The 60,948-nt window shown below is 41.2% G+C and overlaps 1 protein-coding gene across 1 annotated transcript; it reads left to right on the top strand.

The window, feature by feature from the left end:
• Nucleotides 1-1,945: 1,945 nt before the first annotated feature.
• Nucleotides 1,946-51,986, top strand: PANK1 (pantothenate kinase 1; the record flags this gene model as incomplete). The annotated part of the gene is made up of 7 exons (XM_081104308.1): nt 1,946-2,657; nt 28,574-28,926; nt 35,945-36,198; nt 40,750-40,926; nt 41,424-41,547; nt 46,630-46,755; nt 50,483-51,986. The coding sequence occupies 7 exons, from the start codon at nt 1,946-1,948 to the stop codon at nt 50,540-50,542; spliced, it is 1,806 nt and encodes a 601-aa protein (XP_080960434.1). The 3' UTR covers nt 50,543-51,986.
• Between the last annotated feature and the right edge of the window lie 8,962 nt (nt 51,987-60,948).

Raw genomic sequence — 60,948 nt, 5'->3', positions numbered from 1 at the left:
CCAGGTGACCGTCTATACCTGGCCCGCCATCCTTGCTCTGCTCCTGTCTGTCTAGCTGCCTACCTCAGGACCCGAGCGCTCAGGTGGGTTCTAAGTGTCTGCTTCTAGGTAAGGTTCTGCTGAAGGCATTTCCAATCTGGCTGCTGCTGAGTGCAGGGAAGCCTCTGACTCCTCCATGGACTAAGTACAAATAATGGAGAACATCACACACAATACACCACACAATACATATGGCTGCGAGCATGGTTTGCTCCGGTTGTTTGAAATGAAGGGTGAACTAATAATAACAATGAAATTAGAATAATGACCTTGAAACCAGACAACTAATGGGTCTGGGCTGCCTGTCACTACTTAAGCCAATTAAGCAGACAGGGTTGGATCATATGTAAGGTTTTTGCTTTTGTTTTGTTTTTTAATATATTTTTATTGATTCCGGAGAAGAAGGGAGAGGGAAATAGAAACATCAATGATGAGAGAGAATCATTGACCGGATGCCTCCTGCATGCCCCCTTCTGGGAACTGAGCCCACAACTCGGGCATGTGCCCTTGACCAGAATCGAACCCAGGACTCTTGAGTTCACAGGCCAACGCTCTATCCACTGAGCCAAACCGGCTAGGGCCATATGTGAGGTTTTATTACAATAATGGCAGCCAATTTGGGAGAGCAACAGGTCATCCACAAAAACCTACTCTGCATCCCCTACCCCCAATAAACCAACTGCTTATATTGGGTAGAAAGACAAGGATTACATGGGGAAGTAGGCAAAAGGAATAAGAATGAGTATGCAAAAGTAATAAAAACGGGTAAAATGGTTACAAATTATAGGTAATGTGGGCTGGAGGGTTGCAAAGAGTGGGTGCCTCTGGGACTCCATTGTTTTGGTAACAAGGTTGTTAATCTCTCCCTAATGATAGGCATTTCTTGGATGAGAATGGAAGGCATTCCAAGGTTAGGTCCCAGGGTGTACAACTCCCAGCCAGATGAAAATATGCTTTCTTTAATCAGAACAAAACAATCACGGTTAACAGAGCATGTTTAATATTTCTTATAACTATAGCTACTCTCTGCTATTCCATTTCTGCCCCTAACAATCTCTTTTGAGCACTTACTGTGTGACAGACTGTACCAGGTACGTTCAGGTAGATTCAAATGCTGAGGCCTCCGGGATTACACAACTTTGGGAAGATCCTCACCATCCAAATTTGTCCTGCCTACTGAGCATGCCCAGTCCTGTTTCCTATGGCCAGGTGTGTTAACTTTAGCAATTGATTGTCTTGGGCTTGCTTCGTTGGCTAAGTTGAAATTTGAGCCCAGTTTTGACTCCAAAGTTTCTGGTGTCGACCACCACTTGATGCTGACGCTATCCCACCTCATTAAAACACAGGCAACTCCTTCACGCCACAAACAGCACGACATTGTCTCTTGAAGTCCTTTCTGGGTGAGGAAAGTGCTTTTTATAGCCGGGGCTGCTTCTGTTTACTCGGGCTCTTCCAGCACTGGTTAATCCTGCCTACAGCTGTGCCCTTCACTGTCCTTACACTGTATTCCTAGGTTTCCTCCCCGCAAAAGACAACTCCACGAGACCACGTGGTGCCCGTGTCTGCGCCCGCACTCCCCACCCGCTCCAAATCAGCCTACCTTTCTAAAAATAATCCCTTCTCCCCCCTCCCCTCAGGCCTGTGAGCAGTTGGATCACTTAAACACAAACACACTCACAAACGTTTCAGGGAGGAGGGAACAACGTGAATGACCTTGCGAAGGTATCTAGCCCACAGGCGAGAGGAGTAGCAAACCTGAAACCTCTACAGATACCAGTATTTAACGTCTTCCCCGTGCAGTCCTCCGGAAGCTGCGCGCCTCGCTCAGTCTCTCCTCGGCTCTCTTCGCTGCACAAAGCCCAACCCGCCTATCCCTTCTTTGAAGACCCGGAGAACTTCAGTCCCCATGTTGAGAGTCGTCGGTGGCGGCGGCGGCGGCGGCGGGCAGGACTGGGCATGCTCAGTAGCGGGGACAGGTCTGGGAAGTGAGGAAGCCGCGTTTGAAGTCGCAGGGCCCCGGGATCCGGAGGAGGCGGGCTGCGGGGGCCCCAGCTGGGGTGGCGCTGGGATCCCCGATTCCGCTCCCGGGGAGAGCATGCTTCAGGCCGGCGCCGCAGAGCCCGCGCGCGGGGGGCAGGACGCGGAGGAGCTGGGGGAGAGGGTGGGAGGAGGGGAGGAGCACCCAGCTCGCCATCCCCCGGCGCCGGCTCTGCGGCTGCTGAATCGGAAGCCGCAGGGAGGATCCGGGGAAATAAAGACGCCCGAGAATGACCTCCAGCGAGGCCGCCTGAGGCGGGGCCCGCGCGCCGCCCCGCCAGCCTCTGCCATGGACGCTCACAGCGGGCAATCTGAGCGCTCGGCCCTGCACGCCCCGGGAGCCCCCGCGGGCGCCGGCAATGCTGCGGCGAACGGGCTGCTGCACAACGGCTTCCACCCGCCGGCCGTCCAGCCGTCGCGTCTCTGCAGCCGGGGGCCTGCGGGCGGCGGCGATGCGGCGCCCTCGCGCCTCCCGCTCCTGCCCGAGCTCCAGCCGCAGCCGCCGCCCCCTCAGCACGACTCCCCGGCCAAGAAATGCCGCCTCCGGAGGAGGACGGACTCCGGGAAGAAGAACCGGCCTCGTAAGTCCGCTGGGCCGGGGGCGCCGGCGGGAGGCAGAAGGCAGCGCGCGGGGCCAGGCACCCGGGAACGCCAGGGCGCGCGCCCCGTGCGCTCCAGCGCCCGGCGTCGGGGGTGGGGGTCGGGGGCACTGATCGGAGGGACGCCCCGAACTGATTTTTTTCCCCTAGGAGCGCTGAGTACTAAAGCTCGCTGTCTGAACCCGAGCCTTGCCTGCTTCCACCTGTAGAATGGGCCGATTGGACACGGAGCCTCGGGTGCTCCTTGGTCGCGGCTCTGTGGAAGGCAAAGGCACTGCTTGGCTTTCTGATTTGTCGGTGGAAAATTGCATGCGTGCGGACCTTTGATGGGGTCTGGGAGCAAGGGTAGAACTAGAAGGGCTGTCGGAGCTCCCCTTTGCCTTATCGGAGCTCGTCTGGCTGGGTTTGGCGCTCCAGCAGCCAGCTTGCCCTTTGAATCGTAAAGTAGCAGCCAGCACCTTGGGTCCATTGGTGAGCTCGAGAGCTGGAGGCGTGGAGTTTGACAACCCTCCAAATCACAGCCTATTAAACGCTGTTTTTTTCGCAGCCAATGAAAGGACCTGTTGGGCCAGACACACCCACTGATACCATGTGGGCCGGAACTATGTGGGCCAATGAGGATTGGAGGTGGATTTTTTTTTTTTTCGGTAGTGGAAACTGGAGTTGAGGGTTTCTAATGCTAATATACAGCGCAGAAAGCTGTAACGCACTATTTCACAATCTAAAGCTTGTAGATGTAATGTTAGTTTGCAGAGTACCTTCCCAGCAGGGCGTTCTGGGATGTAAATTTGTGGGTCGAGTTTAGAACTGGTTTTTCCTATCTGAGCCGAACCTCATTCAACTAGTTACATCTTTCTGGGTGTCTTTAATGAAGCTTAAAAATGGCAAAAAACAAAGTAAGTAAGATGCATGCTAAAAAGTGATTGCATTAAAACATGCACCTTTTGCATATAGGTATTCTGTTATAGGGACATTGCTAGATAAGTTTTGGATTTTTCTGTAAAAGCTTAATATTTGGCTAACATCTTCAGTTTGTTTCTCTCTGTTGATCCATTTAGACTCTTAGCTTTCTTGCATTCAATTAAAGTCTCCGAGATTTTGCAAAGTATTTTAACCTGACTGTGGGACGTGGTGGCTCTGATATTGTGTTTTGTAGGTCAGAAATATTTAGGTTGAAAGTTAGATCTTGTCTGGAACTTTGAAGCCACACAGCATATTTGGCCGTGGTTGTAAGACATTGAGCACCTGAATTTATATTTTCTTTATTTTATTTTTTTATTTTTTTGAGACTTTTTAGAAAATGATTATTTATGGACTAAATATTGATTACTTTTGTCTTATTAACCTGTTTTATGTTTTTGGAAACTACATTTTAGTTATTTCTCTCATCCACATTAGCAAATAGTATGAGAGTTTGCAATGTGAATAGCTAAAATATAATGAAGAACTGTACTGAGTTTTTGTTTAGTATTGCTAGCTTGAATGGTCTATGTTTGAGGATATAACACTTCTTAAAATAATTTTGAGGAATTGAAAATACACTCTTAATGGCTTGGAGACAAAGTAAAAATAACTTTGCCTTAACTTGTACTTGCAAACCCACAGGAATTATTTTAGAATACAAGAAAATACAACATTATGTCTGTGCTTTGTGTCGAAAAGTAAAGTGGTTTGTATTTTTTACAAAAATAAGCATTTTAGTTTATTTTAAGCTTAGCAACCGTATTTACTTACAAACTGTTAAAGGATTCATCAAAATTAACTTTATTCTCCTACCATGCTTTCTTTTCTCAGATTTGAACAAGCATTTCAGAGACAAATTTTACATGTTCAGAGTCACATAAGCTGTGTTCACCACCAAAATTTCTTAGTTAAAACTAGGCTTAATTTAATATCTTCACACATTGCCTGTAAACATTCAGGGATCTTCTTATAAAAATACTGCTCAAACAGTTGATATTTAGGTACTCTATGATAACTCTACTGAGAGTTAAGCATGTCTCTATTTTTTGTGTCTGATAGATTTTCTGTGAGCAATTATTACAAAGAGTATTTAAGAGTGTGTTAGTGGTGGAAGCACCAAAGCTGGACAAGTAATTTCTACTTACCAGCTTACAACATCAGACACCTACTTCTGTCTGAACAACTGTATGTTAGGACAGTCAGATGATCACTTCTCAGGCAGGCACCTGGAATGCATGTGTGGGAAGCTGTGTTTCTATTTGGTAATATTTTGAGTTGAATATGATAGCACATTCAAATGCCTAATGTTTAAAAATAATAAATGGAACAAAATAAACAGGTTAGTAGTTTTCAATGATTTACAAAATTTAAATCTGAGCCCTCAGTGCAGGGACTGTTCACAATCTTTTTTCTTTTTTTTTTTTAATATATTTTATTGATATTTTACAGAGAGGAAGGTAGAGAGATAGAGTTAGAAACATCGATGAAAGAGAAACATCGATCAGCTGCCTCCTGCACATCTCCCACTGGGGATGTGCCCGCAACCCAGGTACATGCCCTTGACCGGAATCGAACCTGGGACCTTTCAGTCCGCAGGTCGACGCTCTATCCACTGAGCCAAACCGGTTTTGGCATGTTCACAATCTTATAATCTAAAAATCAGACCAGTGGCAGATTGATTTCAATAAACCAGGAAGGGAGAATATTATTCGCTGTCTTCACCTAAAGGACCATCACCTCACCCTACATTGTTCTTGCAAAGCTTTTCCAAAACTGCTTCCTCAATCTTCCTTGGCTACTTTACCTGCCTCTGCTACTTAGCAGCTGTGTGGCCTCAGGTAACTAGCACTCATCCTGAAATGCTGGGCGTGGCTAGGTGATCTCCAAGCGTTGTTTCTTGTACCTTCAAAAATACCATGATACTTTTTGCCCCAGCTGGTTTGGCTCAGTGGATAGAGCCTTGGCCTGTGGACTAAAGGGTCCCAGGTTTGATTCCAGTCAAGGGTACATGCCTGGGTTGCGGGCTCCATCCCCAGTAGGGGTGTTGCAGGAGGCATCCGATCAATGATCCTCTCTCATCATTGATGTTTTTTATCTCTCTCTCCCTCTCCCTCCCTCTCCATCTCCTTTCCTGTGTGATGTCACACAGGAAAAGGTGTAAGTGGCATCGCCACCTCATTGAGGTAGTTTCCATCTCTGCCATAGACTTTGGCAAAGTCCTTCACTAGAGTTTCCATATGGTGTCAATAGGGAGATTCCTTGGGTCTGCTGGGTGCTCTGATTATTTGAAAGTTATATATAAATAGCACCTTATGGAGGCAGCTCACCTCCCAAATATTTTGAAATGAATGATACATAGTCCTAATAAGATGCAACAAGTGCCTGATGTCCCATTGTAAATGGTGTAGTCATTTGAACCCCAGAGGGCTTGAGTTTGAATTGCTTCCGGGAGCTAGTAATTTAACTTCTGTGCTTCAGTTTTAGTATTGGTAGGATAGAGATCATCATACTACTTCATTGGGTTGATGTGAGGATTGAATATGAAGAACTTAGATTCCTGCTTGATACATAGCAGTCATTCAGTAAATGCCAGCTGTCTTCACCATACAGAACACTGTCTACCATTAATCCATAGGACAAGAAAACTGAGCTGACAGACAACCTCAGACTGACTTTCTTAGTTTTAACAAAAAGGCCTTGCCCTGGCCGGTTTGCTCACTGGTTGGAGCGTTGGCCCTCAAACCGAAGGACTATGGGTTTGGTTCCTGGACAAAGGCATGTACCTGGGTTGCAGGCTCCATGCCCCTGCTCTGGTTGGGACGTATGTGGGAGGTAAACAATCGATGTGTCTTTCTCACATCAATGTTTCTCTTTTTCCTCTTCCCGCCTTCCCTTCCACTCTCTAAAAATCAATGAAAAAAATAATCCTCTGCTGGAAGATTAAAACAAAACAAAAAAAAGGCCTAGGATAAAAAAGACCACAAAGTTGTTTGATTAGGTGTAACACTTGTAGTCCATAATTGCCTTATTTTGCCTTCCCCCTCCAATTAGATAATACAAAAATATACCCCCAAAGCAGGAAAAAGTACCCACGGTCCCATCATTCAAAGAAAACATCAGCTTAAAATGTGCCATATCTGAAAGGTAGTACTAAAATGACATTTGGAATTCTCTTTTTAGCATTAAAACGTCATTTTTAACGATGTTATTGTTTTCTCAATAGTCCATTATATGAGTATATCATAATTTGCTTAGTTTGTCGCGTAACTTTAGGCTGCAGCTCGGGTCTGGCATGACTAGTGCTGCAGCACCACTTTTGTACATAACTTTTCTACCCAATAAGTTATTTTCGATAAAATTGGTTGATATGTGTGTACTTTTTGGAGGAGGAACAGAAATGGCACAAAGTAGTATATAGATGTTGCCTTGAAATCCTGGATATTTTAGACCCCAAGGACAGTGCTAGATAAGCCCCACTGGAGGACAGAGGAAAGCATTGTAAAAGAGAGAACGGTTTGAGTCACTGAACACTATGCTACAGAAAGACAAGTATTTGAGCATCAACAGGAGGCAGGAGGATGTGAGCTGCCTTCCTCCTTCCCAGGGCATTGGAACAGGCTGGAGTAAGTGCTGGATCAGTGTGGTGGCTTCCCGGAGGGGAAGTTCTGACTTCTCAGATCATCTAGGTAAACACTAGCAGAAAATAGGTGAGAGTTCATTGTGTACAAACAAATAAACCCAGATCCGTAACAGTTTTAGTGAGCCACCATTGTGAGAATACAAGGCTTCAATTTTCTAAATTTCGGGACATTTAGCTTTGGCCCTTGGGCTTTCCACTACCTCAGAATCTGGCTAATTAGAAAAAGCAGGATAAAAGATATATTGGTAGAATTTTTTTGGTTGAATCTGCATCTAGTGTGGATACATGCGTATTAAAAAAAAAATCAGTAATTCTAGATGGATGGGAAGCTTTGTAATTTAAAACAAAAGGGCAAAATGGCAAGCAGGAGCCTACTCCAGCGTTGCTACCTTCTGGGATATGGTCAGATTCCCAAGTTTGTCAGTGAAGTTTGTCCAGTGCACATTTGAACTGAAGATTAAGAATGTAAGGCTCAAGCAGCCACCATCAAAGTGGTTGGGTCAGGTATCAGGATCTGGTGGACGTATGAATACGACTTTTCCCCAAAAGATCAGTAAGCGGATTTCAACATTAATACAAAGCATATTTTGTTTGGCATAGTAATCAAAGATGGAAAGAGTGATGTTAATTTTTAACATGTGGGACATTAAATTAAGCAAGTCAATAAAACAAAATCCATCATGGTTTTAGAGACAAAATTAGTAGGGAAACAAAGGAGTACTGGTTTTAATTGACAGGTTTTTGGTTTTCTTTTGTGTGTGTGTGATAGCATGCCTTTTAATTGAGTCTGTGTGTTTTAATACTGACCAATTACCATGAAAATAAAAATAAATCAAGGTTTGACTTCTGTTATATTTAATTACACGTGCTTTAGCTTTCATTTGTAAGCTGGTATTCACCCTGGGATGACAGCATTCTGAATCAGATATGGAAACTGTTCAATGTACCCAGTGTGGTTCGCAGAATTTCTAAGTAGACCTTTTCTCTAGATCATGCAGGTGTCAAGCTCGGTATCTCATTACTCAATTGATGACATCTTTGGATGCTTAGAGTTGGCTAATCATGTGCATGCACGTGTGTGTGTCTGTGTTTTTCCTTGGAAAGAAGTAGATGATTCAAAGGGTCAGGGAAATTTTATTTTTAGAGGCCGTTACATCAAAATGATCTGGACCTCTACAGATGTGTTTATAGTTTGGAAAGAGGATGGAAGAACTTATGACAATAGTGGGTACCTACAGTAGTCACGTTGATTGAGTAATTCGAGTAGCTTTTATTGAGCAACAACTATGTGCCTATTGTTTTGTATGTGTTTTTACAAAAATACGCACTGACCACTCCCACTCTTCATATGACAGATGGGGAAGGGGAGGCTCAGAGAAGTGAAGAAACCTGCCCTAACCCTGTAGTTAGTGAATCAAAATTCAAACCCAAGTCTAACTCCATTGCCAGCTAGCTGACATTCTTTTCTGCCACAATAAGCCTATTGTGTATTTATGTCAGGGTGGGGGGTGGGGGTGAAAGAAGTATGTTCTGTAAAACTTTCAGAAAAGTTAAGTGTGTGCAATTTTTACACCTTTGGCAAAAAGCTCATCTATGTGCTTGTAGAAGTAACAGCATCAGACACTCCCAACAAACGCCCTGTGAGATAGGTATTGCTGTAGATTGAATGTGTGTGTCCCCAAATCCATAGAGTGACGTCCTGACCACAGGTGGTGGTATTAAGAGGTAGGGCCTTTAGGAGGTGATTATTAGGTCATGATGTTTGAACCTTATGATTGGGATTAGTGTCCTTGTAAAAGAGACCTCGGAGAGCTAGCCAACCCTTTCTGCCATGTGAGGTTGCAGCAAAAAGACAGCAATAAAGGAAGTGGGCCCTAACCAGACACCGAATCTGCCAGCACCTGATCTTGGACTCCAGAACCGTGAGAAATAATTTGATGTAGATGCGCTCCCAGCGTGTGGCATTTCTGTTAGCGCTGCCCGATGGAGTAAGACAGGTGCTATGGCGATCCTCCTTCACAGGTGAAGGAACTGAGGGAGGGCCCACATACTCTGGGTAAAACCATCTAAGTCCAGATTTTGACCCTGTTGGGCCACTGGACCACTCCGGATACTCGTGGGTTTCAAAGAAGTGTGGACAGTTTCTGGGGTGGAGCCTTCTAGACCTTGGGAGCCATCAGATCCTCATTTTACTAATAAGTGTGAAATTCTTAACTTCTTAGAAGCTTGCTTTGAATAGAGATAATGGTGCTTATTTTTTTTTGTTTAATCAGTTGTGAGGACCAATTGTAGTAAACATAAATAAAGTGTACAGTAGAATGCCTGGACCCTGGTACGTGCTTAGTAAAAAATATTTTACTATTAATACTAGCTACTATTAATAAAGGGCATTTAATATTAATATTAATGCTGTTAGGCACAGAGGCTTTTAAACTTTCTGAAACCTCAGGATTTCTGTGAACTCATCTTGTTCCAACTGAGAATCTTTTGGGAACTGGGTTTCAGGGTATGCTCCAACTTGAGCTGACATCACCTGAATGGAAGCTCCCCTAATTCCCTCTGACATTTCTAGGACACCCGACCTGTGTCACAAGTCTTGACCTCATTGTCACTTTCATAGATTTCCTCATATCAACTGGTGAGACGGAGTATGGTGTACCCTGCGGGAGAGTGCTGTTGGTGACATTTTGTTGTTATTGTTTTCAAAAATATATTTTTATTGATCTCAGAGAGGAAGGGAGAGAGATAGAAACATCAATGATTTACTGATGGGCTGACTCCTGCACACTCCCTACTGGGGATCCAGCTTGCAACCCGGACATGTGCCCTAACTGGGAATCAAACCATGACCTCCTCGTTCATAGGTCAATGGATACTCAACCACTGGGCCACACAGGCTGGGCTGATGCTGGCAATTTTGTAAGAATGTGTCATTTACTGCTAATCTAGTTTCAGGAGAAAGTTCCTTTTATTTTTTTCCTTCAATGTTTTTAAAAATATATATATATTTTATTTATTTTTCACAGAGAGGAAGGGAAAGGGACAAAGAGTTAGAAACATCGATGAGAGAGCAACATCGATCAGCTGCCTCCTGCACACCCCCCACTGGAGATGTGCCTGAAACCAAGGTACATGCCCTTGACCGGAATCGAACCCAGGACCCTTCAGTCCGAAGGCTGACACTCTATCCACTGAGTCAAACCAGTCAGGGCCTAAGAAAGTTCCTTTTTTTAAAAAGTTATCTCAGGCCTTGAAGGAGTCAGATATGCATGCACAAAAGATATGAAAAGGATTAGGAGAGTGAGCACTTTTCCTTTATAAATTCAGCTTTTAGCTGCATAAATTGAACAAGGCTTCAGAATTCAAAACTGCTGCATTCAGTTCTTGGAACTTCATTTTAACCCCAGCCCAGCAAACTTTCTTCTGGTAAATGAGAGGATGGGTATTTCTCCGCACCTGTTGCCTTTGAAACCAGCCTGTGAACTCTTTGGTATGCCTGACCTTGACCCTATGCTGAACCTGAGGCCGCAGGGACTTTAGATAGCAGCTCAGGACAGTCTGGACCTTCCTGAATCTCTGTGACCTGTGACCAGACTGGGCAGTGCCAGTTACTAGGAACCTCCTGGGGCTCCTGGACAAACAACTCCTGTGTAGCCTGAAGTAGGCTGTCCAGGAGTGACAGAGGCAGGGACGGACTTAGTTAAGTTCAAGCTCTGTATGTGTAAGCAGTGTGGTGAGACTTCCAGCAAAGCACAAGCACTCAGTAAGGGTTAGCTGTTATTATGGGTGTTGGTGTTAGATGTCTTTCCTTATATTAAGTCAAAATCTGCCTCCCCATAACTTTGACCTGTGTTCCTTGACAAGACAGTATAGCATATGTCTTCTACGTGATGCTCATTAGATTTTTAAAGACAGTCATTTTATCTTGGCTGTTTCTTGGGGTCCTCCCCTCTGAAGGACCAAGACCCAAACCTTCATCTGCCAGATTTGATCATCCATGAGATTCAGAGCAGGTTGTATTAGGTTGCCAGAAAGTATTAAAGCTTTAGACTGGAGGGTGGCTTTGTGGGGTTGTCATAAAGGGATCAGGCAAGTGTTGATCTAGAGTGGCCTTGAACACTGAGATTTAATAATCCCTATGGGTCCCACAGGGACAAACTAGTTGTTTTTGTTTTGTTTTTTCCTTTGGTCCAGGCACTGTGCTCAACTCTGGATGACATACTCCGTTTCATGTGGTTCTAAGCTGGAGTGCAGCCTGAAGCCAGTTGCCTGGCTTGATTTCAATCTAATACTGTGGTAGTTCCGTGTCACTATTCTGTGGGTATTTGAGCCAGAGGACTGGAACCTAGTTGAGGCTGCTTACTATTAACACTTGCCCAACTGCCTATGTTCGATGAAAAATATCTAAAGAGGTGCTATATATTTAGGGGGAGGAAGGTAATATCAGTTTGGCCAAGGAGATAATCACATCTTACCTTTTAAGGAAGGTTCTTACTATGAGGAAGTGGCCCAAATGTGATTTATTCTTTGGGGTGACCACATATTTCTAAAGAGTGGTGGTGGTCGGGGGGGGGGGGGGGAGGGGGGCGTACCACAGGAGTCCCAGCAGTATGCTAGAGTTGACTCCTACAGGCTCTGGGAGCTGGTTGTATGCATTAACTCCTAACTCTGCATTCAATGTCCTTGTGTTAGTAGCTTGAAAATGGCCATCGTGGGAGTATTTACACAATGAAAACTGGCAAACGCTGAAAATCAGGGCTTTATTTTCAGAGAGCCAGTTGTTAAACATTTACCGGCACACCACTGACTAGGATTCAGGTCACATGTCACTCAAGAGAAAAGTCCCTGAGAGCATCAGTAATACAAACTGAATTATTAAAGCATTTGAGGCAGAGGATGGGAAGAACAGGTCAGCAGGGCCTCTCCTAAGTAGGACAATGCCAGAAGACGAGCTAGTTTGGGAGCCTTATTCTCAGGAAAGTATTCTACAAGTATCTGTGGGCCTTCTATGGTATAAGGGTAGACTTTGGAGTCACATTGTTATCCGCACCCCATTTTCCCTCTTAAATTACTACCTCACATATAGTTGGACTCAGTGCTGAATTACCCAGTAAGCTGAATAAGCAGGGGTTAGTGCACCAGCGATGTGCACCAGCAGGGGGACCAAGGAAAGTAGAAAAAATGAATATACTACATGTCTTCATGTCTTTATGATAGATACAGATATAGAGATATAGATATTATAGATATAGATATGCATGCAGTGAAGTATTGACCAAAGGAAAATAATAACTTTGGACTTCTTTATCCTTATTTTATGATTCACTGTTTTCATTTTGAGTGACTTGGAATATTTTGAGTTTCGCGTTCATGACTTATGGTTTGGGAACACCAACATTTTTTTTTCTTTAACTAGGAGAAAATCTCTGGCCCCACTGGAGACTGGCACCTTTCTAATGTATTTATTGCTGCAGAAATGGCAGGGTGGAGTTGCCAGAATAGCTTTATTTCATGATTCTGACTAGGGCGGGCAGGTTGAAATTTGTCCTAGCCAAGAGGGAAAGGCACTTGGAATGTTTGTTTCCATAAACAAAATTTGTGAGGTAAAAAAAAGGGACTTTTCCCTTTATACCCATTTGAATTTTATTCCAAAGGTAAACTGCTGCTTCATTTGTCCTCTCACTGTCCTAAAGGAGTATTTGGAGAATGTTGAGATTTAAATAGTCTTTTTATTTAGGAAAATTTCAAAATTATTTAAAAAACCAGAGTGTAAAGTATAATTAACTGCTAATTACTCATCACTCAGCTTCTATCATTATCAACTCATGTTCAATCTTATTTTATCTATTATAAGAAAACTTTCCCCTCCCAAACTAAGTGCTGTTGAAGCAAATCTCAGATATCAGATCATTTCAGTGGTAAATGTTTTCACATGTATCTCTAAAAGATAAGAACGCTTTTAAAAATCCTCACCAAGGATATTTTCCCATTGATTTTCAGAGAGAGTGGAAAGGAAGGTGGGGAGAGAGAAACATCAGTGTGAGACCGATCAAGGCCAGGTACATGCCTTTGACTGGAATCAAACTGCCAACCCTTCTGTGCATAGGCTGACACTGTGACAACGGAGTCATGCAGGCCAGGGCAAGAACTCTAAAAAACCCAACTGTACTCTGTTACTTGCTAAAAAGAAGTTAACAATTTATTATGCCGAGTTGAGAGACTATATATAGTATTTTATGATGCACAATAGATAAGTTCACGTATCTAACCACGGTGCATATTGTTACACTAGTGGCCCGTTGCATGAAGATTCGAGCAATAGGCCTTCCTTCCCCTGGCTGCCGGCACCGGTTTTCCTCCAGCACCCGGGACCCAGGCCTTTGGTCCGGCCGCAGCAGCGAGGCTTGGCTTCTCCCCTGGCGACCCAGGCCCCCAGCCCCTCCTTGAGCGGAGCCCAGGGCCAGCGGGAAACTTGGCTTCCTCCGTCGCCGGGAGCAACCCAAGTCTCCTGCTTGCTCCAGCTCTGTGACCGCCGCCATCTTCAGTCATCTTCAGTCTTCGCTCCGTGCCTACGTATGCAAATTAACTGCCATCTTTGTTGGGTTGATTTGCATAGTCACTCTGATGGGCTGGTGGGTGTGGTGGAGTGATGGTTAATTTGCATGTTTCTCTTACAGGATTCTGTTTGATAGGTAGATGATAATCTAATAATGTGTTGCCTGTGAGGATTCATTTGTTTGCCAGTACCTGTTACTATTTTTTATGATTGATTTTTAACCATTTTTTTCTTAGGCTGCGATTAGAAACCTTATTCTTGGTGCTAAATAGTAGGCTGCTAGAGAAAGGTGCTTTGCTCAGCCGATGTGGCTCAGTGGTTGAGCGTCGTCCTATGAACCAGGAGGTCACAGTTTGATTCCCGGTCAGGGCACATGCCTGGGTTGTAGACTCGATCTCTAGTAGGAGATGTGCAGGAGGTAGCAGAGTGATTCTCTCTTATCATTGATGTTTCCATCTCTCCCTCTCCCTGCCTCTCTCTGAAGTCAACTTAAAAAATAGTGCTTTGGTATCACTCCAAATCGCTGGACTAGAATGATTAGTATCCCTTCTGTAGTTTCTGGTTTGAGATTGAGAGATTAGGAACAGTATTAAAAGAATTCTAGCCCTCTCCTTTCCTCTGAAGTCATTATGTACAGTATAGAATTTCTAAGGGGTCCAAATAATATATTTAAAATTGTTCTTTGAAAATATTTTTGTCTGTTTAAAAGCTGTAATTAAAAAGCATGCGGAGTCCATCTAACTAATGTTTGAGTGGGTTTGTTAACCTCTCTGAGCCTTAGTTTCTTCATCTGTAAAATGGGTATAATAATAGTGCCTGTCCTCCTCATTGGGTTATGAGAATTAAGTTAAATATTGGTTGTAAAGCACAGCACCTGGCATACAGTAAGCCCTTAATGTTAGTAGGTACAATGCTGCTGTTGGGTTAACTTATTATAGACATTGGAATAAGCTTTTGAATTTTTATAAACAGGCCATTTATTGGCAAGTTTGTAGCTCCGAAGTCGTTTAAAAAGTTTGGCCCGTGCATATATGTCCACACAAAATTGCATAAGCCAGTACACCACTTCAGCCCACGTGTACCAAACTCGGTTACATTGAGGCCATGCTTAGGCATATTTGCTTGGCAAATGCTCTCACTCTGGCTTAGGTCAGTTACGTAATAACAAATAAATGGGTAACCTGTCAAGTCCTGGTAATGCTGTTCTTAGATTTTTAACACTTATTATAAGGTGTAGATGCTTTTAGTCTTATTTTTATATCTATTACAAGCAAAGTGAACAGTTGTTAGATATTTTTAGTATTCGGCTTTTTTGTGAAACATTTTCAGCGAGTCTTTTCAAGCGACGGAATCAGTTTTGATTCAAGAAATCCCTGAGACTGCAAGCAAAGCTGTTTGAAAATCAGTTAGGATGTGCGCCTCCTCTCTGTGAAGCAGGCTTTCCCCCGTCCCAACCCCCGCCCCCCCCCCCCCCCACTGTGCCATCCACACAAAGTCCAGAAGCACATGGGATGCTGAAGTTTATGAAACTGCAGCTGTTTTCCAGTGACAGTTTTCCAGCCTTTATGTTCATCAAAACTGCATCGTTCTCACTAACTTTACATTCAATGTGCTATTTTTTGTAAACCAAACCTTGCAAATAAGATTCTTTCTATTGCTTTCGTATGTGAGGTCCAGAGTTAAGATGTAATAGAACAAAAAAAGTGCCAATGCCAAAGAGTTTGAAAAATCTCACCTTAATGATATAGAAGGGCACTATGCCCCCAAACTAAATGGCATCAGATAAATAAAATGTTAAAGTTCATTTGTACACTTTAACGTTTTAACCTCATTTCTCAATGAGATTTTACATCTAGCTGTGCCTCTGATAAAGATTGTTATCGTAAAAAAACAATTTATTACTAATTACAGTGATCATCACTTCTGGTAACTTGCCAGCAATAACCCAGAGGCCAACTGAGATCCTGGAAGGAAGTGAACACTTCTGAACAACCAAAATCAGTGTTGCAGAGTAGATAACATTGGAGATACTCGTGTGTTTTACACCTGGAGTACTTCCTGTGCTCTCTCTGAGTCTCTGTGACTCTTACCACAATCACACTTCTAACAGACTTGATTGTTCTGGTTCCTCTGCATTCATTGCAGGTTCGGGACAGACATGCTGCAGGAAAACCGACCGGCAGCAGCAAGAAATGAACAGTCCAATAGCAGGACATAGAAAGCTGTAATAAAGACAAAAGAATACTTAAACCATAGCAACCTGGGAAGCAGAGGTTTCTGAGGACAACAGTATATAGTAGGCACACTAACGAATTCTTATATGACCCGGAGTCATCAGCAAGAGCTACAGTTTTTTTTTTAAGAATGTGGGAAAGATTTTAGAAAGATTTTTTTCTAAAACTATTATAATTGGGCATTTATATTTTAAGTGTTATCTATAAAATGAAGACCAGAGCTGTGCATATGTATAAAATCTGCTTTATTGAGATATAACATTTAAAGTGTACAGTTCAGTGTTTTCAGCATGTCAAGTGCAATCATCGGCATAATTTTATTTTTTAATTCAGTTATTTTTAATTAAAATTGACATACAGTGTTATGCCGAAACCGGTTTGGCTCAGTGGATAGAGTGTCAGCCTGCGGACTGAAAGGTCCCGGGTTCGATTCCGGTTAAGGGCATGTACCTGGGTTGCGGGCACTTCCCCAGTGGGGGATGTGCAGGAGGCAGCTGACCGATGTTTCTCTCTCATCGATGTTTCTAACTTTCTATCTCTCTCCCTTCCTCTCTGTAAAAAATCAATAAAATATATTAAAAAAAAATAAAAAATAAAACCAGTAACATTTAAAAAATAAAATAAAAATAAAATAAAATTGACATACAGTGTTATATTAATTTTAGGTGTACAACATAGTGTTTCAGCATTTATATGCCTTACAAAGTGGCCACTACCATAAGTCCAGCAACCATCCATCCACATATAGTTATAGTTACTAGAGGCCTGATGCACGAAATTCATGTAAGAGTAGGCCTTCTTTCCCCACAGCTGCCAGCACTGGCTTCCCTCTGGCACCCAGGCCCCGGGCTTCCCTTGCAGCCCCGGCTTCATCTGGAAGGTCATCCAGTCTAATTAGCATATTACTCTTTTATTATTATAGAATTAAGACTCTTCCCTATACCGTACCTTACAACTGTAGAACACTTCGTCACCCCAAAAAAACTTACTAGCAGTCACGCTCCTTTCCCCCCCTACAACTTCAAAACCTAGGCAACCGCTAATCTTTCTCTCTCCATAGGTTGGCCTATTGTAGACATTTCATATAAATGCAATTTATAATAGCAACCTTCCCAGTGGCCCCGACCTTAATCACACCACCTTCTTCAGCAGAGATAGAGTCCCTGGACTAAAGAAGATAGTCCTTTGTGGTTGGCTCCTTTCACTTAGCTTAGTGTTTTCAAGGTCCATCATGTCTCAATTATATCAGTATTTTGTTCCTATTTATTTCCAAATAATATTTCATTGTATGGTGATATCACATGTGACTTACGCATTGCTTGATGGACTTCCACTTTTTGCTATTATGAGTAATGCTTCCATGGACTTTCGCATACCAGTTTTTGTGTGGACATGTGTTTTTAGTTCTCCTGGGTATATACCTAAGAGTGGACTTACAGATACTGAACTAACTTATGTTTAACCTCTTGCAGAACTGCCAGACTGTTTTCCAAAGTGACTGCACTATTTTATTTTCCCACAAGAGGTGTAGGAGGGTTCCACTTTCTCCACATCCTAACCCAACACTTGTTGTTTTCCATTTTTTTAGATTATAGCCATCCTGGTGGGTTTGAAGTGGTATCTTATTGTGGTTTATATGTGTTTCCCTAAAAGCTCTTACGCCTCTCCAACACTGACATCCTGTGATTTTAAACGTTTTTTGGGTTTGAATGTCATCTCCAGTTAAATAAGATCCTTGAATGGCTAGGAAGTGTCAGGTTTTACTTCGTTATCGTTACTGTGCTTATGGGGGAACCCTGCATAGAGCTGCCATTGGTAAATATTAAAGGATTGCTTTAATTAAGTCGTGTCCGGCACTAGGACAATGTGAGTTTCACTCAGCAGAGTTTGCCCCCCTTTCCAGACTGTTCTTGATTAACAGTAAGTCCTTGCAGCCTAGAATGTAAGTGCCAACAGGGCAGGTGCATTGCCACCTCCCCAACTCCGTGCCACAGTGCCTCACACTGTCTAGGAACAAAATACAGATCTGTTCAGTGAGTCTGTGGATGCATAAGCACGTAGTTGTTCTCGGATTACTTGGCGAGGGTGCTTGTGACCTCTTTATTTCAGTTTGCATTGCAGGTGAGCATTTGGCACATCCTTCCTCCATCCCCACTCAGCTCAACTTTAGAGATTTGCCAGATGTAAACGGTTGAGCTAAAATAAACGAACAAACTCTATTTCCAGTAGACCTGTTGTTCTCCCTGGTGGTGCCGACTAGCAGTGCTGTTCTCTCCATAATTAGCCACTCTCTGGTGTTAAATTGTCAGGAGCATCCCTGAAGTCAATAAGCATGCTCTGGTGGCTTGTCAGGACAGCAAGCTAAACCTCTTGGTGATTTAAACTGGGATTTGTTTAAGCAAGTAATGAGATTACCATCCTGAGCCACAAGGAGGGGCAGTGGATGGTTGGAGGAGCCATTCTGGGCAGAAGCTGTGATCAGCTCTGGTTGCTGAAACAGTTTCATTGGAGATAGTCACACAGGTGCACTCATGCCCCTTGGCACATGTCTGCATAGTGAAACCTGTGGAATCTTCTTTAGTCCAGGGACTCTATTTCTGCTGAAGAAGGTGGTGTGATTAAGGTCAGGGCCACTGGGAAGGTTGCTGTTCACCTTCCCTTGCCTCTAGATTCTGTAGGACAGGCTGCTGCGTGGTGGAAAAAAGGGATGATGACCATAAATGTCTGCAGTTGTTTTTTTCCTGTCTCCTCAGCCTGAGAACGTTACTTTGGCATGGCAAACACATTTCATCTGCGGTTTGCTTCCTCTCCTTAAGTCCTGGAGCAGAAACATAGGGCTGACTGTAGGGACAATGGGGAGAAAATGAGTTCGCTGGTCACTAGAGTGACACCCCTCTTTCTACTGGGTGGCAGGGAGAGGCCCCAGGACCTTGGGAAAGTATATTTCACGGAGCTGCTCATGAACTTGAGGAAGAAAACCAAGGAAACGAATTTTTAACTCCGGGGATTTGACATTTTGGATCCTCTCAGCTCCAGCTCCATCTTGCCCTGCTTCCTCCTGGTCCAGCTGCAAGCTGAGAATGCATTTACTGGTGCCACCAGAATGGTGCCCTGCAAGAGTTTTTTTATTTATCTATTTTTTTCTTTCTCAAATCTTAACCTTGAAAAACCAGAGAAAGTAACGTAACTTTTATGTTGGTGTTTCTCTCTGTATCAAGACCAACCACATGGTTTGTAAATCAAAGAATGTCTGCCTGCCTGACCTAAATACATGAGTGCTGTTCCCAGAGCTAACTTCTTTCTTACTCTCTCTCTCTTTTTTTAATTTATTGGGGTACATGTTTCAAATGTACAATTCAATGAAACATCATCCGCACACTGCAGTGTGTGCCCATCAACCCAAGCAAAGTCTCTTTCCGTCCCCATTTTCCCATCTTCGCCCACCTCCACCTGCCCCACCCCTCCTTTCCCTCTGGCTATCACCACACTGTTGTCTGTGTCTGTGTGGTGGATGAGGGATGGATACATGGATATATATATCTTCTAATCCCTTTACCTTCTTTCATACAGTCCCCTAAGCCCCCTCCCTCCCTTCTGACAATTGTCAGTCTGTTCCATGTATTCATGCCTCTGTTTCTACTTTGTCAGTTTATTTTGTTCGTTAGAGTCTACATAGAAGTGAGGGAGCTAAATTCTTTTAAAAAAAATATATTTTATTGATTTTTTGACAGCGAGGAAGGGAGAGGGATAGACTAGAGAGTTAGAAACATCGATGAGAGAGGAACATCAGCTGCCTCCTGCACCCCCCCCACTGGGGACATGCCCGCAACCAAGGTACATGCCCTTGACCAGAATCGAACCCGGGACCCTTGAGTCCCCAGGCCGATGCTCTATCCACTGAGTCAAACCGGTCAGGGCATGGGAGCTAAATTCTTTATGGGGGAATGCCCGGTTACCTTTAAAACAGGAGCCACTGGGAGAGAGGAGCGCGGTGACAGAATTTAATTAATACGAGATGGATGATAACTGTATCATCCACTCAAAAGCTGTATTTAAAATTGGAAAAGCACCTGCAGTACTCATGTAATAAATTGTCCATAAGTAATTTTATTAACAAGCAATTAGATGTGTTCAAGGCCCTCATGGGAACAGGAATGTCTACCGGGCCATTACTGTGCCTGGCCCTCGGCTGCCAGCCGGAGTCCCTTAAAGTTACTAGCAAGGACAGCTCATTCAGACTCCCGATTTCTCACTTTTAATTTGTGGTCCGGCTGTTTAAATACTCATTTTGATTCCACTGGAACGGTGGTTTTGAACTTGACCAGTGAGAGTTACAGAGGCCCCCCAATGAAAACGTTTTCTTCAGTTGGACTGTTTCAGAATATGCAGGCGTGGGCGGGGACTTGTATTTTAACAATACTAAAAGTAAAGTTGGGTTAAGGAAATACAACAGGAGACAAACCATAAAGATTCAGTTCAAATTGCAAATGCAAAGTAAACTCTGGTATGGCATCCTGTTTCTTCTAACCTGGGTTTGGTTGTGGAGCAAACTGGAAGAGGCCAGCTTTCATGAGCCCCAGGCACTTTTGCCTTCAGGAACCCCTTCCATAAAAAGTAAATAAAAATATTTTACTACTATGTTAGTATAAAGATTAATGCATTGATATGGTATAGTACAATGTTTTGGGGTTTTTTTTTAGCTGAATTTTCCCCCCTGATTTTAAAAGAAATTAAAATGTTTGTGCTTGTTAAAAAACACCACAGGTCCTAGGCACTGAGCCCATTGTGCTCACAGGCAGTTCGGGACTGCATGGTGAAGGTGAGGAAACCCAGACTTCAGGCCTGGTGGCTGATGTGATGATATTTCTTGCCTCAGAAGTCCTGAAAGCAGCCCTCACTATTCTTCTTCTGGAATGTGAGCATCTGGTCAGCCCTTTTGTTCCCACCTGTGTGGGTGAGAGGGCAAGGCTGTGTCAGTGAGAGAAGGGCTACTGCCATGCGGGCATGTGGTCTTTCCCGCAGTGATCCTTTCCTGAAAACATATCTTTGTCCCTTTAAGTGTATTTTAAAATGCTACATTCAACAGAAGGGTTTTTCCCTGACAATAGTATACTAGTATGTAGGTGGATAAATCAGGCCTCTCCCATCCTACATTCCTACCTGAGACCTGGTCATGTCAGCTGCCTAACTGGCTAAACAACTCTGCTCATGGGTGGCAGACTTTCCTTTTCTTCCTTTCTCTCCCTTCCTTCCTTCTTTCCTTCCTTCCTTCCTTCCTTCCTTCCTTCCTTCCTTCCTTCCAGATTTTAAAATTGATTTTTAGAGAGAGTGAGAGAGGAAGAAAAGGGAGAGCGAAACATTGATGTGAGAGTGAAACATTGAGCTTCCTGAACGTCTCCTACCGGGGCTTGAGCATGCAACCAGGAATCAAACCTGAAACCTTTCAGTGCATGGGACCATGCTCAACCAACTGAGCCACAATGGCCAGGCCCCACCCCCCCCACCCCCCCTTTTTAAAAAACAACAACAGAACTTTTATGTTATTGATTGAAAGCCATCTTATGGTATGTACGATGTCTTATATAGTTGATCTCAGCTTGTTCATACTGAATTCAGTGAGTTGTATTTGGGTTTTCATTTACTGCTGTTGCCATTGGTTTGTTTTCTTTTAGGATCAAGGTGGGCACTTGAATATAAAATCTTACTTTTAATTCCTTCTCTAGCACTTTTTTCTTGGATTCTTGGTTTTTGCATGATTATCCCTACAATGGAACCATCGGCCTAAGATAAGTCCTCCTACTCCAACATCACATGATATTCTAATTCTACCTTCTTCTTCCCAGCACCCTGAGGATAAGTACAGACCTCTTGCCCCGCCCTGCCCTTCCTTATCATTCTTTTTTAAAAAAATATATTTTATTGATTTTTTTACAGAGAGGAAGGGAGAGGGATAGTGAGTCAGAAACATTGATGAAAGAGAAACATCAATCAGCTGCCTCCTGCACACCCCCTGCTGGGGATGTGCCCACAACCAAGGTACATGCCCTTGACTGGAATCGAACCTGGGACCCTTCAGTCTGCAGGCTGACACTCCATCCACTGAGCCAAACCGGTTTTCCTTGTCATTCTTGATGCTTGTGTCTAAGGAATAGCAGGTTTGATGTGGTTAGGGTCTTGCCTGAGAATGGAAGGAAATGGTGAGGTGGGAATGCTGGCTTGCTCTTTTCCATGGGCAGGGCCAGAAATCAGCTATCTGCTCATAGAAGCCAAGTTAACACAATTACTTTTTCTTTTGCCTCATTGCAGAGAAATTTTTTTATTAAGAATTCTAAAATAACTGATTATGAAGATTAAATGTATTGATTGTAAAAATTTGGAAAGCATCATCAGAAAAGCCAGAAGAGAAAAAGTCACCCTAATTCATGATACAGAGATAACGGCTATTAACATTTTGCCTAAAGTTTCCTGTATTTTCTTTTTAATTTTTATACAAAATTGTAGTCATATGAAATGTACAATTTAATCACCTGACCTGTTCACTTAATAATACATAATGAACATTCTCACGTCATTAAGTGCCATCCTGCAAAATGGATAATCATTTATTTAACCTTCCCTTTATTTTGGGACAACAAATTAGTTTTCTCATTATTACCAAACCTTTAATGATTTTTTTAAGGTAAATTTTTGAATGCATGCATAATTATTTACTTAGTGTAAAGTGGAACTAAATGTATTAGGGTATAGCAATCTGGAGCATTTAAATATATATTTTCAAATAGCCCATGGAAAGGCTACAGGAGTTTACATTGCCATCAGTACTCTGTTAAGTGCTTGAATCCTTGTACCCTGGCCAACACTGATATTGCCATGTGACTAAAATTCAAACTAAAGAAATTTGGGATGCATTAATTTGATAGAAACCAAGACTCAAGTTTCTCTGCACTGAGTATTTAATGTTTAGCATATTGGTCTGTGTGCAATAAGTATGGGTTTCCTTACAGTGTTATAGAAACCCTTTTATTACATTTTACATTTACCACTTTTTTCAAGGTCCTTGTGTTACCAGTGAGATGAAGAGGCCTCAATTCTTGTCTTCTTGAGGGAAAGATTTCAACGAAGAGAGGAAGTGTGAAAAAGCAAACAAGAATTTCTTCACTGCATTAAAAATATACTTAGGACAAGGAAACAAGGAAGGGCTTAACACAGAAGGAGCAACAGGAGAGCCCAGGCTGGGCTGCCTTGGCTCACTGGGAAGTCAGAGAGAAGGAGGCCTTGGAGACAGGTTCGGAGGGTTAGCATGGGACGACCTGCCGCTGCCCATTGCTCCCCTGGTTGCAAGTCTCCTGGGATCCCTTAGAGGTCAGGGGATGTTCTCAATTAACAATCAACAAGCAACTCAACTCTGACTAGCCTTGCAAAATGGGGGATATTGGCTCATGAAACTGAAAATGGACTCTGTAGATACCTAGTGTGACTGATCTTAGGCAAGTCCTTGATCTTTCTAAGCCTTACTTTTCTTAATCTGTAAACAGGATAGTCCAGTTCTTAAAGTTAAATATGGCTATGAATATATTTGCAAAGAATTACATTATACTATCAACCAAAAGTAGGCGTAGTGAAGGGAAGGAGAACCACAAATTTTTAAAGAAACACAATCATATCACACAACAGAATCTAAGTTAACAAGGTCGGGTTTTTTGTTTGTTTTTAACTTTTAGCGGTCCTTAGGCGGCTGCAACGTAACTAGCATTTATGTAGTGCAAAAATATCTCCGAGATGCTTTAAAGGTCTTTTTTTTTTGTTGGTAACACAATCCTCAGACATCTTTCCCACCTATTAGTGTGCTGGACAAATCTATTTACAAATAGTGGGAAAAGCAATTCAGTCCTGCTACCCCCTACTCAGAAGGAATTATGGCAGAAATAAATGACATCTCGGTGGACCCTCGAGAGGTCTGTTAAATTGTGACAACAGCTGGTTGCTGAGTCACATCAGTGCCCAAAGGAGTTGATCTTGAGCACTCAGTGCCTAATTTATATACAGGAAGAAATATTGGTGTTAGGGGCCTTCACCTCACCAGGAGCACCTCTTAAAGCTTTGTGGCTGGTTGTTCAAGGGGAGGTAGATTTTCTAATGCCAGGCTCCCTTAGCTCTTTAAAATTGCTTCTTTGGTAGAAAAACTTTTCCTCATTTTTGCTATTGGCGTTCACTCTGTAACCTTTGAAACTTATTGCAGGAAACATAAGTGTCCCACAGAGACTATTCCAGTGTTCTGAAAAGGTCTTTAAGAAATAGGCTTTGTTTTAAAGCCACCGACTACCAATAAACCCTTTTATTATTTTCACCACAATATTTGGAATACAGATTCATTTCAAGGTTTTAATGACTACCAGATTGCCAGTCTTGGAGGATTGTGTCGAGAGACATTTTTAGACAAAAAAAAAAATGCAGCAGGACCTACATACCTTTTTGTTAGCGCTCAGCTACCACATGTTTATCAGCAATACTGGCAGTCCCTGGGTCTGGTCTGCAGGAGAGGAGGGAAGGTTTCAGGGAAAAGAAAGCAGGCAAGATTCTGATGGAAGATGTATTAGTCTGGATCACTCTGCAGTGATGAATAACCTCCAAATGTCGGTGGCTTAAAACAGCAAAGGTTTGTCTCATTCACAAAGGTTTGCCCATTGAGAGGTGGCTGGGGGCTCCATTCTGACTCACTATTGCTGTTATAAAATGGCCAGGAGTTACAGCCTGCCCCATGGACATGAAGGAAGAGAACCAGAAGTATTTGGCCAGCAGCACTAGGGACTGCCACAGCTTGTGTTTCTGATGGCTAGATATTTGGCTCGCTCTCCCGCCTGCAAGTGAGATACGGTCATCCCCTCCACAAAGGAAACAACCCTGAAGTCCTTCCCAGTCACAGTGTCTGCATGATGCACAGCAGGCTCTAAATTAGGGGGTGATACAAAGTCATTTTGACATCAGCTCGGATCTAGAAACTTCTGAACTAAAAGAGGCAAGTTACCTGCTTTTCACCACCCCCATACATTGTATATTAATGTATTAATAGTTGGTTGGGCGTTGTCTCATGCACCAAAGGGTTGCTGGTTCGATTCCCAGTCAAGGCATATGCCCTGTTTGCAGGCTCGATCCCCGGGGGGGGTCATGTAAGAGGCGGCCGATTGGTGTTTCTCTTCCTCCCTCCCTCCCTCTCCTTTCCTCTCTCTCTCTAAAAAATAAATAAAAATATTTTTTAGAAAAGGAAATAGGCTTCTTAACTATTTCACTATGCTTTATTTCCATATGCCCAGCGCTCTGTTCTTGGCATCATCCTTATATTCACTGTGTGCCTTTGTGTTGTGCTCTCAGCCTCTCTTTATTGACTTGGTCAGTGATACTTTGAACCTGTCAGGCTCAGGTGGGAAAGCCACACAACTAGTGTCTTTCCCCCAGAGCTATTCTAATGGAAAGAATTAACTAAGGAGCCATAACCTTAACTGCATGTTTAGTTGGGGACACCTTAACGCTTTCAGAGTGCTAAGAGTAAGTGTGATAGTCATTTTCTTTCTCCCAGCCTCACCCTAAAGCTAAGTGCTAAGTGAGCTTTTCACTCAGAGGCTTTCTCAGTTTTATTGAGGCTTTCTCACTTTTATTGTTTACATGTTGGGGAAGAGGAGCAGCTGCTTTTTTCCAGCCTTACAAGTCTGACGTGATGGATTCTGTTCCCTTTCCTTTTTGTTTGTAAACCAGTTGGTTACTTTCTGAGCCCATCTCTCGCTCTTGTTTTGGTTACCCCTTTTAAAATTCAGCCAACAGGCCCTGATGGGTGTGGCCTTAGTTGGTTAGAGTGTCATCCCTTGCACCCAAAGGTGGTAGGTTCAATTCTCGGTCAGGGCACCTACCCAGGTAGCAGGTTTGATCTCAAGTTGGGGCGTGTGCAAGAGGCAATCAATTGATGTTTCTCCGTCTTCTCTCTTCCTCTCTTTGCAATCAATAAAACAAAAATTAAAGCTGAATGATATTCTAAAAACAAAGAAAGCTCAGCCAACAGTAGCCAATAGTCACCAACACTTGCTACGAATATTTGCTCTTGAACCTCTTACACGAGATCTAATTATTTAGGTATATATATCTGCTTTCCAAGTTCTCATACATGATAGTTTTACCAAATGCTTTGCCAGCCTCCAGAATTTGTTTCCTCACTCCCTGATGCCTGCCTCTAGGCCAGTGTCACACTTTTTGTTGCTGTTGAATAGGCCAGGTTCTATTGCAGTAACAGACAATTCCCATATCTCAGTAGTTTAAAGAACAAATATTTATTTCATGCTCATGCTGTCACTGAGGATTGTCTGCATCCTCACTCCAGGACCTAGGCTGACAGATCAGCCACTACCTGGAATACTTCCGATTGCTATGGGAAAGTTCTAGAGGGTCTCATGCCTGGCCTGGAAGCAATGACCTACTCATCAGTTCTTGCTTTTAAAGCAGGTTTCCTTCAGCATTGTTTTTGAGCTGTATTCATGTTGAAACCTATACATCTAGCTGATTTAACTACTTATCTATAGCACCTGGTTTTATGAGCTTTAAGCTTCTATTTTGGGCACACCTCACTATGGTAGGAACCATTTTGAATGAGCAGATCAGTTCACCTGTTGCATAAGTCTTCTTGGGCAATTTGAACCTCATCTACTGAACATTCTTGATGAATAGTCTAGAAATTTTTGAAAATGACATCTGGTGTAAGACGGAGGAGTGAAGGATGAAGGCAAACATCCTGTATCTGGACCCACCATCACTTCTGGCAGACATGAAACAGATTCTTATCAGTGGTTCAGCTGAATTTATCTAAACATCTGGGTATCCTGGATTAAAGAGCTAGTGAATCATAGTGGTAACTGCGTTGGGAAGTCCTTCCTTCCTCTTCTTTTCTATCTCTTCTGCAGCTTGTGTAAGGGGAGTGTCACTTTAGGGAGACCTTGATATCAGGAAGAGAAAATAAAACTACATTTGAAATATGACAGTGTTCTATAAAAGCATTAAAATATGAATATAAAAACCTCCAGTTTTTCATGAAGGTAAACTAATACAGTATTCCAATTCTGTTCCCTTTTGCCTTAACCAAAACTACTGATAAAACATGTGCCTGAATTTTCAGAACCTGACACACTTTTTCTCACTGTTTTGTTAAGTTGCCCACAGAAGCTTTGAAATGGCTGAAAAATGAGCTGGAGGTGAAGCAGGAAGAAGAAACCTGGACTCTTAAGTAACATAATGTTTAGGTGCCCCTGTTGCATTTTGAAAAGTGAGACTTTGTGCAGTTGCCTATCCCTACCAAACAAAAGGCCATGTAGCAATGCTTTATCCCAGAGGCCCAGTGACAGGCGTGGCTGGATGAAGATGGATTTCTGGTGCAGAACTAGATTATTTTCTGGGTTTCACACTGCTGTTCTGTCCATTCTGTCCTGAGATGGTCCCTAATTCTCATTATCACTGAATACTGAATTCTTTTTTTTTTTTTTTTTTTTTTTTTTTTACTTCGGTGTGTGCTGAAAGTTCTAAGTGTAGAATTTTCTCCATCTCCTCCCCATCTCTAGCCTCCACCCAAACAACCTGCTCATCTTGCTACCCCCTAAAAATAATAACAACATTTCTGTGGTCTCATATAATCACAAACATAGGGGTCTTTCTTCTGTCTCTGCTCCTTCCCCTCTCTCACACTCACCTCTTTTTCTTTTCAAACCAGGTAGGATACATACATACATATATTATACTTTCTGACTCTTTTGTTTTCTCTAACAGAAAGGAAGAAAGAAAGGAGATGTAACAGGAGCTGTTCTCCTTAGAATCCCACCACCATAGGGGTCATTATATCTGCCCATCACCTCTGATATTCCACATTTTCTCCCCTTCTGCTTCCTATTTATTTAAAGCAGTGGAGTCACACCTTAGGAAGTCAGTTCATGGAGGCAAAAAGCAAATGCTGTAAAAATTATCATTGCAAAGTGCCCTGGGAGGTACCGTGAGGATTAGCTGTCCATATGCCATCTATCGACACACCTAGCACAGCTGGGTTTTCCTCTGGCATCAGAAGAGGCCATTTTTCTTTGGTTAAAGTTCTGATAAAATAGTTAGCATTTGGGAGCCATGCTATATGCAAAATACATATTTTTTAAGTTTTGGAACTGCACCCATCTTGGTGAGATTTCAAGCCCTGAGCAGCACATGAGTATTGAGACTGGCTTAGGGAACTGCAGACCCTGTTTCTCAGCTCAGCGTCAATCCCGACGCAGACTCTAATTGAGTGGAGTATGGGCAGAATCATGGGCACCATTTAAATTGTGAATTTCTCCTTGCCTGTCTTTTCTTTTGGTGCATATATTTGAAATCGAGTAAACGGAATGTTAAATGCACATGCAGATGTGGCACCATAGCATTTCGTGACTGAAGATTAAAAAATCACTTATTTGCATGCATAGAATTCAGTGGCACTGTCTTTCTGTCCTAGCATTCCCATGGTTTGGCATGGATATCGGTGGAACCCTGGTCAAATTGGTCTACTTTGAGCCAAAGGATATTACAGCTGAAGAGGAACAAGAGGAAGTGGAGAACCTGAAGAGCATCCGGAAGTATTTGACTTCCAACGTTGCTTATGGGAAAACCGGGATCCGAGATGTCCACCTGGAATTAAAAAACTTGACCATGTGTGGACGCAAAGGGAACCTGCACTTCATCCGCTTCCCCAGCTGTGCCATGCACATGTTCATTCAGATGGGCAGCGAAAAGAACTTCTCCAGCCTTCATACCACCCTCTGTGCCACGGGAGGCGGGGCTTTCAAGTTCGAAGAGGACTTCAGAATGGTAAGTGGGTTTGTCCTTGTTAAAAACAGCCGAACCACCTCTTAGAGAAAGAAAACCTCTGATATGTTCATAAGCATGGCATCTCATAGCAAAGGACTAGACGACTATTAACTAGCCTTGGGAGTTTGAACAAGTGCACTTCACCTCTCTGTGCCTCAGTTACCTCATCTATTGAATAGTTACTACCTCCTAGGGTTGTTACATGGAGGATTAGACGAGGTAATATGTACCTGGCACTTCATTAATGCTCAAAAAATGTGTTGCCATTCTCAACTTTTGTTATAATTAGTGCTGCACAGTATGCTAAAGACAATATGATATAAAACTCCCTTTCGAGTTTTCCTCAGACCCTACACAATTTCTTGAAAAGCATAATCACTGAGTCAGTTTTATAGGTATGTAGACTGAGGCCCACAGGAAAGGTTCTCTAGAAATCTTACTATCTAAAAATCTTACTAAAAATTATTACTTCTGTCTACCCATTTGCACTGTCTTTTTGTTTTATGAATGCCATTCAAAAGTTTTGCTCACAAACAAAAAAAATGAAATCTTTGATAGGTGAGTTCCTTTATTAATGAACACGATGTAGGAGGTGCTACATAATAAGAATAGTGCCGTATCCTGACTGGAGGTACATTCCAACTCGGTGTTGCTCATTTAGATTTGACAAATTTAGCTCAGTGGAAGGTATGAATGAATCACATGGAGCCCAAACTTTGCCTTTATTTAGCAATCCCTTAACACCTAAATGTTCCCATTTGCCTGTCTGTACAGTCAAGGTAATCTTTGTACTGTCCAGCCTCATCTCACAGGGAATAAAGTGAGAAGAAAATGAATAATAGGTGGAGAAAAGAAAGGAAACGAGACTAACAGAAGTGATGGAACATAGGAGAAGGAAGGGTTGGGAGATTTGGGGATTAGTCCTGCCAGAAAGCTGAAAATATAGTGAGGGTAAGAGGTAAAATACAGTGAGGTAAGCCTAGAGTACAGATCACTGGCATTTTGTCATGGAAGTAATGGACATGTGCTGCTGAGGCAAGCACTGCCATGGAACTAATATAATCCTGTCTTGTCATAAAGTCTATTATTAATAAATTAATGAGGCAGTGCATTACTCATGGTATTAAGCCATAATGAAAACTGCATTAGTATCGTCAAAGGTAACATCGTTTATCTCATTGATTGTTCTAAATCAGCAGTTCTCAACCTGTGGGTCGCGACCCCTTTGGCGGTCGAATGACCCTTTCACAGGGGTCACCTAAGACCATCCTGCATATCAGATATTTACATTACGATTCATCACAGTAGCAACATTACAGTTATGAAGTAGCAACGAAAATAATTTTATGGTTGGGTCACAACATGAGAAACTGTATTTAAAGGGCCAGAAGGTTGAGAACCACTGTATCTAAATAGTGTCTAGAAGAGCTGGCAATGGAGTCCTACCAACAGTATCCTGAGACTAATTATCTTCAGGTTTTGGCTTTTTTCTTTTGTGTCCCCTTTCCCTACCCAGCAGTAGAATTAAGAGTTTCTAGGAGTGCCCCCTTGATAAGAGGTGGGGCATCACCAAAATTCTGATTCAGGCAAAAGGAATGCTGACCCAACCCTATTGCTGTCAAGCTCACTAGTTTTCTCACTATTTGTCCTTCCCTGGAGAGCCTGAAATGAACCAAGGTGACCTGGAGCGTTTAAGCAACATCCATCAGTGCCTCCATCTCTCCTCTGGGGTAATGTGTGTTCTAGGAGGAAGTTACTCAATGGTTGTTGGCCGTGAGCAAGTGTGTTTCTCAAGATTCTGGACTGGGAAAGGACACAACTTATTACAACCAAGGTGAAGCCTGCAGGCAAGCTGTTGGTGCCTAAGGGAGCAGGGTTATGTGCCAGCCATGTGCCACTTAACGACGGGAAATGTTCTGAGAAACTTCATTGCTATGCAAACATAGAGTACACTTACACAAATCTACAGGCTATAGCCATACAATACAATAGCCACCATACAATATAATAACATACTGCTCCTAGACTACAAGCCTGTATGCATGTTACTGTAAAAAACAACATGAGATTAAAACACAAAAGAAAATGATACAATCACGAGATGTGGTAAGCACCAGACTCATGAGGCTGCTGCTGGCGTAACATGGCATACTATTTGACAGCAAACTTATTGTTTGTTTGTTTATTTATTTTTAAAATCTTTATTGTTTAAAGCATTACATAAGTCTTCTTTTCCCCCCATAGACCTCTCCTTAACCACCCCCAGCATATGCCCTCACCCCCCTCCTGTCTGTGTCCATTGGTTATGCTCATATGCATGCATACGAGCAACCAAGTTCTTTGGTTGATCTCTTACTCCCGCCTTCCCTCATAGTTTGGACAGTCTGTTCGATGCTTCTATGACTCTGGTTCTATTTTTGTTCATCAGTTTATGTTGTTCATTAAACTTATTGTTTTTTTGTTTTTTTTGAATACATTTTTTATTGATTTCAGAGAGGAAAGGAGAGGGAGAGAGAAATAGAAAGATCTATGATGAGAGAGAATCATTGATCGGCTAACTCCTGCACGTCCCCTACTGGGGATTGAACCCGCAACCTGGGCATGTACCCTTGACCAAAATTGAACCTGGGACCCTTCAGTCCACAGGCTGACACTCTATTCACTAAGCCAAACCAGGTAGGGCCAGATGGGTGTTTTTAAAAATCTGAGTAATTAGGACTCACTAAAGATGTTCAGCAGACCCTGAATAATTAGCAGTTATGTCTGATGACTGTATCCTGTTCATATATGGTAAATGTACTTAAAGTTCATATTCTTCATCCAATTTAGAAGGAACAAGAAAGAGCTATAAACCATGAGACAATATTAAATTAGACCTCTGTGTAGAATATTTAGTACAATGTGTAGAGGAGATGTTTGTTTGTTGCTAGCACTTACTTTGAAATGATTTTGAGGGGAAAGTTGAGATAGTAGTGTTCGCTTTGCTTAGATTATTTGCCCTAACAGGTTTTCCTTTTTCCCTAGCATAGTTTCAGGATGTCCAGCTGGACAGATTGTGTCTCTGTCCATGTTTGTGATGTTGTCTCTGGACATGGCTATTGATATTGTCGACAGACTTCTGATTAATTTTTAAGCAGCTTAACCTATGATCCCAAGACTGATGAAATTTCTACTTTTCCGTTTGGGTGATCCAGGAAGTGATAACTTTCCTGTTTCAATTTAACAAATGTTTATTGAGTGTCTATTATGGACAGGCCTTTGATCATGGTGCTCAGGGGCATCCACTGGACCAGAAAACAAACCAGAATGTGACAGATGCTCTGAGCGTCATAGAGGAGGCTGAGGAATCCAGGACTGAGAGAGTAGCATTTGCACTGCTATGTCTCACTATAGTCTTAGGTCTCCAGATGGATGTTTTTAAAAAAATATATATTGATTTCAGAGAGAAGGGAGAGGGAGAGAGAGGAACATCAATGATGAGAGAATCATTGATCAGCTGCCTCCTGCATGCCCCCTACTGGGGACCGAGTCCACAACCCCGGGCATGTGCCCTTGACTGGAATCGAACCCAGGACTCTGCAGTCCGCAGGCCAATGCTCTATCCACTGAGCCAGACGAGCTAGAGCTCCAGATGGGTTTATATTTCCAGCATTACCCCCTTAAAATGTATATAATTGTGTACATCTCACACAAAAGTTTCACTTGGGAAAAAAAGAAAATGCTTGGAACCTTTTATGAGATAGACTTAATTTATTGCCAGGTATCACTTAGAATGATTGTTTGGGTGCATCACCTTGTCAGTAACCTGTTCTAACTAATTCCGTCCTGCAGCGACAGCTTCAGTGGGTTTTGTTGATTGGGAAGTTCAGATGAGTGACACAAAGTCAAACGTTTTCTTCTAGCTGTTAACTTTTGTAGTGAAGATGATGCCCTTTTTGGAAAAATAGCTTAGTACTTTTATAGGTTGTTTCCAGAACCCAGAAGCAGTACCCATTAAGAATGAAGAATGAAGATGACATCTTCATTAAGAATGAAGATGACAGCCCTAACCTGTTTGGCTCAGTGGATAGAGCGTCGGCCTGTGGACTGAAAGGTCCCAGGTTCGATTCCAGTCAAGGGCATGTACCTTGGTTGCTGGCACATCCCCAGTGGGGGTTGTGCAGGAGGCAGCTGATTAATGTTTCTCTATCATTGATGCTTCTAACTCTCTATCCCTCTCCCTTCCTCTCTGTAAAAAATCAATTATATATATATAAAATGATACAATCACGAGATGTGGTAAGCACCAGACTCATGAGGCTGCTGCTGGCGTAACATGGCATACTATTTGACAGCAAACTTATTGTTTGTTTGTTTATTTATTTTTAAAATCTTTATTGTTTAAAGCATTACATAAGTCTTCTTTTCCCCCCATAGACCTCTCCTTAACCACCCCCAGCATATGCCCTCACCCCCCTCCTGTCTGTGTCCATTGGTTATGCTCATATGCATGCATACGAGCAACCAAGTTCTTTGGTTGATCTCTTACTCCCGCCTTCCCTCATAGTTTGGACAGTCTGTTCGATGCTTCTATGACTCTGGTTCTATTTTTGTTCATCAGTTTATGTTGTTCATTAAACTTATTGTTTTTTTGTTTTTTTTGAATACATTTTTTATTGATTTCAGAGAGGAAAGGAGAGGGAGAGAGAAATAGAAAGATCTATGATATATCTTTAATATATATATATAGATCTATGATCTATATATATATATATTAAAAAAGAATGAAGATGAGAGAAGACAGCAAAGCTGTGGGAGATATTTGCAAGTTGTATCACGTAGGGAAAGTTATTAAGCTCTATGAGCCTTAACCATAGAATAATGATAATAGTACCTAGTTGTAGGGTTTCGTGAGAATTAGATGATCTAGTACAGGTGCTTGGCATGTAGTAAATGATAAATACCAGTTATTACTTTCTTAAATAGGTTTTAAAAAACATTTAATTTAGACTGTATAAATTTTCTTCATTAATTGGTTCAGTTTCAGGTTGGTGATTGCTAGATTTTTTTCTTTTTTTTCTTTTTGGTCATGGAAAATTATCATCAACCCAGACCTCAGGACCAGTAATAATAAAGAGAATGAGTTAAACTTTGAGGATGCAAAGTGGCCACTTGCTCCTGGCCAAACAAATCATTTCCCTTTACTTTTTTCCCTCTGTACCTAGGGCAGTGGTCGGCAAACTCATTAGTCAATAGAGCCAAATATCAACAGTACAACGATTGAAATTTCTTTTGAGAGCCAAATTTTTTAAACTTAAACTATATAAGTAGGTATATTGTTATTAACTTAATTAGGGTACTCCTAAGCTGGCCTTTGCTAAAAACGTCCTTGCCCTAGCCAGTTTGGCTCAGTGGATGGAGCATCAGCCTGCAGACTGAAGGGTCCCAGGTTCGATTCCGGTCGAGGGCATGTTCCTTGGTTGTGGGCACATCCCCAGTGGGGGGTATGCAGGAGGCAGTTGGTCGATGTTTCTCTTTCATCGATGTTTCTAACTCTCTATTCCTCTTCCTTTCTCTCTGTAAAACGTCAATAAAATATATTAAAAAACAAACAAACAAACAAACATCCTCAATCTGATTGAGGTATGCTCGCTGAGGTCGACCCCTTCCAACCCTCCCATCCACACTCATCTTGTATACTTGTTTCGTCTATCTCCTTTCGTTCATCCTCTCTATATGTCCAAACCATCTCAACATACCTTTCTCAATCCTCGACACTACATCTTCTTTCACTCTACAACGTTCCCTAAAATTACCTTGATAAACTTTACTTAAAGTTTTAAGTCAACTTCACACTGTACGTGCGCGCCCGCACGTGGTATTTTGTGGAAGAGCCACACTCAAGGGGCCAAAGAGCCACATGTGGCTCGTGAGCCATGGTTTGCTGACCACTGTCCTAGGAGAATAGGAGTGTTTGTCTCATAAGAGCATGAAAGGACTCTGAGGCCGCACCAGCTATTAATAAAAGAGCCCATATTTGTTGAGTCCCTTGTGTATGCCAAGCCCCGTGCAAGCGTTTTTCATATATTATTATCATGTAATCTTCACAACAACTCTATGCATTGGGTGTTACTATCCTCATTTTACAGATGAGGAGATGAGGCTTCAGGAGTTAAGTATGAGACTCAGAATTCAAAGCCAGGTCTGCCTACCTGTAAAGCCAGGCCTGAGAAAATGGGAATTGGACTTTGTGGGCTCAGGAGATTGTCCCCCACTTCCAGGCTCAGCGTGCCATCCTCGGGACCTCAAGTCCTGCCAATGAAGTGTAGGATTCTTGCTGCTTTTAGAACATTCTCACCCTCTTCACCTTGGGGGAGAGCTCCTATCTCAGTGGTATGCTCTACTTGTTTCCTGTGGCTGCGGTAACAAGTCACCACCACCTTAGTGTCTTCAGACAACAGGAATCTATTCAGTTGTAGTTCTGGTGGCCCGAATGAATCCAGGGGCTGATTGACAGGACCACACTTCCTGCAGAGGCTTTGGGACAGATGCCATTCCTTGCCTCTTTCAGCTCCTGGTGGCTGCTGGCTTTCCGTGGCTTGTGGTGCAACTCTCCAATCTCTTCATCTTGGCAAGGCCTTCTCGGTGTCTATCAGACCTTTCCTGAGTGTCTCATTGGAGTCCCATTAGATAACCCAGGATGCAACATCCTTAACTTAATAACATCTGCAAAAAGCCCCCTCTTCCATATAGGGTAACATTCACAGGTTCTGAGAATTAGGACATGGGCATTATCTTTCAGGGGCCACCCTTCAACCCACACTACACAGTAGCGAGATGCTTTTCTAGCAGCCAGTCAAGCTACCTCCCCTCAGCGCGAACTGCGGGCAGAGAGGAAGTCTGAAGTCTGGCCAAGGCTACTGATCATCAAGATTTACAACTTGGTGTTTCAGTGACACATTTTAAGTCCCCCTAAATGTCTCTGGCACCTCCCCTAAGGCCATGGCAGCCTTTATCACAAGATTTTGTTCTCTTTTAGATCGCAGACCTGCAGCTCCATAAACTGGACGAACTGGATTGTCTGATTCAGGGCCTGCTCTACGTCGACTCCGTCGGCTTCAATGGCAAGCCAGAATGTTACTATTTTGAAAATCCCACAAATCCTGAATTGTGTCAAAAAAAGCCGTACTGCCTTGATAACCCGTACCCTATGCTGCTGGTGAACATGGGCTCAGGGGTCAGCATCCTAGCAGTGTACTCCAAGGACAACTATAAAAGAGTTACAGGGACCAGGTAAATGTGGTGTCACTAGTAAACCTTTTTATACTTAAACCCAGGTCTCTTCCTTGAAGACCAATTTTTAAAAACATTATTTACAGTGAATACATCTTCAAAAGAAAGTTCTTACCCTCTGTCAACCAAAAAGGGTTTATTGGGTACATTATGAGGGTGATTTATATAAAGGTAATAAAACACAGTCCTTGTCCTGTTGGAAACTGATCAGGTTGAGGGAAGAAGGGTCATACACCATCTTGTGGAACCACCTTGGTGCCTAGCTTGGGATGAATTGCTTGAAATAATAGGTCATTGCAACCAGTAAACCCAACTGGATTATAAGGAATGTCTGTTACCCTCAGGTACATGCTCCAGCCGAAAACTGGATTAGTCGGCATACCTCGCAGGGAATTTTGGAATGTAATAGACAGGAAAGCAGCCCTGTCACCACAGTTGGGTAGAGTGCCTTGTTTTTCAGTGCATACAGCTTACATACCCAAGGGCAGATGGCTCAGCCTTCATATATATATATATATATATATATATATATATATATATGTAAATTTCAGAGAGGAAGGGAGAGGGAGAGATGGAAGCATCAATGATGAGAGAGAGTCATTGATTGGCTGCCTCCTGTATGCCCCCTGCGGGGATCGAGCCTGCAACCCAGGCATGTGCCCTTGACCAGAATCGAACACGGGACCCTTCAGTCCACAGGCCGATCCCCTGTCCACTGAGCCAAACCAGCTAGGGCTCAGCTTCTTCTTAATGGGAATTCAACCTGGGAAAAGGATCTGGGGTCAGAAACCTGAGATCCTGGCAGAAACAAAATTAAATAAGGTTTTTCTTCTAAGAGAAGAATTTGGTATGAATGTTGCTCCAACTTATTGGACCACAGAACCCATTTTTGGAGGAACAACTTAAGGAACGAGTGCTGTATGAAATATGGTTTGGGACGTGATATTGAAACCATTGTTTTTGATGGATGAAGATAGCGTGTAACTTCTCTGGGCCTCGGTTATCCTCATTTGTACCGTGAAGGGGGTTGTTTCTTAGAGAGTTTGTACAGGCTTTTCCAGTACTGGAGTTCTGCAGTATTATTCACCCATTAGGATGAGAGCACTGCTTTCTACACCATTTCCATGACTTGTGATGGATCTATAAAAATCAGTGGTTCTCATTGGGGAAAGGAAGATTAATGCCCCGAGGGCATCTTGGCAATTTCTAGAGGCTTTTTTTTTAGTTTTCCCAACTGGAGGTGGGATACTACTGGCAACTAGTAGCTAGGGGTTAGGGGGCTCCCTACAACAAAAAAGAAAAAAGTACTACACCCTAAAAATCAGTAGTGCTGGTGTTGAGAAACCCTGGCTTACACACACGTGCACATGCACACACACACACACACACACACACACTAGTACATACAGGTTCTGACTGAATTCTGCTTGTGTCCAGAACATAGGTTTTGGTGTGTAAGTTAGTTGCCACTAGGCATACATTTTCTAGCTGAGAATACAGAACTAAGCCTTCCTGCCTCCACAATAATCACACTGACCCCAGGGCCTCAGTAGGACTGTCAGGCCCATTAGAGGCAAATGAATATTTCAGCTGAGCTGGTTTTACCTCAGAGTGATTTTCTGACAAAGGCACAATTCTTAAGAAACTACAGACTTCCTCCCAGGAGTTGTTGACTCCTAAGGTAACAACAAGCTAAACATTCTCCACAATTAGAGATATTTATAAAATATTGTTGATTAACACTTAAATTCATGAATTACAGGTAAACTTTCTCAAACTTGGGACATCCAGGGACTTGGGGGTCATCTTCTTGAATAGCTACTAATGAAGTAATGGTGGTGCCTGCCTTCTAGTCCATGTGTAATAATGCCTGTAAATTTCAGTTACTGGTAAATGCTCCATTAATGACCAGCGCTTTGCAATCATCAGCAAATCCCGCCTGGATGTCCAAGCTTAGCTACAAGCTCTCTCTAACCAGTCATTGTGGGAATGGCTACAGGAGAATGAATGTTAATAAACAGCCCTCCCAGGGGCTGCCACAGGTAGGGCAGGCGAATGAGACACCAGTCTGGGCCTCAGATCCTTCTTGTCCAACCAGAGTTGTTATACCAATGTTTTCTTTTGATCCCAGTTAGGAAGCCACTGATATAAAACAGTTGTGGTCAGCAGTGACCATCAGTGTGTGGAACAGATTTTGGCAGTCATTGATCTAAGCAAATGTTGTGAGCCCATAGCTGTAATTCCAGGTTGCTTTACTATCCTATTTCCTCATTAAGCATTTTTATTTTTAGGAAGTCACGTCATTACAGAATAACAGTTTTATTTTAAATATGCTTTCTAATGGTTTGCTTCAGTGTTCTGTGCAGTCTAATGCATCTTCAATTAGGTAGCCAGTGTGTTTTTTTCTATCGACACATTCCAATTTTACTATTAGAGTCAGTGACAAGCCAAAACCGCAGGACTTTACAATTGACATTGTTAGAATTTGTGGCCTATTAAAAGAGGAATGTAAAGAATTTTGAAACTTCTGTGAAAGTTGTAGTGCCGCTTATCTCATTATTCTGGAATCTATTTTAAGAGCACAAGCACTCGGTAATTGAAGGTTTCTTCTACTTTTCCCTAAAATCTCTTACTTTCAAGGTTGCTTGTTTTTGTTTTTGTTTTTTTAAAAAAATCAACAGCTGTTTCTAGTGATATGTTTTTGTCTATCCTTTGCTGAGAGTCTTGTGTGCCTGCCGAAACAACCAGATGTGTCACTATGAACAAGAGAATCACTTGATTAAGTAACGTTTAGCAGGCTGGGGATATTAATAAAGTGCTCTTCTACGACTGTGCATTCTCCCCTGCTCTCTGCAGTGTGCCAGCTGTGCAAACGCATGCTCGCTTCCCCATTCAGCTCCGAGTCTTGTCTGGAGTCGCCTGTCATTTCCCAGTCATACCAAGCCCTTGTTCTCTTTCACTCACACCGACAACATCAGTTGATGAGTTGCCTTCTTTCTAAGTCAGCCAGTAACTTCAGTTGCCTATGTTTGGAGTAGGTTGTTGAATGCCTTGATGAGTACCAGTCTCTGATGTTCAAAGAAAGGTTGTATCGAGGAAAGATAAAGCTAAAAAGAAATAGGAGCAAACACTTAATTATGCAGAGAGAAAACAAGACAAATCCATCGGGCAAGCAAAAAACCCCCAAAACAAAACAAAACAACCAAAAAAGCAGTGTTCCCATTAAAACACAGTAGTAGCTTTGCAGGTTAGACTGAAACTGACACCAGAGCATAACCCGCCATGTTAAATGTAAATGAAGGTAAACTTTCTCAGAGGAAATCCAAAATTTCCACTGTGACTGGGTTGTCAAGGCAACAGTGTCCACGGAGCTCTTTATATCCTGATGGCACTGCACCTACAGTTGGATAGCTGCCACTGCTGGTGCCTAGCTACCGCTTTTCCATGAGGACCCTTAATTTTCATCCAGTATGTATTTTTCTAAGAATCAGTAGTTATAAAATACTACATACAGTTTGCGTTAGCTGTGATTTAAAGTGCCTATCTACAGTCTGATACCTCCTGGTTAGTAGTTATGGACAGCAAATTTACAGTACCCTAAGTTTTCTTATTTCAAATTTAAGTTAGAAATAACCTTAATCTCAACCTGAATTTTCTTTTAGAAGCTAGTATCCAAACACATAAGGGGTTTCCAGGGCTAACAGCTCTTGGAGCTTCAGAACAAATTGATGTGAGCAATTAACTCTTCACCTTTAGCATTCTGTGAGGTGAACAGGGAGTAATGCTCACGGCCATGTCAGTGCTCCTTGTGCTACCTGGAGTTCACTAGTCAGCTCTACTTTGAATCTGCTGTTTTTTCCCTCAGGTAACTTTGTTATTAACACACTATTTTAGCACATAGTTTGAGCTTTGGAACCATTTTGTGCCCTCCCCCCCCCCCCACCCCCCTTTTTTTAAAACTAGTTTTGACTCTTGGTGGTAAGTAAAATATTAAAAACTTTTTCCAGAGTCTCCTAGAAACAAATATAATATGAGATCAACTAGTGGCTTCCTTTCAGAAATTTCCAAGGAGGTTACATGAGATGATCTCAGCTAGAGTCAAGCGAGGTCAGGTGAAAGGTACAGCTTTGGGGCTGGCTGTTCCTGCCTGAGTACCAGCTCATATTTGCCACCAGAGTTTGGCTCCATTATTTCTCTGCTAGTTATCTACTACTTTCAGACCACCCAAATAAAAGCAATCGATTTGGCTTCCTTTTATAGGTGGGGAGACTGAGACATTAGTGGCTAAGGTGAAGGTCTCACAACAGAAATCAGTGAGAATTCCTCTGGTTTTGCTCTTGAACTCAGGGACAAGTTTCCCTTGATGTTTCTTTTCCTCTTTTTTAATTCAGTCCACCCTAAAGCTCTTTTGTACCCTAGCACTTTCATGCAAGTGCCTCTTTGTTTTTCTTCTGTTTTTATTAACCTATATTAGTGGTCTTGATGTCGTTGGGGAGTTGGATGGGCATATCTTTAAGTAAAATTTAAAAATAAACATTATTGTTCCTTCAGTCTTGGAGGTGGAACATTCCTAGGTCTATGTTGCTTGCTGACTGGTTGTGAGACCTTTGAAGAAGCTATGGAAATGGCAGCTAAAGGCGACAGCACCAATGTTGATAAGCTGGTGAAGGACATTTACGGAGGAGACTATGAGCGATTTGGCCTTCAAGGATCTGCTGTAGCATCAAGGTAGAGACGAAGTGGCTAGGGACAGTCATGATTAAACACAAGGCAACCTCTCCACCCCGGCTATTCATTTAGTTAATTTTAAATATTTTAACCCACCAGGTGCAACTACCTATGGGATTGGAGTTCAGATTTGATCTCCTGCCCGTCATGATGCACCAAGATGTTTAGCTCTTGATGCTTGTGCTTAAAATAGGGCAGCTTTGAAAGAAGGTTCTGGAAAATGGCAACAGTTTCCTGTTTCATTCTTGTCCAGATATCTAGAGGCATAAAAAAAAAAAAAATCCCCCCCATTAATAGCCATGCTATTTTGTTCCTATTGAGAAAAGGGCAGCCAACCATTCATATTGTAATCTTGTCTGCTTGTAAACCATGGCAGCGAAATCAGGTCATTTGAGTTTGAGCAAAGTTATTCATACAGCTTGCCACAGTACTTTGGTGGAAGCATGGGGTCTGCCTGAGGATGATTTTGAACACTCTCGCTAATATTTCCAACGTAGCTTTGGCAACATGATGAGTAAAGAAAAGCGAGAGTCCATCAGCAAGGAAGACCTCGCCCGAGCCACGCTGGTCACCATCACCAACAACATTGGTTCCATTGCTCGGATGTGTGCACTGAATGAGGTAAGGCCTTCACCTGGGGAAAGCCATGTGTCATTCATATACATCACCTTTGGCAGTGCAATGACTCTTGACCCTTACAAATTACAGTCTTTGAGAAACCTGTCCTTTGTTGTAGTCACACCTTGTAGAACTAGAAGGGTATATGTTGGGGGAGGGGGGGAGGACAAAAGAATATGTGTTTTATTTTTAAGTAGGCATTGGATGATAACAAAACCATCCATGGGAGAAACATGGTAAAATGACAAACCATGCCTTAGCCTCTCTACCATCATTAGTACCATGTACCTACTGAAGTGTGAGGAAAAGCTCTGTGCACCCTTGCAAATATTCGTGGGTAAAGCGTTCCACTTGCAATATTTGATATTCTCTCTGCTTTCAGCTTCTTTACAGTGTTGCCTTGTGGCATGGAGTTCAAGCAGCATTGTACAGGGCTATCAAAGCACAGAGAGCTTGCTACAGCTAAGGCCAGCCAGAACCCCAGGCACAGGAAGAGGTAGAGCTGGTCACAGACAAAATGTACAAAATATTGTAAATTTCCTTTGGGGAAAAATAAGGAACCCTTTTTCTGAAATGTAAGATGTGTAAAGTGGACTGGCTCTTACTGAGCAGTGTTAGGAAGAACAAGAAAGGGGGGTTGCAGGTAATAGGGGAAGTATTAAATAATCACAGTAGCATCAGTAATAGAGTTTCTTAAAGTATAATTTTTATTTTTTTTTAATCCTCACCCGAGGATATTTTTCGATTGATTTTTTAGAGAGAGTGGAAGAGAGAGGGAATGACAGAGAGAAATATCGGTGTGAGAGAAACACATCGATTGGTTGCCTCCTGCACGAGCCCTGACCAGGGCCTGGGCCAGGGAGGAGCCTGCAACCAAGGTACACTCCCTTGACCAGTATCAAACTTGGGACCCTTTGGTTCACAGGTCGATGCTCTACCCACTGAGTCAAACTGGCTCGGTCTAAAATATGATTTTTAATAAATATGACATACATGCAGAAGCAGGTTTAAATTATAAGTGTATAGCCTGTTGAATTATCACACACACACACCTGTACAGTCACCACTCAGGTTAAAAAATAGAACATTACAAGTACTGCAGAAACCCCCTCTAATCCCTATTGAATAGTGGAGTGTTAACCAGGGTGTGAGGCTGCCTCTATGCCAGTTAGGGGCCAGCCCTGCCTTTGATCTCTGGGGTTACAAGAGACACCCTCCTTTCACCATATTGAGTAGAATATGCCACTGGCCTGTTGGTCAGGTTCATGGTTTTTTGTGAGTCCCCATTTCAGATGGATATTAAATGCAAAGCTGATATTCCGGTGAAAGAATGTTTTCGGGAGTCATGCCTTTTCAAAGTCCACTTTGGTCATGCGATTCACTGGAACAGAGAATTTTTTTATATTAACCTTTAAAGAGAGTTTTTCCAAGGAGCCAAACAAGCCCTAAGACCAATCTGTGTGTAGTTGGCTGTACTCATAGACTCTCAAAGGTCAATTCAATGGGAAGAGAGCAATGGATGCCCTTTCCCCTGCTTTCCTCAGAGCTTGAGTGAGCCAGCAGGTTTTTTCACAGGTAGCGTAATCGCTCTAGACTAGAGGGAGGACAACTGATTTTATTTTCAACTTCTGATTTCAGTTTCAGTTTATTTTAAAACCATAGCCAAAGAGGCTGTTTGAAAGTGTCACACACTCGTCTGAGAAACTGTTTTAGAAGTTTCTGTGGAGTTGAATGAATGAGAGGCATCGCCGACAGCCTCAGGCAAGGGCTCTGCTAGCTGATGTCCTGCCAGGGCAGGCTCCCTGTGGACACACCACGTGCCCCGTGAGAGCAGCGATGCAAGTTCTTCTGTTATGGTTTTGCTCCCCGGAGTCACTGATGGGAGAATATTTGATTTCAACCACATGCACTAAATCTAAATTACTTTTGCTGTGGTTATTGGAAAGCCATGACATTTTCCATCCTCTTAAAGTATTTTCAGTCATTTTATTGAAGAGACAATAATGCAAACACGTAATACAGAATTCTGAGACACCAGGTGGGTATTCGGGGAAGGGTGTCACCATGTCCACACTGACCCTCAATGTTAATCCCACTAGAGGCAGCCATTTGTTTTAGTTTAGTTTAGTTTTGTGTTTTTTTAACTCTATATTGTATGTAATATAGGACAAACATATCTTTTGAAAGGTAGCAAGCTCCATATAACATTCTTTTTTTAACAACAGTTTTATTGAGATAGAATCACATGCTACGCCCATGCCATTCACTTTGTACATACTGTTCTACATCCTTCTTGAGTTGTTTATCCACGTTTCAGTATAAAATTGGTGAAGATACAGAAAGGAGGGAGGAATAATAAAGAACCTCCATGTAGCCACCAACTCAGTCCCAACAGTTAAGACTTTGCCATACATGTTTCACCTATCTCTTTTCTTCCTCTTCCTCTCTTTTGTGCTAAAATAATAGAAAGCAAACCCCAGACATTATCAGTCTAACCTACATACTTCAATATACACTCCAGGAAATGTTGCTTCTTGCTTTTTTACATGATAATACATCTTGAGATTGTTCATATATTTATTTTATTTTATTTTATTATTTTTTAAAAAAATATGTTTTATTGATTTTTTACAGAGAGGAAGGGAGAGAGATAGAGAGTTAGAAACATCGATGAGAGAGAAACATCAATCAGCTGCCTCCTGCACATCTCCTACTAGGGATGTGCCCGCAACCCAGGTACATGCCCTTGACCGGAATCGAACCTGGGACCTTTCAGTCCCCAGGCCGACGCTCTATCCACTGAGCCAAACCGGTTTCGGCGAGATGGTTCATATATTTATAATTGCTTCATTTTTTTTGTTTTAATCCTTACTGGATGATATTTTTCCATTGATTTTTAGAGAGAGTGTAGGGCGAGAGACACCAAGAGAGAATCATAGATGTGAGAGAGACACATCAATTGCGTGCCTCCTGCACAGGGATCAAGCCTACAACTGAGGTACATGCTCTTTTCTGGAATCAAACCAGGGACCATTCAGTCTGCGGGCCGGTGCTCTATCCACTGAGCTAAACCTGCTAGGGCTGCTTCATTTTATTAATGGCCATATAGCATCTTAACATGTAGATATGCTATTCTAGATTTGGTCATTTCCCTAATGATATAATGATATTTAGGGTTTTCTAGACCTTGCCACTATTAAAAAATTGTTTTTTACATATACACATACACACCATTTTGCATACATGGAATTATAACTATAGGATCAATTCCTAGAAGGGAAATTGCCAAGTCAAGAGTGTGTTGACTGTAATTTTGACAGATAGAGTTGGTTCTAATTAATTTCCCATCAGCAGAGTTTGTTTCTCCACAGAGAGTCATTAAATCTTTTTATTTTTTTCCAATGTAATAGATAAGAAAAGAAATGCTACCTTATTTTGGTTTCAAAATTGTATTTTATTATGTGAGGCTGAGCATTTTACAAATCTATTTAATAGCCCTGAAGGAGAACTCATTACTGTTCACACATTTTTCTAGTGGATGGTTGGTCTTCTTTTCTTATTAATCTGAAGGAAAGTAATACATTTTATGTTATATGTACTAAAAATATTTTCTGATTATTGCTTTCCATTTGGGTTAGTTAATGGTAATGTTTTTCTCCAGAATAAATATTTGATTTTTTTAAAGTAAATGTGTCTTTTCATGAATTATGGGTATTACACCTTTACTACTTCAGCATTATTTTTATTGTGATATATTTCAGAGACAAAGGAAGAGGGGGAGAGAGATAGAAACATCAATGATGAGAATGAATCATTGATCGGCTGCCTTCTGCACGCTCCCTACTGGGGATCGTGCCTGCAACCTGGGCATGTGCCCTTGGCTGGAATTGAACCTGGGACCCTTTAGTCCACAGGCCAACACTCTATCCACTAAGCCAAACCATCTAGGGCTTCTTTCTCTTTTTTAAAATTTAACATATCTCTCACCCACCTGAAATTTGTTTGAAACAGGGAATGTCCATCAGCTTTTAATGCCGCTTCTATTCCTTCTGCTTTCTACCTGAGTAAAGCAGGACTGGGGTTTTAAGCGATTGACTCCCTCGTTTGGGGGGAAGGTGAAACTCCTAAATTTAATTAAATTCCTCTTTAATCTGAGTTTCTTATTTTGAGTGTTCCTTGCCACCTCTCAGTCTGGGTGGTTTGTGGCTACAGTTTTTATTTGTGGAAATTTATTAATACCACCTCCCGTCCCTCTACTCATGGAAATTTCTCACAGTGGTTAATGGGTTAATGAAGATGCATGGTTTAAACTCGAGACGGTTAAAAGGTGATGTTCCCAGACCCTGTTACTCTTCATAGACTGAACAGAAAATAATGCCAGCTTCCAAGCTCTCTTCCCTTTGATATGAGTGACCATAGCAACTGGCTTTGCGAGTGAGTGAGGGGTGAGCAGCCTCTGCATGGGAGACAGGCCGAGCTCAGTGCTGTGTGTTGTTCAGAATGCAAGTCTGTATCCATGACAACAAAAATACATAAATGTATTTTTTGTTACCATCTCTTAACCCCCATGTTGACCAAACAGGATATTCTAAAAGTAGTAAGTAGTGTTTCTTTTTGTATTCCCTGTGTTAGGCACAGAGCGAACTGAGCAAATACATGAGATGAATAACCCATGCCATGGCCATTTTACGTATGAGTTGCTTATAATAATATTTTATGGTCAGAAATTTGGAGGATTGAAGGAATGCAATAGCAAATTTAGCTGAAATTGAGCACCAGTTACAATTTTATATATGAGTGTTGGCAGCTGGGTTTCATATCAGACTTAAGCCAACCTAACATGACGGCAAATTAGCCCAATGTCAGTCTCTGCCTAGTCCAAGCAAAATCTCACCATCTTGTTCTTGTGGATTCTCCTTTGAGGTCTGCTCAAAGTCATCTTGGAAATGCTGGAATAATTCCATTTTTAATAAAAATGTATTCTGTGAGGTTCTGGGATCACAGTGATGTATGGAACATTAGGTTTTTGCTAAATCCTATTTATGTCATGGTTCAACTGTGTGTTTTTTCTTTTCCCCCCCTCAGAATATCGACAGAGTTGTGTTTGTTGGGAATTTTCTCAGAATCAATATGGTTTCCATGAAGCTGCTAGCGTATGCCATGGATTTTTGGTCCAAGGGACAGCTGAAAGCTCTGTTTTTGGAACATGAGGTAGGTTGAGCTTGCATGGGCTTCATTATACGATGTGAAAGTTTTTTGGTTTACATAGCATGAGTGGGTCCCTTCGTTTGTATTTATGCAGAGGATAATGAAGAACAATATACAAAATGGAAGTTCTCTTATCCAACAATCAGGACTGGTAGTTGTTTAATAAAAATAAAAATCAGTTAAAATGCATAGTCATTTAAAAAATATCTCCCTACTTTAACCATTTTAAGAGAAATGCATACATGTTCCTTTGTGCACCAATTTTTTTATGTCAGACCAAGGCCTATTTTTGAGCATGAGTTCTGCTGATTGGAGCTCTGTAATTATCCTGTTCTTTTATATTATGCACCTTTGATGTCTGGTTTGTTTCTTTAAAGTGGATCAAGAAGTTAAAGACACTTATAAAGCAATTTGGTTGTAGAATTGTAGATTTTCCCCTCCATCTTTCATATGTGACACCCACCTAAATAGCAATGTTTGTGACTAGCTTTTTTGACCTTTGTTTTGTTTTGGTTCCAGTTTTGTTAAGATATAATTGACATATATCACCGTATAAGTTTTATCTATAAAGCATAAAGATTTGATATATGTATAATTGCAAAATATTACCAGTTTAGTTATCATTCATCACCACACATTTTTAAAGATTATTTTAACTTGTGATGAGAAATTTTAAGAATTACTCATTTAGTGCCCAGCCAGCATGGCTCAGTGGTTGAGCATGGACCTATGAACCAGTAGGTCACAGTTAGATTACCAGTTGGGGCACAGCCTGGGTTGCGGGCTTGATCCCCAGTGTGGTGTGCAGGAGGCAGCCAATCAATGATTCTCATCATTGATGTTTATCTTTCTCTCCCTCTCCCTTCCTCTCTGAAATAAATAAAAATATATTTTAAAAAAGAAAAAAGATTTACTCACTTAGCACCTTTCAGTATTAACTGCCTTTTTCCAGTCATTTTCAACAATTTAACTAGATTTTTATAGAAGTGACCATTTTATACTCCTTTTATTATTTGCGTTTGTGTATAGTTAAATTAGATTATTACACCAACAATCAAACTGTCATAAACAAATTTGTGGGAAAAACACAACGGACTTTTGGTAAGTAAATAGCCAGCTGGTGAGAAAACAAGTCTTTGGCCAGTGAGAGTAGCTTCATGGCCTTGAGCGGTTGGTGTACCAGGACATAAGCAGCCTGTTTACAGAGGAAACGAAGAGCCGCAGTTAATTCAGAGCCCCTTACATCAAGTTTCTACACTAGTACAAACCAGAGATTTCTGAGAGTGAGTGAGGGGCACTCCTCTCTTGCTACAGCACTGAAGTTCAGTACTTTAAAGAGCAACTATTTATCACAGGAGGTACCTAAGTCCAAGGGAATATTGCAGAAAAAATACTGAGAACTGGTATAAATTTCGCTCGCTGAACTGAATTATTTATTTGAAAAATTTGCTGATGCATTTGTAAGTTCTTTAGAGCTGAGCCCATAGTTTGCTTCTATTAAAGCATAAAACAGCCCTAGCCAGCTTGGCTCAGTGGATAGAGCATCAGCCTGCGAACTGAAGGGTTCCAGGTTCGATTCCAGCCGAGGGCATATGCCTGGGTTTCGGGCTTGATCCCCAGTAGGGGGTGTGCAGGAGGCAGCTGATCAATGATTCTCTCTCATCATTGATGTTTCTATCTCTTTCTCCTCCCTTCCTCTCTGAAATCAATAAAGAAATATATATATTTTTAAAAAAGAGCATAAAACAAAAGGAACTTAAATACTAAATAGTTAAGGCCCAATGGTTGAAATTAATGCTATAGGAAGCCCCCTCCCCAGCCCCCCCCTTAAAATGTTTTTTATCCCCCTCTTTTTTTTAAAAAAAGCACACTTAAGGTATGAAGTGATATAACTTTGGAGGGGGCGGTGAGGGTGATGGGAATGGAGTCCCAGAATTTTCCCTTTCCCTTTCCCAGGATAGAGCAGCTCCCTTTAAAACAAAAAAACAAACAAAAAAAAATTTTTTTTAATTGATTTCAGAGAAGAAGGTAGAGGGAGAGAGAGATAGAAACATCAATAATGAGAATCATTGATCGGCTGACTCCTGCACGCCCCCTACTGGGGATCAAGCCTGCAAACTCAGGCATGTACCCTTGATCAGAATTGAACATGGGACCCTTCAGTCCGCAGGCCAACGCTCCATCCACTGAGCAAAACTAGGTAGGGTGAGCAGCTCCCTTTTTTATCTGCTTATATATTGATTTCCACATAGATTTTGTCTGAAAAAGAAAAAATCACCTCAGCTTTAAAAATAATTAAAAATGAAAACCACTGTTCTAGTCCAGCTAGTGTTGCCATATTTGTCCATTAAAAATACAGGACGCAGTTATTTTATCCAGCATTTATCTGGCAACCCTGAGTGCAGGTTCTCTTGGACTAAAGCAGAAAACAAACCTGGAAGCCACCAGGGATTAAAAGCCATCTATCTACAAAGCCACACTGGTGGTCAGCTAGGGAACACGAGCCAACGTTTTGGGGAAATCCACTCGTCTGCGTAAAAATGCATGTCACTCTGTACAACCCTCGGCCTCTGTGCACGATGGCTTTGGTTTGTTACTGGGGATCACGCATAACGCAAGCCTCTAGAGCCAATGAAACTGGGATGATTTTATAACCCCGTTTAGGTATCGGAAAATTCTCTACATTCTTAAGTTCACTCTGGCTTAGGCAGGCCTTCCTATGGAGAGAGGACTTTTGGGGGAGCACCGCCTGGTGGGGGGGCTTTCCTGCCCTGCCTTACGTGGCGCCACTCACAGTCGCGCAGTTTGTGTTAGCGAGCTTTTCCTAAGAGAAAGCAGGCTAGCGGAGCAGTGAAGACCACAGCCTCTGCGTGACGGGGACACCTTAGCCAGCGACTACCTCTCCATCTCTGTTCGCTCTTGTGAAGTGGGGTGTAATGGTGCGTCTCCTAAAGTTACTGTGCAGATTAAAGGACTACGTCCATGCAAAGTGCTTAGAACAACGAGCGAGCCCTCAATAAGCGTTAGCTGGCGACCGGCAGCAGAGGCAAAGATCCTGCCGTGCACACAGCGTTCTGGCATTTTGGCCCGTGCTTCTGCAGTAGCTGATGAGTCAGGCATACACCAGAGGAGTGGGAGTCGCCTGCCTTTTGGAAATCAGTTTCTCTAAAAGTTTCCGTTTTTCCGTTTCTGTCATTTTCACAGAAACATGGGGCTTTTTTTTTTTTTTTTTTTACACAGATGAGCAAAGTGAAACTGGGCTGATGTAGCTGCCTTTCCAAGATCTACTGAGGGAAGCAGTGGGATCTTACAGCTTTGAAGTCAGATAGATTTGAGGGTGAGCCCAGGCACATGTCATGTGATCCTGCTAGGGTTATTTACTTGATTACCTTCCATTTCTCATCTGTGAAATGGGGGTAATCATAAAAATGTTGGCATGGCAAGAATGAAAAGTGAAATACTAACAATACACAGCCCTCTGTAACACACACTGCGTGCCATTTTTCTAAACATTTTACATCAACTTATTTAATATGTATAATAAGCCAATATCCAATACATTTTATTATTAGTAATTATTATTATTTACTTCACCATGTTTCATAGCAGAGTTAAGGTTTTAAATTTCTCTTACAACGTTAGGGGGCAGCAATCCTAAGATTATTAACAACAATAGGTATTTGTGGCTAAGTTCAGAGGTAATCATACTGCTTTCCCATTGTTTTTGTAGGGTTACTTTGGAGCTGTTGGGGCACTGTTGGAACTATTCAAAGTGACTGATGACCAGTAGAGAGGAGCCCTAGGTGATGGAACAGCCTTACATGAGAACAGAGACCTGGGAACCGCTGCTGGAGGAGGTGAAAGCCGCCGTGAGACGAAAGCCAAGCCATCCACGGAAGACACACCTGCTGGATTTGTAAATAATTTAAAATCCTTCTAGCTGATCTTTTACTCTTGGGTTTTGAGTTTATGATTCAAAATGGGGAATACAAGAGTTTTTTCTGTATACTGTATTTTTAAGAAGAAGAAAAAAACAAAACACCATTTTGTGCAGTGTGGCCAAACCTACCAATTTTATGCATTAACCTTTGTAAAGTTATATTATGTTTAAAAGAAGGACCTGAAATGTAAGTGTTGTTTATACTTCTTCTGGGGTTTACTGATCAGTGTGGTAATTTTGAGTTCGTTTAGTAATTACTCTAGGAGATTTTACCTTTACTTATATTTTTCATGACGTTTCATGATTTGCTGTTTGGTTTCAAATGAAACTACCAATCTGGCATGTTTTACTGTGAACACTATTTTGTTTGTCTGTTTGCCTTTTATTGTCTTGTTTTTCTCTGTTTGAATGTCTTATGGAAAAAGAGTCTTTGCCCCTGTTTCTGTCCTCAGATGACTCCCCCTCCCCATCAGACCTTCCTGTGCTGTATTTGTTCATATTAATCAAGGTGCTGTCCAACTCAATACAAAGTTAAACACGAGACTAAAGCTCTCAAAAGTGCCCTCGCAGGGGATACTCTGAAAGTGTAAATGAATTCAAGGAGTCTGGCAAAAGTTGAAAATTATGCAATTTTGTCATACACAGTGTCTTGTCGGATTTATTTTATGTTAGGTTATATTAAATGGAAATATTCTATGACGAAATGTCCTCAGCCATGCACAAAGTACCAATGGCAGCAAATCCTTGTGCAGGACATTAAAATGTTTAGGACAGCGTCTCCCAGTAGATGAACTATTCACATTGTGAGGGTTAAAGAGAAGTCGCGTTTGAGGTGTCAGGTAGTAATATCTTTTTTTTTTGGTACATGTATATACCTAGGAACTTTGTAGCAAGTCATCTTAAATAATAAGGAAGCTTTTCATTTGGAGACTTTTCAACTAAAAACTATTTCAATCTCCGTTTCTAAAATTAAAAAAATTATGATACTGATCTCTATGTATAGTTTTTCTTTTTAAAAGACATCATTGGGACTGATGGGTAACTTTCAAATCTGAATCTTGGGTGATCATTGAAATCCATGAGATCTAATGAGTTAGAACGAATTCATTTTTGGAATTGAGCATTTTGTTGAAGGGGATTTGGTAAGGGCTGGACATTGCTCCATGACGAATCTTTCCTTCTCTGCATTCTGAGCAGCGTCTTTAATTTCCATATCGTCAATTCTTGAAGAAGTTGATGTTAATTGAAATACTCACCTGTCTGGTTGAAATAAAGCCCGTTTCTGTTGTGATGTTTTTATTTTTAGTGTATCTGTTATTTTCATTTCCTGACCTTTATGTTCATATTATCTGCTTCTGTACCATAAAATGAATGTGCTGTGTTTTTTGCTGCTCTACATTTCATAATTTGAAGCTGCCACACAAGTGTGGTAAAAGTCCAAAACACTGTGTCTTCCATTGAAGCTGTAGCTCTATGCAGGAATTATACTTTATAAAAAAAGTTTTCTTATATATAATTAACTCCTTATTCCCCAAATATCACTACTATATTTTGGTAAGTCCAAAAGAGTTTCAGGATTCAGTCATAAATACATTTGATTAACTTCCACCTGGCTTTTAGAAATTTAAACAGCTAAGATGTCCTTGAAAGAGACAAGTGTAAGAAAACTACATATCTCCTATGATAGTGCCTTTTTTGATCTTTTCTACCATTCCTACTCTCATCTGTCAGGGAATAGCACACCTTGGATCATGGTTCTGCAAAAGAAATTGGGGCAAGTTGGTGTGACTAAATAATTTTGTTTTCAATTACCTGGAATCACTTGATCTTCCTTACAAATGTTTAAAACATTGGTTTAGCTGAGGAAATAAGTTCATTCTGTTCTACAAATATCAGTTCAATGTTGGCTACGGATAGCCAGCTTCTTTGATACAATGAGGGGCTTGGAGCCTGGGGGTTTTCCCCCTTACTTGAATGATAGGAACTTTCCTTTGGCTCGACGTCAGGAAGAATGAAGAATTTTTAGCTTGAACTATATGATCAGGGGGTCCAGAGCATGGTTTTCTGATTGCGAGACAGCTTCAGTTTGGACCCAGCTCAGCCATTAACTAGCTCTGCAGGCAAGTCACTAAGCCTCACTAAACCCTCGTTTCCTCCCTCATAAAACGGGGGCAAATGGTAGTTCTTACCTCCATATTTAAAGAGATTAGCACAAGGGCTGACACATAATAAAAGCTTCGTTAATTTTAGCCATACTGAAAAGCAAATAGATGTTTTAAACTAATGCATTAAATCGGGGATTTTTTTTTTTTAGCCTGCTGGAATGTGGGGAGCCCATTTTATCAGAGATATGGCACAGGCCTCCCCATGTTAGTACAGGTCTACAGCCCTCATTCACAATTCCAAAACCCACGCTCTTCACATTTATCTCTCACTTGAGAGAAAAGGTTACTTGAGCATTATTTATCACACTTTGTAGGACCCTTCACATGTCTTGTTGCAAAGCTATTCATGTATTTGATTACACGGTTCTGCCCCAGACACTACTAGGAATGTTAAGTAGTGAACAATTCTGAATTTTGGGATATATCTGGTCCCAGTATTTTGAGATAAAAGGATTGTGGAAAGAGAGCTGTATACTTCAGCTTATGTAGTATGCTGAGTCCCTTTGTTGGGAACTGTGGTTACAGGTAATTTATACTTGGACATCATCCAGTCAGTCACACAAGGAATATTAAGAAGTTACTCTGTGCCAGGAAGGAAATGAGGCTAGGATTCAGCCCCTGCTGTCCGGCAGGTTGAGGACAGAAGTCTTAGCCAACTCCTGCAATAAAGCATCTCAGGTATAATGCATTTGTTCACAAGTATTTGCAGCAGTGAACAAAACAAGGATCCATCCCACAATGCTTACCTTCCTAGAAGGGAAGACATACATTGATAATTATATAATAATATAGTAGCTCACTATTAGAGAGAAAGTAAGGTAGGGTAAGGGTCTGGGTGGGGAGGCGGTGTAATTCTGTTTAGGAAATGAGAAGTGGAGAAACTGCTTAGAGTGAACAAAGACAACATCTCTTAGGTGACATTTGAGTAGAGTCGAATGGAGTAGGGAGCACGCCATGTAAACACCCGGCGGGAAATATTTTACTCCAGGCAAATGAGAATGGAGGTTGGGAGGGACTGCAAGGAGGCCGGGGTGCCTGGAGCAAAGAGTGGGAAGTGCAGTTTTAGGCACAGCCCAGGGAGAGGTCCTACCTGAAGTCCTAAGTGAGCGGGGAAGGCTGCACAAGAGATTGGTAACTTCTGGAGGCGGGGTGGGGGCTAGACAAGTTCTCAGTCTTAACCAACAAGGAGAGTCCATGCGGTGGACCACGTCCGGAGGGCTTAACGAGCAGAGAGGAGGCTGAGAAGCATTGGGAGAAGAATCAGCCTATAGGCCCTAGCTTATTCAGGAACTAGACACTCCACCTGGAGCTAGTTAGAGAGAAACCCAGATACCTGGGAGAGAGGAAACCAAACAGATTAAGGAAGGTCTCATATTCCATGCTGAAGATTTTGGTCTCTTCTGTAGTCATTGTGGAGCCACCAAACAGTTCCAAGTAAAGTGAAACTGGAATGAATCTGGCTTCAGAGTGATAACCGAGCAACATGTCCCGTGGAGGTCAGTAAGTAAACCAGTCAATGTGCTGTTGAATACATAGCACCGCTCCGATCTCGTGTTTACTTTTTTCCCCTGTTGTGCCAAATCTGCTGAGGGCCACGGTTCTCTGTAACTTAGATGGTTATATAAACTCTTGAGAATTTTCCCGAAGGACAAAGGCTACTAATAGCTACAACTCGACTGTGTTTCTATTCAGTGAGGAGAAAGGTTTCAGCACCAGTGATCACCATACACTCCATACTCGCAAGAACTGCTTGGGAGGAAGGCACTTGTCCTCCAGGTGATCAGAAAATGACCTCAAATGTGTGAGGAAGATTGAATTAGTGCACATTTTCCATGGGATTTACCAGGTGCTCATTCTTTCACTCTTTATATATTTAAGTTTGACCTAATGCCTATGAGCTGAGATGCATTGGGTAACATGTAGGATCCAGTTAGTTGTAAGACAGCGAGGTCCCTGCTTTCATTGGGCTTATACTCTCGTGAGGGAGATGCACTTTAAGCACATAAACCAATAAATTAACATCAAAATAAAAGAGAGTGATAAAAGCTATGAAGAAACAAAACAGGGTGATGTGATAGGAAGAAGTAGGACTTCCTTAGATGGACATGAGCTACAAATAGGGATAAGTTATGGCTTCAACTTTTGAGGAATAATAGTCAAGTTCATCTTGCTTTCATTATCACCATGAGAATGAAAGATGTTTGGGGGAAACAGTTTGATAACTAATTTATTTTCTTTTTATTTTACTTAGACTATTTAGTTGCATATATCTTTAAATTTATACATGAAATAATATATTACTTAGTAACGCACCTTTTTCACTACTCGTTTTATGAAACAATATTATTTGAACTGTTCACTGGAATCTTTATAGTCAATGCCTTTGTCATGATCAGAGTCATTTAGTATCCAGAGTACACTACGTTTGACATATAGCACTTTTGAATCCATGTCTGATTCTGACACTGGACTCTTTTTAACCAAGACACAAGCACCCACTCTCATATTGAGCTTAATTATTTGTTTCATTTTCCAAAAGGTGTATGTTGGTGATGCCACAGTATAACTATTTATGTGGAGCCTTTTTTTTAAAAAGGTTAGTTTATGAGTATTCATCACTTGCAATACAAAAATAAAAGAAAATTTGTATTAAAACTCTTCGCCTCTTTTTATACTCTATAAACACAAAACATTCCAAAATGGAATTATGTTTCAGTTAATGTCACCAAAAAATTCTCAACCAGTCCTCAGTGAGAATTCATCTTTTAAAAAAAAGTTTAGTTTTTTAAAAAAATATTTTTATTGATTTTAGAGAGGGGAAGGGATAGGAAGAGAGATAGAAACATCAATAATGAGAGAGAATCACTGATCGGCTGCCTCCTGCACGCCCCCTACTGGGGACCAAGCCCGCAACCAAGGCATGTGCCCTTGACCAGAACCTGGGACCCTTTAGTCTGCAGGCTGACACTCTCTCCACTGAATCAAACTGGGTAGGGCAAAAGTTTAGTATTTAAAAAAAAATTCAACAGCTTTTACATGCATAGAATCTATAGTTCCACATGAAAAATAGCAGTATCCATGTTTTCTTTTACTATTTTGAGCATAGGATCTTCCCAGAGGAAGGGTAATATGATGAGAGACAATTTTTTTGAGCACTTGCATGTCTAAAAATTTCTAAAAATATTTTTATTCCACATGCATACTGATTGATTGTTCAGCAAGGTATAGAATTTTAGAATAGATATTTTTCTTCAGAATTCTGAAGGCATAGCCCTATTATTACCAAGTTCCTACATACAGAGATCAGGAGCCGGAATGCTATGAGAAAACCTGATAGCATTCTGGCTCCTAATCTCTGCATTGAACGATTATTTTTCCTCTTCTTTCCTGGAAGCTTTTAGAAACATTTCAACTTTCTGTTTCAGCTCCAACATGTATTTTCAACACTGCCTTATTAACAACTATGTCAAATGTTGATCAATCCAGGTCTCTATATTTTACATTTTGGCAGTTATTGCAAATTGCCCTCCCAAAAAGTATGAGTATACACACTGTAAACATTAATAATTCCTTTTTTCCTACTTATTCGCCCACATCAGGTATTGTCAATCTTTTTATTTTTGTCAATCTTACAGGTAAAAACTAGCTTATTTTAATATAAATATAATGTCTTCAAGATCTTCCTATTCCTGAGGCTTTGGTTTAATAATGGCTATTAAAATGAATTTGTTGAGTCAAAACAGAAGCCATCTTGCAGTTTTTGGGAAGGCATTGAAATTGAGAGAATTAGCAAAAGCTCTATAATCTGCTTTGGTTGAGGCCTGTTTTTCAAGTTATCTGTGTCACCTTGGGTTCAGTTTCCTAACCTCTGAAAGCCTCAGCTAGCTCATCTGTAAAATTGGGATAAAATCAGTTCTTCCCTTATATGATTATGAGGATTAAATGATAACGTAAAGAGCTGAGAACTGTGCCTGGCCTTGGTGCTTAGTAAAACTCAGTGATAAGCAAGCCCCAGAGGGAGCACCATTCATATCTGCCTCTGCCTCCAGGAGTTATGAATGTGACCTGCACATTGTCTTTCTTTTTTTGGTCTTTTGCAAATGCTAATGTGTAACTATTTTCTCTTGATGCAAGGGCTGCAGTTATAAAAATGTGTTTGTTAGATACATTTAATTTTCAAAATGTCCTATGTATTAAGCTATTTTATTCTCATAGTATCCTAATGAACTAGGTTAACAGGTGGTATTATTTCTACAGTTGAGGAACCTAAGGCAGACGAAGCCAAAGCAACTTCTTTAGGTTAAGAGTAAATAGGTAGCAGGTCGTGGATAAAAATTTAGGTTTTAAAAGTTAAAAAGTGCCAAACTACCATTTTATTCCAGGTGAACTAACTTGGTATAATATATTCTAATAAGTAAATAAGGATGAATTATAATTAATATATCAGTTGTTCATAGATAACCTTCATTTCTAAAATGTCTAATGTGCAAAATAGTTAAAATATTTTACTTACAAGTGTAGCGGAATTAATATTAGGAGTAGTACATTCATTCTGCAGCATAATAAACTAAGCTTCCATTACATTTGTATTATAAAAAAGGCAAATCCACCTAAGTTGTACTGTTGTTTAATAGCAGGGATGGATCCTTAAAAATAGGCATCTCGGAGTCTTTTATAAAACTTTCTGAAAATTACCTCATAAAAATTTAGATACGAATATATTAGCAACAAAGGAGAAGGAGAAGGAATATATTAGCAAATCTGGAGATACTACTTCTTTTTAAGTCTAGAGAATATAATAACACAGCCCTAAATTACATGAAGTAAAAAGGAATAGAATTGAAGTGAAGAATAGAAAATTCAATAACAAGTAGAGATTGCAGCACTCCTTTTTCCATAGTGGGTAAAATATCAACAAGGAAGCCCTGGCAGGTTTGGCTCAGCGGATAGAGCATTGGCCTGTGAACTGAACGGTCCTGGGTTTGATTCTGGCCAAGGGCACATACCCGGGTTGCGGGCTCGATCCTCAGTAGGGGACATGCTGGAGGCAGCTGATCAGTGATTCTTCTCTCTCATCATTGATGTTTCTCTCTCTCTCTCTCTCTCTCTCTCTCTCTCTCTCTCTCTCTCTCTCTCCTTCCTCTCTGAAATCAATAAAGAAATATATAAAAAAAAGTCAACATGGAAATATGAGACTTGAACAGTACTATAAACAAACTAGACCTAACAGACCATCTATAAAACATTTCACCCAGCAGCAGACTGTGCCTTCTTGAATGCATATGGAGTATTCTCCAGGACAGAAAATAGGCCATAAAAAACCCTCAATGAATGTAAAAGGATTGAAATCATACAAGTTATGTTCTATGTTGACAATGGAATTCAATTAGATAGCCATGACAAAAGAAATTTGGGAAATTCACAATTCTGTAAAAAATTAGACAGTATACGCTTAAATTATCAGTGTGTCAAAGAAGAAATCACAAAGAAAATTAGAAAATATTTTGGGATGAATGAAAATGATCACACAACAAGCCAAAACTTTATTGGATGCAGCTAAAGCAGTGCTTTAGGGGAAAATTTATAGCTGTAAATATTATTTAGCCATAAAAAGTAATGAAGCACTAATACTGATGACAACATGGATGAACCTTGAAAATATGCTAAGTGGAAGAAACCAGTCACAAAAGACTACATATTGTATGATTTCATTTATATAAAATGTCTAGATTAGGCATATCTAATAGAGACAGAAAATTGATTAATGGTTTTCTAGGGCTGGGAGTTTGGGAGAAATGAAGAGTTACTGCTAATAGGTGTGAGGTTTCTTTTTTGGGTGATTAAAAAATGTTCTAAAATTGACTGAGATGGTTGTACAACTGGATTAGAAATCATTGAGATATATACTTTAAATAAATTAAATAGTATGTGAATTATATTTCAATAAAGCTGATTTTCAAAAGCATGTTAATTTGAAGATTGAAAAATTTCTTTGAATATAGTGCAAAAGTGAAATTATGAATGTTAATCGGATGTTCTTTTTTTTTTTTTTTTTAAACCTAACTGGTGTCACTTTCAATTTTGTAAAATATTCTCCTTGTTGTTTTTGCTTTTCCTCCTTCTTTCCCTGTACTTTCCATGAATACTCATATTTTCAGACAAAACCTCCACGTACAGTTAGTCAAATTTGTGTGGCCCCAAATTGATGTGGTTACAGGAGGGGCACTGATTTAATGGCAGCCCCAATTGTCTACGTTTTCTTTCTTTTGTTTTTTTTAAACACATGGATTTCTTTTTTAATTTTGGCAGTTATAGCTTAAGAATAATTTTAAATTTTCCTTTAGGTTATAAAGCCACTAGGAAAAAACGGACTTGTTTAATATTAGACTTTTCTTCTCTCTTCCTCCCCTTCACTCAGTTCATGAAATTTGCTTCTATTTTAACCAGGATCGGCATCTGAAGAATTCATGCCATCCGGCTGCCATGACGTGGCTAATGAATTGTGTCTATTTTAGCATGTTCCATTAGTGAGGCAGGTGGTCCATGTCGTCTTGTGTATCTTTAAGAGATACTTCAATTTTAAAATAATGGTTTTCCATTAACTACTTAAATTGATTTACCTGACAAAGCTCTTTTTTTCCATAGTATGTTCTCAGACTATGTTTTCTAGCATTTACATTGTGTGTGCGTGTATACCTGGAGTGTTGACAAACAGATCCAAAGTTAATCCTGCAAATAATGGATTTAGGGAGTTTATATTAAAACTACAATTTAGGCAGAATATATTTGTAAATTTAATACTGGAATCATCTGTCATATGTCACTTTATTTTAAATAGAGGCCAAGAATGTTTTTAGTATTAAGCTCCATAAGTGTGTGGGTTGAAATTAGGCAAGTTAAATGCAATTGTGAGTTTTAAACAGGAACATTTTAAGCATTCTTCTTTGGGGTTTGATTACTATTTGTATTGGATTTATAAATTTCAAAATGAGCAATCACTCTTGTCCGTCTGTTCATGGGCCAGCATCAACACTGAGTGTATCAGGTAATTATTTAGGCAATGTTTAGACAGGCCAAATGAAACGGAGGAGGGAGGCAATTATCTGGAGAGCCTACCCACACAACGTCCAGCAATTGCAGAGAAAATGGTTTGGTTGAGTTTTGTTAGCTCTACCCTGAACATTTAGCTAATCCCACAGTTCTTCCCATACTTTAGCCTGTGCTTCTACAGTTCATGTCTGACCTCAGCTGTTGTGGCCGTCACGGCTGTGGACATTAATTAATCATGAGGACTGTCTCAGCAAAATCAAGCTGTCTGGATGCCTGACCATTAGAGAGCTTGGTCTTAGAGAACCTTAAGAAACATTTCATCTGTTTTATTGGCCACAGAGAAGGACATTACCAAGATATAACTTCACTCAGATATAAGAAATTTACCTTTATAAAAGGTTATGGGACACTAAGATTTGTTTTAAAAAGAAATAACTAAACTCTGCCTAGTTTTTGTATGCCAAGCAATTCTAAATACACTGGCATGCAAATATTAAGATGTAGAGATTTCTTAATTCATCATATGTTAATTATTGATGAACTAATACTCATGTTTTAATGTAACTTATACTCATTGATCCAGTGCTGCAAAAGAGATCTTGGACACAATAACAGAGCTATATTCCAATTCCGGAGGCATTAATTTTGATCACTCAAGTGGTAGGTTGCAAAACTATGCTAAAGGGCTTGCCCAAAGCAAGGTTACCAAGTATGCGAAGGGCAAAATACATTTTAAAATCTAATTTTTAAATTTCTAAATAAATACTGACTCACTATTTAGGGATTATCAACTAGGAAGGTGCCAAATTACTAGCTTACTTTGCACTCTCACAGTTCTGACCTGGCACTGGATGAAGAGAGAGAGCTTGGAGCAGACATGGCCTTTGACATTCTTCCAAACCTGCACTTCTGTGATCCTAATGGTTAGGCATGGAGCCTGCCACATGGGAATAAAGGGTGTTTACACAAAAAAGAATTCATAACAATGACAGATTATGATGTTATGTGCTTGGTACTCCATGTACCTAACCTCCTTTATTT

Source organism: Myotis nattereri (genome assembly GCF_964212035.1).
Source record: "Myotis nattereri genome assembly, chromosome: 13".
Lineage (NCBI taxonomy): Eukaryota > Metazoa > Chordata > Mammalia > Chiroptera > Vespertilionidae > Myotis > Myotis nattereri.
Note: the sequence above shows the minus strand (reverse complement) of the source record. Positions and strands in the feature narration are given on the sequence as shown.